Source organism: Ylistrum balloti, unplaced genomic scaffold (assembly GCF_031769215.1).
Source record: "Ylistrum balloti isolate Yb309-2 unplaced genomic scaffold, AGI_CSIRO_Ybal_v1 Utg370170, whole genome shotgun sequence".
Taxonomy (NCBI): domain Eukaryota; kingdom Metazoa; phylum Mollusca; class Bivalvia; order Pectinida; family Pectinidae; genus Ylistrum; species Ylistrum balloti.
In genome coordinates, this window is record NW_026782161.1 from 554,915 (window position 1) to 610,015 (window position 55,101).

The 55,101-nt window shown below is 35.5% G+C and overlaps 2 protein-coding genes across 4 annotated transcripts; both read left to right on the top strand.

Moving 5' to 3' along the window:
* The first annotated feature begins 3,032 nt into the window (after positions 1–3,032).
* LOC132551062 (PWWP domain-containing DNA repair factor 3B-like) lies at positions 3,033–25,699 on the top strand. 3 transcript variants are annotated; one of them, XM_060215164.1, is made up of 16 exons: positions 3,033–3,116; positions 4,156–4,304; positions 5,297–5,372; positions 5,716–5,813; positions 6,542–6,612; positions 7,044–7,590; positions 8,134–8,225; positions 9,678–9,745; positions 10,751–10,836; positions 11,850–11,910; positions 12,395–12,530; positions 13,961–14,090; positions 15,471–15,534; positions 16,535–16,663; positions 19,675–19,782; positions 22,529–25,699. In XM_060215164.1, exons 3-16 carry the CDS (start codon positions 5,298–5,300, stop codon positions 22,769–22,771), a joined length of 1,908 nt encoding a protein of 635 aa, XP_060071147.1. In that variant the 5' UTR covers positions 3,033–3,116; positions 4,156–4,304; position 5,297; the 3' UTR covers positions 22,772–25,699. The 3 variants fall into 3 exon arrangements, with proteins under 3 accessions (XP_060071147.1, XP_060071148.1, XP_060071149.1); XM_060215165.1 differs by lacking the exon at positions 3,033–3,116 and adding an exon at positions 3,483–3,534; XM_060215166.1 differs by lacking the exons at positions 3,033–3,116; positions 4,156–4,304; positions 5,297–5,372 and having other exon boundaries at positions 5,744–5,813; positions 6,547–6,612.
* Positions 25,700–26,068: 369 nt separating this feature from the next.
* Positions 26,069–51,541, top strand: LOC132551065 (double-stranded RNA-specific adenosine deaminase-like). The gene is made up of 14 exons (XM_060215170.1): positions 26,069–26,165; positions 31,607–31,803; positions 36,440–36,566; positions 38,249–38,574; positions 40,197–40,347; positions 40,778–40,929; positions 43,746–43,893; positions 46,492–46,666; positions 47,632–47,725; positions 48,799–48,954; positions 49,180–49,283; positions 50,085–50,276; positions 50,452–50,713; positions 51,103–51,541. The coding sequence occupies exons 2-14, from the start codon at positions 31,679–31,681 to the stop codon at positions 51,362–51,364; spliced, it is 2,274 nt and encodes a 757-aa protein (XP_060071153.1). The 5' UTR covers positions 26,069–26,165; positions 31,607–31,678; the 3' UTR covers positions 51,365–51,541.
* The last annotated feature ends 3,560 nt before the right edge of the window (positions 51,542–55,101 follow it).

The window sequence follows — 55,101 nt, forward strand, 5'->3', positions numbered from 1 at the left end:
GTTGAAGACATTGGCTGACAAATAGACAGAACAACAAACAAAACGTGTTCCTTATGATTTTGGTTGGTTTTCGCATTTACGGGAGTGTTCATAGCTACGGGCGATTGTATAATACCTATATTTATAAGTTTGGTTAGTCACATGGTAACGGGGATCTTTCATATCGAGCCCCAAACATACTTTCGACATATGCACTCTGTTGCCGCATCGAAAACTATTTCAAGTTTTGTCGGAATTTCTTTACCTGTGATTGTAATGGTCGAGGGTTTTCCAGCGTCCTGTAATACCCAAAGTAGTACAAGATACTGGAGATGTGCGCACACATTCCCATCGTTCTCTCTCCAACTGGGCACTGGCAGTAGTAGTCCTTTATTGGGGCCTCAACATCGGGTGAAACGGGGAACAGTATCCAAACGTTATATTTCGTTTGGCTTTTGTGTCGAGAATGTATTTGACATCGGAGAAGGTCTGGGGAGTGCTGGTAAAGCCACACCTCATAGTCGCCGTCATCAATTAAATGTTCGGCGATGTAACCAGGAGTCAGAGATATCTGATATGTTCCACACGTAATGGTTCTCAAGTAATCAAGATCGAAACGGGGAAACAGTACTTTTTTTTTTTTTTTTTTTACACATCATAAAACTGTCATGAAACATCCGCTCTGATATTCAATATAAAAGTTTGTATATAATAAGCTATATAATAGGGTTTCAGACAAGGTTGTTACTCATTTCCCCTTTTCTTTCAATTTACAACCACATTCAGGCGGCGATATGAGAACGTTCCACCACATGGAATTAGCTGATTTTTGGTACACATATGAAACAAGTAAAGCTCTATCCGATTTTCTGATGGAAATTTGCATCCAAAACTATACAACAGGAGAAAATTGCAAATTTATGGCAATTTTTCTTCATAATTGTGTCTCTGCAAGTGCATTTTCATCCGAGAATATTTTTTTTTTATGTTTTATGAATAAACACGATGTTTTGGAAATATTTATCAAAAGAAATTTATACTATGTTGCTAATTACAATTTCGAGATAACCTTATTTTATTTACGAACTTATGTCTTTGATGCTGAATTTGACAACTTTATAAAAATACATTTTCACTGAAATTATTAAATCTGGGTGTCGGAAAGGTGTAAAATTATTTTTCGAAAAAGAAAAAAACAGTGGTTGAGCTAGATAAGAAATTATACGGGGGCAGGCTCCTATGGAGAATTAACATTACTGGAAACAGGCCCTTTTGAACAATATATTTTACGGAATTCTCGACATGACGTAAGCGTACAGAACACTGTACGTGCGAGTTGATAAGAAGCTAGTCTGGGGGCTTGGTTTGAATTATCAACTAACAGCACTTATAAACAAACAAAACTTACAAACAGAACATCAGTTTTGTTTTAATCCTTGTCGTTGTGGCAAGATCGTCTTAATATATAACATCACTTTACCTCAGTAGACGTCACCGAATTGGACTGTTCGTCCCACGCGCACACCCGTCGATATGACACTTTTTTTCAGGTTTTTCACACCTACCGCCATGACACTTTTTCAAGTTTTTGAAGATAAAAAGTTTGCGCTTCGTAGGCAAGGTACATTTGGTGCTCATGATTTATGAATAATATATTTTTAATACTGTACTGATCATGATGTTGACTCTGTCATAACTTATATTTTTTGTCTTTAAGTTTATTTGATGAAGGTTGATTGTGCTGATTTCTCAAGGTTTGTTAATGTGTATCAAAGTTCCTTGAATTGAAAATATTTCTTCAAACAAAGCGCGTATAAAAAAAACCCCAAAATATTCATGTTTATAATTATCAATTAACTAGAACGAAATATTTCCATAACATATTTATTCATTTAGCGTGTCATGGTGACATTATCTAATGCATTCGAGATCAGAAATAGTAGTAGCTATAGTGAAAATATTGTAAATGTTGTATATATACGGAAGTCTGGTTTAATCTCAAAGAACTATTTCTTTATAAACATAATTACTGCAAGAAAAGTCTAACCATGATACTTCAAGGAAGATAGGCATGTAAATACATTTAATGTAATTACTTACACTTTAATCTATCTGAAATGCTGTGTACACCTTATCTACTTTCCTCAACTACAAATATAATTACAATAAGTAAGGACTATTACTTTGCAATACATTCAAAATAAAGAAGTAGGTATAAAGTCCTTTCGATTTGTCTAAATCCTCATATTGATAGGATAGTCATTGCAACATCTTGGGTATTTTAAAGGTTTTATTTAGTCAACTTCATCATAGAGCTATTGATCATTTGGCTTGTGTGCGATAAATATATGGTTGGGTGTATTTTGTTATTTTTTTTTATCTATTTTGATTTGTTCACATTATTGTCGTCAAATTTGAAATGAGAATTAAAGAAGATATAAAATCGCTTAAAATTAAGAAAAATAGCCTCTGGTTCTCTTATTTTAGTAATTTTTGCATTCCAAAGTGTAGGAGTATGGGGAAAGTAATATAGCTTTGCGGTTATTTGTGAACATTTTTCAATACGTTTAGCCTTTCAGTACTTTGATTCTAACTTTTACACTACCAAGTGACCACTTCCGTGGGCTTTTATGTTCCGCAATCACGTTGTAGGCGCCGGCACGTACATGTATGACGTCAAACAGTCCAGCCCGGATGGATACAAGTTAATTTTCCAAGTTAGGATTTCGAAAGGTGCAATTATCGATACTTCACGAATAATCGATTGCAGATACAGATTCCTTAGGCCTAATTGTATCGATGCAGTAGGTAACCTCAAACAGACATGTGAAGAGGTCTCTGCCTGTAGCTATTTATAGATAAAACAATTACATTATGTATTTCTAATTTGCGAGTTTTGACACTTCACCCCACTCAGAGAAGATACATATATAACACATTTATACGTCTCTGCTCAGAGTAAGTCCCTGCGTGCGGGAGTCAATTGCCACTGACCAGTGCGCAAACTCCACGAATCGTTTCCGTTCTGGATAGACTTACCATAGCGTCTAGCTTGCTTATCCAGTCAACACTGAATGTGGATGTAAATTTAGATATATTTTTGAGTGGCATGAGATTTCATTTCAAGAAACACAAGTGTGAGTTTATGAATTTTTGTAGTTACATGTGTGGATATTCAAATGCGTATGGTGATCAGGATTATATTGCTTTGGATAGGGGGAAACAGGAAAAATGCAAGCTTTCGTTTCCCTAATGATTTACACTGTCTAGCTTTCTTTCGTCTCATACGTATCTAAATATGTAGTTTAGGTATCATGATGTGTTTGAGGTTATCATGATAGGTAAATTAGACTTATTGCGGGACAATGGCTGCTCATATGCAGCTGTATAAATGAATTATACCGGTAGTTGACGCCAGTGAGCGTTATTTTATAGAATTTTCACTGATGTTAATGGTGGTTTTAAAAACGTAATTTTGCGAAATGATGACAACAGTTCTATGGACTTTCAATTCCACTGCTTTTCCAATTGAAATACTATAGTTTTGACACAAAGGTAAGTCGGACAAACAAACAAAACTTTATTATTTCATAGATTTTGCATACCGTAAACATAAAAATTCAAAACCTGCATGTTAACATCTTGCATTGAATTGACAGGGTCTATCAAAGAAGTGTCAATAAGTGAAAACAAGCATTGTAAGGCTTTTTCAGAAAAGATCTCAGGATATGTTGTAAATATGACCATAATACACTTTTCTGCTAAGTATCATGTTGGTGATTGTGAAATTGATTGAGTTGGATAGGGAGAGTTAAATTTTCCTTGACCGTCGAGGCACAAATGTGTATTGCATAACACATGAGTAATATATGTATTTCCATTTGGTATTCCTCCTTGGCTTTCATTTAAATTGGACGTTTGACAGTGTCCAAGGAATGAACTTATAATCAGCATCGTCAAATGATATATGTTATAATACCGAAGTTAGCTACATCGAAAGTAATTTATTTCATTAGGATTCATTAGGATAAATTATAGATGCAGGGTTTCTAAACAAAACATCTGTATCCATATCAAAATATAAACATATGAAAATAAAAGTAATAACAGTTCGGTGTAATGGCTTAAGCAAAGTTTGTGATTTATGAAATATAATAGAAACGTTTATCTTTCCAGTGTTCATCAAGCAGCTTCTCAAATTCTACCAAAGTGTACCAAGTTTCAGTTACATGACAATTTTACTACAATGAAATTGACAGCTTGGCACAACATGTGTATGATTTATTCAAATCGCTGGATCTAGAGCTGATTTTAATTGTTATCAGGTATGTAGCTCAACAGCTGATCAATTTATGTGCTCTTCAGTTTTGATGTGTTTAGATCTAGAAGTCTCACAGTCTCTTCTCTCTTGCATTGAGTTATCTTCATAGAATAGAAGTTCTTATAATGTTCCAAAATATCTGAGTTACCTTGTTATCAATTAAGATAATTAGAATGTGCTTATTGCTTAACTAACAGGTATAGTGGTCTTTAAATATTGCTGATTGTGACCTCCTGAAAGTGTCCCATTTTGTTCTACATGATTTAACATGATTTAAATTGCAATGATAGTATAGTGTAAAACAGGATAGAAACAGGTATCTGATATCAGGTTCTCAGCTGGATCATTTATTTTACAGTATATATTATGTTTCTTTGATATGTTATTGATATTAAAGGATGTAAATTATTTATGAAATTTTGATCTGTGAAAGTTTATCAATCAGTTATATATTAGAAATTTATCTTATTTTTCAAGTGATACAATATAACATTGATAGTATCATCCATTCAGATGAGCATTTTATTCACTGCAATGAAATCTGCAGATTTTCCTGTTTGGATACAATGAAACGAAGGCTGAATAAGCTTTATTGTATTATTTCTGTGTACATTTCTAGTCTTCTCTTATCTTATGTTTAAAATAGTTTTGTAAGCAATTCTTGCCAGAAAACTGCTTGAATGGTAGAAAACAATGTTTAGCAATCCATTCAAGATGGCATCTTGTTTTTAAGCATAATGTCAAACTATTTGTCATCATAGAACACTATAATTTTCAAAGATTTTTTAAACATATAGTAATTTTTTTCTTTTGTTATGATCAGTATTTAATGAAATGAAAATGTAAGTTTCCTGTTAAATGTCATCTGTTATGATAAGATATTTATTTTTCACTCTTGCTGAATGCATTTGTGAAAAAAATTAGTTATTACACTTAAAACCATTAAATATTCTCTATTTAGTATACATGTATTTATATGTATCTATATGTCTACAGGATGGGGGAGTGTGTGTATAAGTCTGGTGACTTTGTTTGGGTGAAGGTCCGCACATACCCATGGTGGCCTGCACAGGTAATTATAGGCTTGCAACGAGACTGTACAATATTAGATAGTGAAATAATGCAAATAACAATCCACAATAGTGACTGGCAAGAAATATATCATTATATATCTATAAGAAGTGTTAATTATCACAATATTTTGTTTGTTTTATTGATTACTAGTGTCTAGGTCTGTTGTAACTGTATGTCGATTGTTTTTATCAGTGTAAAGAAAAGTAGGAGATAATATTCCCAGTATCCTGTTGATTAATTGATGTTGTTGATAGGCCAGGTGATTTAGTGTGATCAGTGTACTGAAGTTTGCTCTTGTGCATGTGTATACTAGTCATCAACTTTGATATTTTTGTTGTAAGGTGATCACAGAAGAAGAATGCCCAATATTTCACAATACCAGCAGTGCAAAGAAAAGGCAAATCTTGGCACATATAAAGTTTTTAAATGAAAATGCCTAGTAAGTATCAAAGAGATGGCAGTGGATTAAGATAGTTTGAATTTCTAATTTAAACATTTTGGTGGAAAAAACAGAATATTGCTAGCCTTTTCCAGAATATTCGGTGTGAGGGCAAAGAGACACTATTCAGCAACCACTACACATAGTTTTATGCATAGTGTTTCCTCGGATATGAGACACTTTATAAGTTCAAGTAGAAGGTGACTATGATGTGGATAAATCTAAGATATCAAAGTTTACATAATCAATGGCAGATCCATATAATGTACAGAAGAACTTAGTGTCAGTCATTTATCACATAAAAAATCTGGTAATGAAACATCGGGGCAATAAATCCCATGTTTGTGAAAACATGTTAAAACCAACAGAAAAATTTCAGAATCTTAAGTACAGTCTAACCTCATTATAATGCACAATCACCCCTGAAGTTTGGTAAATAAGACATTTGTGTATAAGAGATATTTAGTGTTTTGCCACAATTTTTGTTTATTAGCAGTTTTAGTATAAATTATAACGTCTTTCCCTTTAATACGGATGAATCAATCCGACAAGCTGGAGGCGTGTTCTTTAAAATTTTTATTCGGCAGTTGGTCTACCGGTTTCGCCCTTATAATAGGGCTTCATCAGGACTTTACTTACTTACGTACATGTACTTGCTGGGAAATAAGATTATCTAGTGATGAACTAAGTTATAGCAATGTTTTTTATCATTTTTTCGTATTTTGCAGTGAAGACATCACAGATATGAGGCTGATACGGAGACTGGATTGTTTGGAGGGAGAGTTGTTTACCCAGAAGGGTAAGTTTTAATCTCAGAACAAACCATTTTTTATGTGTAGAGGAATCATGTCATATTCATCCCAATGTAGTACATTGATGATACTGGTTTCTAATTTACCATTTTTGCAAATGTTAGGTACATAAACAAGTTTGTGTCATTTTGTCAAGCTTATTGGTAATTTTTTTTTTAAATAATAATAAAAATGCATGCAGAAAGCCATGATTAATATAGAAATAATTTAAAATTTTTACATGAATTTTTCTAAAGCAAAATAAAAAAAATTACAAAGATGTTTTTGTAATGTTTCCTCTCTGTTCATGGATAATTCTAAATGATTTTGGAACCTCCTTAATTCACAGGAAGTCTATTTGGCTGTATAAACTTACACTGTAGATATCATGAATTGATTGTTTCATTCCAAAATATCTAGCAGCTTTGTATATTTCCAGGATTGTCTATGAGGTCCTACTCTGAAGCCTTCAAGGCTGCAGTACTCCTGGCAGAGAAAGAATGTGGACTTTCTTTACTCTGCAAACAGCAAAAAGTAGAGTGCTCTAAAAAGAGGAAGCTTGATAATCAAGATCAAAAGAGAGTACAACATAGCAAAAAGTTTGTCGAGGAAACTCCAAGTAGAAAAACACATGTATTACCAAATTTTGAATCTGATAGTTCTCCAGATTTATTAACTGAAGTAAACACTGAACCATCTAAAAACAGCTTGAAAGCTGGACAGTCGAAAATAACATTTAAAAAAGTAAACTGCAGTAGAACTATGAAATCATGTCAAAATAGTTCAAAAGACTTGAAATTAACTTGTATGGGAAGTCATGATGGGCTCTCATCACCTCTGAGAGAGTCTGTATCTGTGTACACCAGTGACTATGGGTCTTCTCCAGGTATGCCACTATCACCAATGTCAAATCTCAATGGCAGTAGCTGTTCCTTTGACTTACCAACACCTACACCAGTAGACCGGAGTTTGCCTCACAGTAGCAGGTATATACTTTAGAATTGACAAAGCACAGCTTTTTCTGGGGTGTGTGATTCAGGAAGCAATATTCTGTTTCATTGTGATTTCAATCAAAATCATTTCTTACGTAACTCTCTCTAAATATAATACATTTATTCCTTAACAATTCGGTCGATGAAAAAGGTAAATCATAATTTGATGATAAACTGGGTGTATAAAACCAGGACAAACTACATACATTTCCCAGAACTTGTAGCATCATGTAGTTGTATCTCTTCCCATATGTTGCATGAAAATACTGTGATATAGGTGATGGAGTGTAAGGTTTTGGGTGGGTGTGTGTAATGTTATTTATATGGATGAAACAAGTAATTTTTGCTTAAGTGTGAATTCAAGAAATCTGTAGGATATTAAAGATCTTGAAATTTGTAGTCAGGGTTGGATGCTTTTACCGTATAAAGTTTCATAGACGGATATATTGATATAAAGAGGACTGTTAACTTTAAAATCAATTTGTTTTAAATTAAAGAGCCCATCAAATAAAATTCTTGTATTTGGATTATTTTCAGGCTGTCTTTTGATCCTAATTTGGAGAAAGACTTGTGTGATTCCTCAGATAGTGACTTTGAACTTCCTGATGGACTGTCACCTATTGTGGGAGGTACACCTTCACATTAATACATGTAGTGATACATTCAGGTGTCCTGATTAAATAAGTTGAAAAGCCATGTTTTAAATGAAAGTTAATTTTTGTGAGGAGCAATTGCTAGAATAATATTAATTAAGCAATTCTGATTTAGAATAGCAATTTAGATTTACACATTAAATTGAATGATCTCCACACTTAATAAAATAAAATTTTCAAGGATATTGTTGATGACTGTATCCGTTTGTCAGCCATTGTTGATGTGACCTTACTCTAGCTGGCTAATTACATTTGGTGATTGGCTGTTTAAATTGTCTGTGGTCTGCCATCATTTCTTAAACAATTCTAGATATTGCTATGTCTTGAGAAGTACTGGATTAATCTTTCTTGTATCTTATATCAAGGTTCACTATGGTACCTAGTAGTGCCCAGTCATTTCAAGTCTGACAAAAAGAACAAGATGGATGACAAGTGGTCATCTTGAATTTTGACAAAAAGTATTATTGTTTTAGGAGTAATCATGAATTGTTTGATTTGCTATCAAAACTTATTTTGAATTCACTCCAGATGGAGATTTTATTTTTTTTTTTTTTGTTAGGTGTACTGTAGGTTTAGATAAAGTTAAGATCTCAACAATCTCATACTGGTACCAATCAGATTCTCCTGTATGTAATCATATGATATGAATCTTCAAACAATAATGATCGGTAACAAAGGCAGCAATTAATTGTTGACCTTTTCCGTAAATTTATACATTTCTCCTTTCGATGCTACAAATCTTTCATAAATAGAAATGATGCTATTTTTCTGATTTAGATTGATGGAATTCACTGATCTTATAAAGTTGTCCCTGTCACATTGTTTGAAGCAAATAGATTGAACAGAATTAAAATTTGTTTCTTTATTTTTAGGGTTCATTTTGTTATGTTTCACAGTAAAGGTATTAACAAATGTAGCAGTAAAGGTATTAACAAATGTAGCAGTAAGGTTTGGTAGTGTGCTAAAGGTATTAACAAATGTAGCAGTAAGGTTTGTACTGGTATCTTGTACTTATGGTATCTTATGTTTCACAGTAAAGGTATTAACAAATGTAGCAGTAAGGTTTGGTAGTGTGCTGGTATCTTGTACTTATGGTATCTTATGTTTCACAGTAAAGGTATTAACAAATGTAGCAGTAAGGTTTGGTAGTGTGCTGGTATCTTGTACTTATGGTATCTTATGTTTCACAGTAAAGGTATTAACAAATGTAGCAGTAAGGTTTGGTAGTGTGCTGGTATCTTGTTCTAGTAACCAAACCTGCCCATAGTTTTAATCAAAATGTCTGTACAAAATGAATTGAAATGTATTATTAAGAGCAAATAGGAGAAGAGAATGAAAAAAATCCAACAAATAGGAAGCCAACTATAATACAATCATGGACACCATTTAATTCCTTTGGATTCTAATATTTTATGTTTATTTTGCTAGGTCCAGCTTTTTCAGAAAAGGATATTATATTGATCAGATGGAGAAAACACCCATTCTGGCCTGCCTATGTAAGTGTAGATTTATTATGCTCCCGGAAGGGAGAGCATACAGTTGCTGTTTTGTCTGCCCATCGGTCATAATTTTGTCCGGAGCATAACACAAAAGCTATAAGAGGTATCAACACAAAACTTCATAGGTAGATTGATCTCAACAAGGACATAGGTAGATTGATCTCAACAAGGACATAGGTAGATTGATCTCAACAAGGACATAGGTAGATTGATCTCAACAAGGACATAGGTAGATAGATCTCAACAAGGAGAAGTGTAGTGAACAAAACCATCAATCCTTTTTGTATAATTTATGAGTTATTGCTCTTTGTTATTTTTTCATAGTTAAATTTTGTCTGGAGCATTACTGTAAAGCTAGAAGAGGAACTATCTTATTGTCCTTTCTTATTTTTCATACTTAAATTTTGTCCCAGTTGGGAAGTATAACCCATCTCTGATGGCCCTTGTATATTAGTGTGTAGTGGTGGATACTATATTGATGAGAGAGATTAAACATTCATTCTGGCCTGCCTTTTTGTAAGTGTAGATTTATATATGAAGGCTGTGATAATTAATATTTTATTTTTGTTTTGCTAAATAAACTGCCAACTTTATGACGTTGCAGTGTGACGTGCTTAAAAATTTCTACAAACTGATCGGTTAATCACATTTATTGCATTAAAAATTCACAATAGTAAGTCATGTAAGGATATACAAATTGATGCTGTAATAAAAAAAATAATGTTTTAAGCTTGAGTATTTTTTTCCAGTTGTGTTAAATTATTAGATTAGCTTGATCAGCTTTGATTGGCCTGTTTTATGAATTTTATCTGTAAAGAGTAACCCAGAAACATAAAAAGATTATTCCATGGGTTGTCTTCTCATAAACACTCTTTTCTGTTGTTTTCCTGAAATATTTATATCTAATTTCAGTTCTGGTAGATGTTTATCTTAAGGAAGACACTGAATATCAAATGCTTGTAGGACCATTGAAGACACTTAAATTTAAATTTATTTCAACAGGTCAAGAAAATATATCAGAAAAGGCAGCAGTTCTCAAAAATTTCAGTGATATTTATCAAGCCAATGAAAAATACTCCATTGGAAAAGTAAGTATTGCAGTATGTAGAGGTGTTATATTCTGGTATATAGAAGTAGGTTGACTAAACATTATAATTGCTTGACATTTAGACGATAATATGATTATATTCTTCAAGCTTTTCGTACTATATATTAAGAAGTATATATACATTTTATACCTTAATTTACTGCAAACGATAACCTTATCTCCCCTTCTCTTATATAGTATATATGAATGAATATTTAATCGAAACACAAGGCATCTTTAAGTTATATCTACACAATTGAATATAGGTTTGATTACACATTTTATAAGTAATACATCTACAGTACAGTTGTGTCCTGTCCTGATCTTTATTCAGTCTTCTTAATCAAGCTTTTTACCAACTGAAGGACATTATAGGTGAAATACTCAATTTATTCACCCAACTCTTGTGCCATTCTCCAATGACTGTGACAAAACTTTACCCAAAGGTCAACAGTGAAATTACCTTAGTTTGTCTCAGGGTTCCAAGGTCAAAGTCATCATACTTATTGTTAAAGAAAGACATCAACCAATTTAGTAACATCATGACAATGACTTCTTTTTTTGAGGAATTTTGATAAATTAGAACATGACATGGATTCATGGTCATTGTTTCTATTTCATATTTGAGCAAGACCATTCGTGTGTTTAGGGACTGTTCATGTGTTTACTGACCATTCATGTGTTTAGGGACTGTTCATGTGTTTACTGACCATTCATGTGTTTAGGGACTGTTCATGTGTTTACTGACCATTCATGTGTTTAGGGACTGTTCATGTGTTTACTGACCATTCATGTGTTAAGGGACTGTTCATGTGTTTACTGACCATTCATGTGTTTAGGGACTGTTCATGTGTTTACCATTCATGTGTTTACTGACCATTCATGTGTTTAGGGACTGTTCATGTGTTTACTGACCATTCATGTGTTTAGGGACTGTTCATGTGTTTACTGACCATCCTTGTGTTTAGGGACTATTCATGTGTTAACTTTTAATGATGGTGATTTATTTTCAAGGATAACAATGAGATACAGAAGAAAAAGTGTCCTTCCCTTCAATGAAAAAGAAAAGAAAAAGGTAAAATTGTTTAGAAAGAAAAAAAAGGATTAAAAATCTAGAAAAGGTAAAAACATTGTAACTTTTTGTGGAAATGATTTTAAATGCTTATATCAGCCTAACATCTATATGTTCATCTGTCAGTTTTTATGTTCTGAAGATCAATTCAGAATTCAAAATATAAATTTCTGAAATACGGGTAGTATGTTTTACCTGTTGAGATGAATGTTTTACATATTTCAAAACTTTAATTTGCGTACACATTATTACAAACCTGTAAGTTTGTCGTTCCCGAAGAATTCAGGAAAACCTTGAAATGTGTATTTTCCCCCTGAGGGCTGTGGTACTCTATGTACAAAACCTGTTTGCATGAGTATGGTTCCACCTCCAACACTTTATTGGTTTTCAGTTTTTAAAGTATTTTATCTTTCATGTGTTATCAGAGATGAAACAATGTTATGATATTGTAATAACAATCATTTCATTTCTGTTCTCTTTCAATCAGATTCTAGACAACTTGCAGGAGGAAAACAGCTCTCAATTCTCCATGGCATGTGAACTAGCAGAAGATTACTTGGACAAGAAAGTATTAGGACGCTGGAAGAAGGGTATTCCTGGTCACCCAGATATGTGTGAATCAGGTAAGGGTATTCCTGGTCACCCAGGTATGTGTGAATCAGGTAAGGGTATTTCTGGTCACCCAGATATGTGTGAATCAGGTAAGGGTATTTCCTAGTCACCAAGATATGTGTGAATCAGGTAAGGGTATTTCTGGTCACCCAGATATGTGTGAATCAGGTAAGGGTATTTCTGGTCACCCAGATATGTGTGAATCAGGTAAGGGTATTTCTGGTCACCCAGATATGTGTGAATCAGGTAAGGGTCATGTGTTGCTCTGTGTAAACAAAACACTTTGAATTACTAGTGAATGTAAGTATTGAGTCTGATCTGTCTAACCTGAATATAAATGGCATAATCATGATATACGCTTAGTTTGATTCTTATATATTTAGAAAATAAATAAAACCTATCTCACACTTATCTATAATTCATATATAATGTGTGCACAAATGTGCAGTAGCTTATTTCATCCAGTTTTGCTATCGTGCACGCACATGCTGACATCAGGCAATTATCAAGTAATGCTATGCGATCCCACAACTGTCATTGTATCCATGTAGCCTGTTTGTATCACCATAACTAAACAAGATTAATATTACAGAATAGTTTTGTGCTCGTCAATCAGTCACACCATCAGTTTGTGCAGCACCTTGTCTTGTGCACATCTAATATATCACATTTACAGCAACAAAATTACAGTTGTGTGATTGCACAACATTACATGATGTGTGGTATGCACATATGTGTGCATGATAGAAGAAAGGGACAAAATTTGCTCTTACATATCCGTGCACACAATGTACGGTTCTAATATACAGATGTGTTATTCTGTCTAAAAGTGAGTATTATACTTCAGTGTAAACAGAGTTACTGCCCTTTTATTTTTTTACATCCTTATTTCTATGACTGCTGCCATGTACAATATAGATGTTTATGATGAATGGTAAATTGTGTTAAAAGTACATTTGATTCCTTTGTTTAGTTATTTTCCCCTTTTAACAAACTTATGCAGTATATGGTTATACTGGTGCACATTGACTTTTAATTATAATGGAGGAATAAAACAGATAATAACAAGTCAAATAAGATGAAAAAGAATCAAACCACAATGAAAAGGAGCAGAATTTTTAGTTTTTTAGGATTACACTATTATTTCTGACATCATTTATAGGACCTGTTAGGTGATGTAAACAATGTAACAGTGTGTATACAGTGGTAATGATGCAGTTATTTTCAGTGATCTATATGGGCAACAACTGTTACATCTATAATGAATTATAAAGTGTAATATGTGGTTGGTTGGTTAGAGTTTTGAGTATATGTGACTCTTCCTGTCACATAAAAAGGGTGGTGATGTAGATATCGGATGTCGTGGAAGGGACCGATAACAGTTTTATCAAACTTATTTCTTTTTTGTACGTATGCTCCAAATAGAGTTTATGGTTTACAGATTCTGAGGATGAAAAGGTTCCAGACATTGACTATGGTCCTCCAATATCTGACAGCGCTAGTGAGAATTTATCTGTAAGTGGAGACATGCAGCCTTTAGATGACCTCACTAACCCAAAAGACCAGGAACGGTAAGCTGCATCATAGGAATTTCTTTTCTATTTGATATTTTAAAGCATTTGAAGCAAATATTATTTATGGTACTTCTATTTGTCTCCTCTATATAATCCGCTCTAATTTGTGGACATACTTCTATTTGTCTCCTCTATATAGTCAGCTCTAATTTGTGGACATACTTCTATTTGTCTCCTCTATATAGTCCGCTCTAATTTGTGGACATACTTCTATTTGTCTCCTCTATATAGTCCGCTCTAATTTGTGGACATACTTCTATTTGTCTCCTCTATATAATCCGCTCTAATTTGTAGACATACTTCTATTTGTCTCCTCTATATAATTCGCTCTAATTTGTGGACATACTTCTATTTGTCTCCTCTATATAATCCACTCTAATTTGTGGACATACTTCTATTTGTCTCCTCTATATAGTGTGTTCTAATTTGTGGACATACTTCTATTTGTCTCCTCTATATAGTCAGTTCTAATTTGTGGACATACCTCTATTTGTCTCCTCTATATAGTCTGCTCTAATTTGTGGACATACTTCTATTTGTCTCCTCTATATAGTCCACTCTAATTTGTGGACATACTTCTGTTTGTCTCCTCTATATAGTGTGTTCTAATTTGTGGACATACATCTATTTGTCTCCTCTATATAGTCCACTCTAATTTGTGGACATACTTCTGTTTGTCTCCTCTATATAGTGTGTTCTAATTTGTGGACATACATCTATTTGTCTCCTCTATATAGTCAGTTCTAATTTGTGGACATACCTCTATTTGTCTCCTCTATATAGTCTGCTCTAATTTGTGGACATACTTCTGTTTGTCCCCTCTATATAGTGTGTTCTTATTTGTGGACATACTTCTGTTTGTCTCCTCTATATAGTCTGCTCTAATTTGTGGACATACTCCTATTTGTCTCCTCTATATAGTCCACTCTAATTTGTGGACATACTTCTATTTGTCTCCTCTATATAATCTGCTCTAATTTGTGGACATACTTCTATTTGTCTCCTCTATATAATCTGCTCTAATTTGTGGACATACTTCTATTTGTCTCCTCTATATAGTCCGCTCTAATTTGTGGACATACTCAAGTTTGTCGTACTCCAAACATTGACATATTCCTATTTGTTTCCTCTATATGAATTTAAAACAAAATAACACCATAACATTTTTGTGACAAGTGTTTATGTCAAAAGTCCTTAAATAATAATTCCTTAAATAATGTCATACTGAAATATGTCTTTGCTACGATCTTTTTCTAAAGTATGCAGCAATAATATCAGTGAGATTCGCATTTGGTTGAAAAGTTTATATATATGAAGTATATATTTTTTTGTATTTCTGATCAATCTGATATCCTATCAATCTTGTATACTTATCAGGTATGAGAAGATGAAAACAATGAATGAAAATCTAATAGCGTACATAAAATCAGAAGAAATGAAGGTTTGTATTTAATAGGAGCAAATCATAATGAGAACTATGTCTGATATTCATAACACAGTATGTCTGATATTCATAATGCAGTATGTCTGATATTCATAACGCAGTATGTCTGATATTCATAACACAGTATGTCTGATATTCATAACACAGTATATCTGATATTCATAACACAGTATGTCTGATATTCATAACACAGTATGTCTGATATTCATAACACAGTATGTCTGATATTCATAACGCAGTATGTCTGATATTCATAACACAGTATGTCTGATATTCATAAAACAGTATGTCTGATATTCATAATGCAGTATGTCTGATATTCATAACACAGTATGTCTGATATTCATAACACAGTATGTCTGATATTCATAACGCAGTATGTCTGATATTCATAACGCAGTATGTCTGATATTCATAGCGCAGTATGTCTGATATTCATAACACAGTATGTCTGATATTCATAACACAGTATGTCTGATATTCATAACACAGTATGTCTGATATTCATAATGCAGTATGTCTGATATTCATAACGCAGTATGTCTGATATTCATAATGCAGTATGTCTGATATTCATAACACAGTATGTCTGATATTCATAACGCAGTATGTCTGATATTCATAACGCAGTATGTCTGATATTCATAACGCAGTATGTCTGATATTCATAACGCAGTATGTCTGATATTCATAACACAGTATGTCTAATATTCATAACGCAGTATGTCTGATATTCATAACGCAGTATGTCTGATATTCATAACACAGTATGTCTAATATTCATAACGCAGTCAAAGATATGATTGGCATTCCTCCCTTACAGATATTTGATTAAAGATTAAGAAATCATTATCAGTTTTTTACAATAGAACTGATGATATGATAAAAGATAAAATAACAAGGAATATGAGGATATGTAATCATATACAATTTATAGGGAGTTCTTCTTTATTGTTGTACAACTTTTCATTGGCTGGCTGAATTATGTGTTTTATAGAAATACCTGGTACAGATTTATCTTGGAAAGAAAAAGAGTGAAAGACATACCATGTACTTCAGTGACAGAACCAAAGAGAAATCTGCTATACGGCATGCTGGTTTTGGACCGATTGCTGATGAAGAGCAGGTCTGTTTTGTTACATTGAAAGGAATTGGTGTTACCATATAAACTCGGGTATATTGTGCTTATTGTGTGCACTAGTGTTTATTTTGTGGTGTTTTTTTTTTGGTGTTGGAGGAGGGTGGGGGATGGAATCTCTGAAAAAAAGGGTTTTTTTTTTTTGGGTTGGTGGGGGGGGGGGGGGGTTGACTTTCTGGAAAGTAAATTTTGCCACCTTATATGGACACTTATCTGGGTCATACCACATGTCAGAAAAAAAATGCTGTTTTTACAGATCATGCTAAGAAAAAATATTTACAAGGTAGACATTTTATTAACTTTTCACACCATGACTACGATCTACCATGACTGTTAAAGCTGACAATGAAGGAATCCTTAGGGATCATCAGATTAAGGCTATCTCAAATAGTTTTAGTGCTAGAACAGAGGAATGGCTATGTATTTAACGACTAAAGCAGTGCTACAATTTTCCAGTGGATGTCTCTAGTGTTCGTGGTACTCGCAATGAATAATTTACAGTGTTCTGTAAATGTAATGAAACTCAAAACACTTTATACATGGAAAGGTGTTTAAATTCTTTGTGTTTTTAGGTCACCCTGATATGGTAGAAACAATTGCCCTTTGTGGTTGGAAGAGTTTTAAGGTGTTTTGCAAAAATTGTGAATTTTATGACCCCAGGATCTCAAAGTTCCCTTTAGGGAGAGGAGGATCTTTGCTTTAGTTTTCATAGGAAAATTGCATTTTTGAGCATGATGTTTATTTTCCATTGGAAATATAGTCAAAACTCATTCAAGGGACGGTGGAAATCATTTCGACTTTTCTGAATTTCAGCTCAAACAAAGAGTGTGTATGGTTGACAATATCAGTGTCCTGACATTTTTACTGTTGAACGAAGTAGGGCTTCTACTTAATTTTTAATTAATGTTTAATTTCTACTTTCTCCTTTTATTGTTTATTCATCCAAACAACAAAACATATAATAACAACTCCTATCAAATGAATTTGTACACACGTCATTTCGTCCCACACTTTTGTACACTACTCCTACTGACCAATCACATGTATTTTATGGAATAACGAAAATAAAATTTGCTTTTGATTTGCTTCAAGAAATGATGTATGACGCTATAGATGATATTGATATCACTTTATTATGAATAAACATATGAAGAATACGGAACTAGAAAGTTTTTATTGTGTTGCCTGCAGAGCTGGCGGACACTAAGGGATCACTTTGTCCGTCGTCACACGTCGGCTTCATCCGTAAGAAAGTTTTCCTGACTTTTTTCAGTTATGCTTTGAGTTATCAAAATGAAATTTAGTATATGGCTTCTTGTTGGAAGGGTACAGATTAAGTTCGATTTCCGGCTGTCTGTGACCCTTCTTGGTTGAGAAATGCCCCTTTGAACTTAGAAAATTCTCTGGGAATATTGTTTTCCGCACTTTTTTGGATTATCCTTTGAGATATTGAAATGAAATTTGGTATTACAACTTTATGGTTGAACGTTGCATGTTATATGGTTTTTTGTACTTTTCTTGATTATGCTTAGAGTTTTTTAAATGAAATATGAGAAATGGCTTCATGGTCGACCATTACAGATAAGGTTCGATTCACGGCTTTCTTGGCTGCGATATGTCCCTTTGAACTTGGAAAATTTCTCAGGAATATTGCTTTGCACAGTTTTCCCTTTATGCTTCATGTTATAGAAATGAAATTTGGTATTACAACTTTATGGTTGAACGTTGCACATCCAGTTCAATTTCTGGGTGACCGTGACACTTTATGCAGGCGACACATACAGTTCCGAGGAACTCTTGTTTGTTATAGAAAACATCATGCAAGCACTAGACTTAACAAATCATGCACAGATATAGACCATCAATGAAAAATACTTTCAGCACTTCTTTTCCAACCACTAAACAAGCCCAAAAATGAGTTTCTCTCGGAATTGTGGGGATCAGATTTTGTCAAAAAGTTTGTAATGGTTTGATGGGTTTGTTTTCCTGAAGATGCACACAACCAAACTGAACGCTTTTATGTATTGTGTTAATACGATACTTAGTTTAACGTACAGGTAAGTCACTGCTACAGGATGGTGACACTAATTAAGAAGCCAACTTTTATTTGGATAATTAAACTGGTAATTAATCGTCAGAGACCAAGTGTTGTGTGTACAATGGTTTACAGTTGAAGGAACTTAAAATCACATCGACTCAAACGTAATTTCAACTCAATGAAATTCTAGTCATCAGAACTAAAATGACAAAGATATAGAAGGAAAAAAATCAGGACTTGGAAATTATTTTGACTAAAGCGATTTTGAGACGAGTGTCAACAGTAACTTATCAAGAACTTTAAGTATATGGTAAGACAGTTTTAATGACATGCATATATTGACACTGGCTGACCCCCAAGGGTATAAAACATTACTTAAGTTTTACTGTCATCAATGTCACAATTTCTTTTTTGTGACACATGAAATCTATTTACCCTATAACCTTTATATTCAATACAGCTTTCCTCAGATGGTTGTTGAGGCTGCTAGGTCTCATGTTGAAAAAACAATCTTTAGAAAGTGTACATTATATACACATATCTACAGTACTTTGATATCTAGGACGTTTTGAAAAGTAAAAAATTTGAAAGAATTCCAATAGGGAATGCTCAATACTACAGAGAAAAATGTTCTTTATACAAGCAAGTTTTTAACTTTTGATGTGAATTCTTAAATTATTTCCTGATAAAAATTGCTGGAATTTTAAAGCAATAGATACAGTAGGTATTAATTACATGTAAATCTGTTTCCAAGGCTACTGATTTGTATATAGAATACTGTTTAACAATAGTTATACAATATGTGACTCTCAATATTTTATGAAACTCACAAGGCTTTATGGAAAACAGGAAATCTCTAGATGGTATCCACACAGTAAAGTATGTTTTCTGCTGAGGTGTTGTGAGCTCATGTATTTATACAACTTTATAAACAATTAAGATAAGTGAATGTTTTTTTCAGCAAGATGACATTATCAACACATTGATGAAGTGGCATCAGGAAGTGAACGGCCAGTCGCCTGATCAGCTACCGAGCTACGACTATGTCGTTGATGTTTGGATACCTGAGGTATCACTTTCAGTAATTACAATTTCAATAGATCAGCTTGAGATTCATTACTTAAGTGTTTATAGATACTGTGGCACTAATCAAATCAGCCAAGCAGTTAGTTATTAAATATATGTCAACCTGTTTTGCCTAATGTGTTCAACGTCTTTATGACAACATCTAACTTTACCCTTAACATACAGAACTGATGGCACATTTACATTGTCTCATTTTGACTTTACATTATAGACTTCAGTTAAAGAATTATTAGTCCTCCATTAGGGACATTGATTTTAGAAGTGGTTAATATTGTCCAATGCATTTAATAATATGTACATGTCTTTTTGTTTTGTACACAAACTGTACTTTAAAAAAAAAGCTCAAAGATTCCAAAAGTACATGAGGCAATTCCTGCTCATGCACCAAGCTATTAAGGCAGCCAGATACATGGTTGAGTCTTACCAGATGATTTCCTTGTAAAGCTACATAAGTCTAATCCATGATCTTCTTGTATCAATGTTTAAGTCTTTTCAATGACCTCCATGCATCAATGTTTAAGTCTTTTCAATGACCTCCATGCATCAATGTTTAAGTCTTTTCAATGACCTCCATGCATCAATGTTTAAGTCTTTTCAATGACCTCCATGCATCAATGTTTAAGTCTTTTCAATGACCTCCATGCATCAATGTTTAAGTCTTTTCATTGACCTCCATGCATCAATGTTTAAGTCTTTTCAATGACCTCCATGCATCAATGTTTAAGTCTTTTCAATGACCTCCATGCATCAATGTTTAAGTCTTTTCAATGACCTCCATGTATCAATGTTTAAGTCTCATCATTCACCTCCATGCATCAATGTTTAAGTCTTTTCAATGACCTCCATGCATCAATGTTTAAGTCTTTTCAATGACCTCCATGTATCAATGTTTAAGTCTCATCATTCACCTCCATGTATCAATGTTTAAGTCTCATCATTCACCTCCATGTATCAATGTTTAAGTCTTTTCATTCACCTCCATGCATCAATGTTTAAGTCTTTTCAATGACCTCCATGCATCAATGTTTAAGTCTTTTCAATGACCTCCATGCATCAATGTTTAAGTCTTTTCAATGACCTCCATTTCAACGACCTCCATGTATCAATGTTTAAGTCTTTTCATTCACCTCCATGTATCAATGTTTAAGTCTTTTCAACGACCTCCATGTATCAATGTTTACATCTCATCATTCACCTCCATGTATCAATGTTTAAGTCTCATCATTCACCTCCATGTATCAATATTTAAGTCTTTTCAACGACCTCCATGTATCAATGTTTAAGTCTTTTCAACGACCTCCATGTATCAATGTTTAAGTCTCATCATTCACCTCCATGTATCAATGTTTAAGTCTTATCAATGACCTCCATGTATCAATGTTTAAGTCTTATCAACGACCTCCATGTATCAATGTTTAAGTCTCATCATTCACCTCCATGTATCAATGTTTAAGTCTTATCATTCACCTCCATGTATCAATGTTTAAGTCTTTTCAACGACCTCCATGTATCAATGTTTAAGTCTCATCATTCACCTCCATGTATCAATGTTTAAGTCTTTTCAACGACCTCCATGTATCAATGTTTAAGTCTTTTCAACGACCTCCATGTATCAATGTTTAAGTCTTATCATTCACCTCCATGTATCAATGTTTAAGTCTTATCAATGACCTCCATGTATCAATGTTTAAGTCTTATCATTCACCTCCATGTATCAATGTTTAAATCTCATCAATGACCTCCATGTATCAATATTTAAGTCTTTTCAACGACCTCCATGTATCAATGTTTAAGTCTTTTCAACGACCTCCATGTATCAATGTTTAAGTCTCATCATTCACCTCCATGTATCAATGTTTAAGTCTTATCATTCACCTCCATGTATCAATGTTTAAGTCTTATCAATGACCTCCATGTATCAATGTTTAAGTCTTATCATTCACCTCCATGTATCAATGTTTAAATCTCATCAATGACCTCCATGTATCAATGTTTAAGTCTTTTCATTCACCTCCATGTATCAATGTTTAAGTCTTTTCAACGACCTCCATGTATCAATGTTTACATCTCATCATTCACCTCCATGTATCAATGTTTAAGTCTCATCATTCACCTCCATGTATCAATGTTTAAGTCTTTTCAATGACCTCCATGCATCAATGTTTAAGTCTTTTCAACGACCTCCATGTATCAATGTTTAAGTCTTTTCATTCACCTCCATGTATCAATGTTTAAGTCTTTTCAACGACCTCCATGTATCAATGTTTAAGTCTTATCATTCACCTCCATGTATCAATGTTTAAGTCTCATCATTCACCTCCATGTATCAATGTTTAAGTCTTTTCAATGACTTCCATGTATCAATGTTTACATCTCATCAATGACCTCCATGTATCAGTGTTTAAGTCTTTTTAATGACCTCCATGTTTTGATGTTGATGTCTCATTGATGATCTCCTGGAATAGATATACATGTTTGGCTGTAAAAACACTCAGATTCTACTATCCTTTTCTCTGTTGTCCCTAGTTATCAAAATAAATGAGGAGACTCTCACCCTTTGTCAGTTTTTCATAATATCTTTATTAACACTTTCATTATAAAAACTTTCTTTCATTAGCTAGCATACGACTCAAAAAATATATCAGATGTATAATGTCATTGTGTAAAATTTATTTAAATGGAATTTTTGAAAAATTGGATAAACTTCATTGTTTTCTATTTTTTATCAGGCTATTATTCAAGGACTTGTCAAAAGTAAGGGATATAGACGTGGTAAAGCAATGGAGAAATTTGCAAAAGGAGTTAAACTTTCCAAAGTAGAAAGGGACAGACTTCATCGCTCACTAATTGATAATGCCAAAAATATCTCTAAAGAAGACTGGACAAATCACGAAGAGAAAAGAAACATTCAACTGAAGAAACTTGGAATCAATATTCCATATAGGAGACCAGCCAAACTTGTGAAGCTTTAGCAAATAAACAAGGTGATGATGTCACTGTGTTCTTTACTGCAAAATATTCTGTTGAAAAATGGTATGAGAGTGAGAGGATTTGTGTGGAAATGATACATATTTAAGATTCACAATAGGAAGTAATGCTACACTACAGTTACTGTGAAATTGAAAACAATATACAGAAAAGCAATGACAACAATTTTATATTTATTTCATTTTCAAATTTTAAGAACTGTTATTAAAATCTAATTACTTAGTAATGTATATGTTGTTAGATGACATGACTGAAATTGGTTTAAATATCCTTAATCTTCATGTGATATCACTGCATACATGTATGTAGACTTCAGCGACAACACAAATACTTTCATTTAATCTTTTCACTGCCTTATATAGATTAGACACCTTATATCCCGATCTTTCAAAATACCAAAGAATGAAGTCAGCTTTACCGATATTAAATTGTTACATTGATGAATAACTGTACTAACGTTTTGAAGACATTTTAATGAGAAATGAAGAAATCAGTACTAATATCTGACACAGTTTATGGTGGTGATTTGACTTACCAGGTATTCATCATATTCTCACTTTAAAATCTAAAAAATCAATAAATAAATAAATGTCTTCTGCTAATTGGCAATTATTTTGAACTTACCAATAAAATAAATTTATTCCACCAGAACAAATACAGTTCAACTTTCATTGATGTGAATAGGCAGATAGATATGTCTGTCTGCCTTAGATTTGCAGGCAGCTTTCTGATAATTCACACTTCTGCTATCAATTTCTAGTAAAAGGGCATAGCTACAGAATCTTTATAGGACAAAAGGAATATTACTAAACTTGTGGTAGCTTTCAGACTAACATTTACAACTGAATTTTATGAAACTTGAAAGAAATTTGTAATATCTGACCAGATCATTGTTTGTGTTACATTGTCATGATCACAGTCACAGAAACCAAATAATTTACAGAACATTAATTTTCTTTCTTTCTTAACCATATAGAAAATTTGAAACTGAATGTTATCCTAATTCCACTGTATTGTGAAAGGTAAAAATGCTAAGGTGTCATGGTTACAGTCAGTTCTATAAAATCTTACAACGGATTAAAAATAACAGAATTAGCTTTTATACCATTTTACTTAAATTTTGTGAAATTTAATGCATTATCTTATAATCATACACTTGAGATAAATTGAAGGTCAATATCTTTATTGCACAGATTCAACAACAACTTAGATATTGACTGCTACCATGTGTACAAGAGATCTCGTAGATATCAACGCCTCACTGTAAATCAGTTTGGTACATACATGTTATTTTTCGTCTACTGTTGGTGGTACAGGATTCTTTTGTTTTAGGATATAGATCTTAAAATGTGTCCAAACGTTACAGCTGTAAAAATTATCAGTGGACAGTGTTTAATTTTATTCATGTATTTATGTATTGTGATTTATGAAGTCACAATATACACTTACCTGTCACAAGAGTAGATTTTTAATTACACCAAAAATACCTGTATAGTCATATAGACTTTATAGACATAAATAAAAGATTGTAAATATGCCATGATTATTCATCACGACATATTTCGATGTACAATCACATTACTTATGTTAATGAAGTTAGATTCAAATTTCTAACACACTTTTTGTCTCTGTATATATTCACTGACGGAGCATTTAATACACGAATTCTGTAGATAAGGGTGGAGGGATTTTTATTTATTTTTCATCCCAAGACAAAGGGAATGCAGATTTGTATCTATAAATGAAAGTCTCTTCCTTATACTAACATGTGAGGTAGGGTTAATATTAGACAAAATAGTCTTATAATCAAATGTAAACATTTAAACTAATGTAACAACTTCTTATCAGTGAATGATCACCACATAACTTTTTGCTGTTTGGGTGGTAGGGTAACCCTATTACTTCACCTAGACGACTTGGGTTCCACCTCAGGATTGACATGAAAGTTATGGGTAACATATGTGTTTGTTGTAATTCTTTGGATTATTAAGAAATCTGAAATTGCAAAAAAGGTCCAAAATTGATATTTCATTTAATTTACATGCAAGGAAACGAAGACTCTTTCCATAAGATAAGCTGACAGGTTTGCATGCTTGACAAACCATGATATACTTTTTGTGTGGAATGTAAGCAATGCTGTTGAAAGGATTATTGATGGTAATGCATTCAAGTTTAGTTTAGGTTTGGTTTACATAGTGAGCCATTGTGATAAAAATGGATTTTTATAAGGAGATACCTTCAGAGATTGATGTATTTTTAAATGTACACAGTACAGTGTCATAAGATGTTTAATATTTTACAATGATAATATTTTGTAACTATCATCCAATCATTTAATAGGTATGATGAATAAGGATATTTTTAATAGGATATCTTCATAGAATTTCTGGAGAGAAAATATGTATGGTTATTTTTATGAATCATACATTTCACTCTAATTCTTATTTATAACGATTGATAAGTATTCTCAAAGAAATCCAAAGTTTAGCTATTTGTTTTCACTGCTGAGTAATTTTGGACATTTTGCTGTACATACAATAATTCAAGTTGGTTGTGTTTTTTATCATATTTATTAATTTGATATATATATCCAGCTTTGTCAGAGAAGAAAAATACTCTTATATTCGCTTCTCTTGCAATATAATTCAATGACTGTTAACGGAAATATGTTATTTGCATTTATTTTGTTCATAAGAACATGTACAGACAATTTTGTATATAGAATTAAGAATTTTGTGGCATCAATGTCATCACGCTGAAGAGAAATGATGAATACAGATAATGATAGCATTGATGTGAATAAATAGCCATTGCAGTTGATGTGTTTTTCTTATTTCTCTATTCATATGAGTTGTCAGTGAGATATTGATTACCTTTGTGACACAGGCATCTTCTGTACCAAGATTTACTGAAAAATCTATTAAATGATCTGTGTTTACTTTTGGATTGTCTTTTATTATATCGAAGCGTTTATGTGTAAATTTACCGCGTGATCTACTGGATTTATTACCTCATAAACAAAGAAAAATAAAAGATAATCCTTTTATTTACAATTTTTACTTTCAAAAAAATCCAGTAAAACACTTTCAGTTTCGCCATTTCCAAGTAATTAAATACGAAAGTGATAGTGACGTTCCATTCCGTTGAATTCCGGGAATAGCTTCCAAGACAGCTAGACTCCGCCCACTTTCTTCTTCTTGGAAATGAAAGAAATAGTTCGTCGATTTCAACTATTTTATTAATGTTTTCTGAAGGAAACAACACAACACAACATTCATCGAGACGCGGAAGTCAGTCGTGATGCAACTTGGCCGACGAGGCAGGAAGTGAAACCGAACACGTTACATGTTAAACGTGCAATTTTCAAACCTGGAGTTTGTGAGTATTCCCGACGTTGATTTCACATTTGAAGAGAGAAATGATGGTACATTATTAGGGAGGGATACAGTGGAGTTTTTTGTGGCAACAGACATTGTGTTTGTTTCATTTTCCGAAATTGAAGTATCGTAGCATCGTAGCCAGAACTCATGGATGTGAGTGTAGCGCTAATATTGTTACGTCATCGTCTAGCCCACGTTGTGGACTAAATTTATTGGAGTGTAAACACAGTAGATATTCTTATGTTTTATTAGGGGAAAACACAATAATTGTAAATAAAGTGCATTAGTCCACAGACATTCAGTTCCGGTCGCAGAATACGTTAGAAGCGAAGTTTATTTACTGTAGGCTAATATATTGTTATCATTCACAATGACTATGATATATAGAGCAAGTATGTGCTGTGAACAGCAGGTGTAGTGTATGATTAGACTATAACCAAGTGGAGACAAATCTGTATCTACAGGTTTACTAATGTACACTACAGTGATTGGAGTAAAGTACTGTCTCTCATCACATTCCGATCAGTTGATAATGAGCCAATTTACCAAGGCATGTCAACTTGTCACCTTCAGCATATTAATGTGTAGAAATACTTCTAAACACCAAACCCTATCAGCCTAGAAGTGTTGGCAATAAATAGCTTCACAAGTAGTGTTTTATTGTGAAGTTTTGCCATACTGCTGCACTCATTTGTCGACTACTGCCGGTTAATGTTGTAAGCTGTCTTTCCCATCTGACTTGATTTTGTTTTCATTTCGAGGCCGAATTTATTAAACAGAGATCTGGCAGATTCGTTTCAGATCTCACTTTCAGATATATTGATGACGTCTTGTCTTTAAATAACAAGAGATCTATTGATCACCGCTTTGTATATTATCCCCAGAATTGGAAATCAAGGACACAGCAGACTGTTCTACACCAGATGATTATCTCGATCTTTTCTAACAATGAAAGCAACATAGACAGCTTTCCACAAAGCTGTATGATAAGTGTGATGATTTCAATTTCCCTATTTTATTTTTTTCCTATTTCTGAACAGTAACATCCTGCATCCTCAACCTATGGTGTTTACATGTTACAGTTGATTCAAAAGTCATCAGACTTATTCCATTATCACGATTTTATGCAGGAAGTCGTCAAATGATGGAGATTCAGGTTGATAAAAAAAACTTCGGGTCGCCATAGTGATCAAATTTAGAAATATTCAATTTCTTTGTGCGATATGAAACTGGACGTGTTTGTTGCTAGTTAGTTTGCTAGTTACTTTTGTTGTTTTATGCCTTATTCTCATTTGCGAACCTGACATCACTTATTTGGATTGACCAAAGTTAACATGGCGGGTGTTGTTGATGAAGCAGAAGATGCTTACTCTTATATAGTCTTCTTCTCAGTGTACTTTTTTTTTTTTTTGGGGGGGGGGGGGGGGGGGGGCTCCTATAACAAAACCTCCTCGAGCAGTGACCCCATTTTTGTGGACTCTTCCTGGTGGCGATAAGGGGACCTAAGGAGCTTGAGTGTAACATCTTTGGAACCTTTATAGTATCTGCAACCAATATCGCAACACTTTCATATTTTAGTAAATTTACGTGTAATATACATGTCAAAATTTCCCTCTTTTAATTCGGAAGTAAGAACCCGATTTTGACAATTTTAGAATAGACTGCCAATCCGGCAGGATTGGTCAAAGGTCAACTAAAGCAACTTTTAAAAATGTGTTCGGATAGATGCCACACCATGAAGGAAATAGAACAACGTTAAACAGCTTGTTCGGATAGATGCCACACCGTGAAGGAACCAGAACAACGTTTAACAATGTGTTCGGATAGATGCCACACCGTGACGGAACCAGAACAACGTTTAACAAATTGTTCGGATAGATGCCACACCGTGAAGGAACTAGAACAACGTTTAACAATGTGTTCGGATAGATTCCACACAACGAGGGAACCAGAACAACGTTAAATAATGTGTTCGGATAGATGCCACACGGTGAAGAAACTAGAACAACATTTAACAACGTGTTCAGATAGATGCCACACCGTGAAGGAACCAGAGCAACGTTTGACAGTGTGTTCGGATAGATGCCACACTGTGAAGGAACAAGAATAACGTTTAACAATTGTTTTTCGGATAGATGCCACACCATGAGAGAATCAGAACAACGTTTAACAATGTGTTCGGATAGATGCCACACCGTGAAGGAACTAGAACAACGTTTAACAATTGTTTTTCGGATAGATGCCACACCATGAGAGAATCAGAACAACGTTTAACAATGTGTTCGGATAGATGCCACACCGTCAAGGAACTAGAGCAACGTTTAATAATGTGTTCGGATAGATGCCACACCGTGAAGGAATCAGAACAACGTTTAACAATGTGTTCGGATAGATACCACACCATTACGGAACCAGAACAATGTGTTCGGATAGATGCCACACCGTGAAGGAACTAGAACAACGTTTATCAGCGTGTTCGAATAGATGCCACACCGTGAAGGAACTAGAGCAACGTGTTCGGATAGATGCCACACCGTGAAGGAACCAGAGAAACGTTTAAAAGTGTGTTCGAATAGATGCCACACCGTGACGGAAACAGAGCAACGTTTAACAATTGTTTTTCGGATAGATGCCACACCATGAGGGAATCAGAACAACGTTTAACAGTGTGTTCGGATAGATGCCACGCCGTGACGGAACCAGTGCAACGTTTGATAATTGTTTTTTCGGATAGATGTCACACCGTGAAGGAACCAAAACAACGTTTAACAATGTGTTCGGATAGATGCCACACCGTTAAGTAACTAGAGCAACGTTTAATAATGTGTTCGGATAGATGCCACACCGTGCCGGAACCAGAACAACGTTTAACAATTGTTTTTCGGATAGATGCCACACATTGAGGGAATCAGAACAACGTTTAACAATGTGTTCGGATAGATGCCACACCGTGCCGGAACCAGAACAACGTTTAACAATTGTTTTTCGGATAGATGCCACACATTGAGGGAATCAGAACAACGTTTAACAATGTGTTCGGATAGATGCCACACCGTGAAGGAACCAGAACAACGTTTAACAATTGTTTTTCGGATAGATGCCACACCATGAGGGAATCAGAGCAACGTTTAATAATGTGTTCGGATAGATGCCACACCGTGAAGGAATCAGAACAACGTTTAACAATGTGTTCGGATAGATACCACACCGTGAAGGAACTCGAACAACGTTTAACAGTGTGTTCGGATAGATCCCACACAACGAGGGAACCAGAACAACGTTAAATAATGTGTTCGGATAGATGCCTCACCATGACGGAACCAGAACAACGTGTTCGGATAGATGCCACACCATGAGGGAATCAGAACAACGTGTTCGGATAGATGCCACACCTTGAAGGAACAAGAACAACGTTTAACAGTGTGTTCGGATAGATGCCACACCGTGACGGAACTAGAACAACGTTTATCAGCGTGTTCGAATAGATGCCACACCGTGAAGGAACTAGAGCAACGTGTTCGGATAGATGCCACACCTTGAAGGAACTAGAGCAACGTGTTCGGATAGATGCCACACCGTGACGGAACCAGAGCAACGTTTAACAATGTGTTCGGATAGATGCCACACCGGAAAGGAACTAGAACAACGTTTAACAATGTGTTCGGATAGATGCCACACCGTGCCGGAACCAGAACAATGTTTAACAATTGTTTTTCGGATAGATGCCACACATTGAGGGAATCAGAACAACGTTTAACAATGTGTTCGGATAGATGTCACACATTGAGGGAATCAGAACAACATTTAAAAGTGTGTTCGAATAGATGCCACACCGTGAAGGAACTAGAACAACGTTTATCATCGTGTTCGGATAGATGCCACACCGTGAAGGAACTGGAACAACGTTTAACAGTGTGTTCGAATAGATGCCACACCGTGAAGGAACTAGAACAACGTTTATCATCGTGTTCGGATAGATGCCACACCGTGAAGGAACTGGAACAACGTTTAACAGTGTGTTCGAATAGATGCCACACCGTGAAGGAACTAGAACAACGTTTAACAATGTGTTCGGATAGATGCCACACCGTGAAGGAACTAGAACAACGTTTAACAGTGTGTTCGAATAGATGCCACACCGTGAAGGAACTAGAACAACGTTTATCATCGTGTTCGGATAGATGCCACACCGTGAAGGAACTAGAACAACGTTTAACAGTGTGTTCGAATAGATGCCACACCGTGAAGGAACTAGAACAACGTTTAACAATGTGTTCGGATAGATGCCACACCGTGAAGGAACTAGAACAACGTTTATCATCGTGTTCGGATAGATGCCACACCGTGAAGGAACTAGAACAACGTTTATCATCGTGTTCGGATAGATGCCACACCGTGAAGGAACTAGAACAACGTTTATCATCGTGTTCGGATAGATGCCACACGTGAAGGAACTAGAACAACGTTTATCATCGTGTTCGGATAGATGCCACACCGTGACGGAACCAGAGCAACGTTTAACAATGTGTTCGGATAGATGCCACACCGGAAAGGAACTAGAACAACGTTTAACAGTGTGTTCGAATAGATGCCACACCAATGTGTTCGGATAGATGCCACACCGTGAAGGAACTAGAACAACGTTTAACAGTGTGTTCGAATAGATGCCACACCGTGAAGGAACTAGAACAACGTTTAACAGTGTGTTCGAATAGATGCCACACCGTGAAGGAACTAGAACAACGTTTAACAATGTGTTCGGATAGATGCCACACCGTGAAGGAACTAGAACAATATTAAATAGCGTGTTCGGACAGATGACTGCACGTTCCACCGGGGAATTATTTACTGGTGATGTTAATTAAAGGCTGAAGTTTTATCGAATATACGACCAGGGAAGATGACCAGTGCATACGTATGATAAATATACCATAAGGCAAAGTGTTATCTGGAAGGAAAAATGATATCAATGAGATATTTGTTAATCACTGAATCAATGATAGTATATCAATGTTTACCTGGCAGGCTATAGACATGGTTTATTGGTGGGTGGGAAGATTATTAACGGATCCTTTATATTCACAATGGAGAAAACACACAGGAAATAGCATGTACGGTCTGATATAAGAGATTTCATTCTTAAAATTAAGGTGACAAAAGTACAGATTAAATTGTTACATGAGATGACCGCATGCTATTGATCAACCATTCATTTAAGGATTGAATCTTGCTTATGTCGATTTCATGGGATGATGAATTGAGTTGGTCTTGAGACAAATTTAATGAACTACGAATTTTGTCGAGTAGAAGTTGGGGAGTTTTCTTACATATGTATTGAGTGAGAAGTTAGACAGTCTTTTACTCTGAGCTATGTAATGGTGACCAAAGGAAGGGTTTTATTGGGAAGTATATTTATTACTATTATCATACCGTTTCCAGCACGTATTCTTTTTACGGTGACGGAACACTTCTGTGATTCACGTGGACTAAATCGAACAGGCTTAGGTGATCATGACAGAGGAATGGCGAGAAAGTTTGGACAATATGAACAAAAATTGTATCAGCAGACTTCAAGAGTATGCAGTGAAGAGAAAGTATGAGGTCCGATATGAAGAAACGATTACAGGCGATGGAGGGTAAGTGTAGCAACGGAGGGTAAGTGTAACAACGGAGGGTAAGTGTAACAACGGAGAGTAAGTGTAACAACGGAGGGTAAGTGTAACAACGGAGGGTAAGCGTTACAACGGAGGATAAGTGTAACAACGGAGTGTTAGTGTAACAACGGAGGTTAGGTGTAGCAACGGAGAGTAAGTGTAACAACGGAGGGTAAGTGTAACAACGGAGAGTGAGTGTAACAAGGGAGGTTAGGTGTAGCAACGGAGGGTGAGTGTAACAACGGAGGGTAAGTGTAACAACGGAGGGAAAGTGTAACAACGGAGGGTAAGTGTAACAACGGAGAGTAAGTGTAACAACGGAGGGTGAGTGTAACAACAGAGGGAAAGTGTAACAACGGAGGGTAAGTGTAACAACGAAGGGTAATTGTAACAACGGAGGGTAAGTGTAACAACGGAGGGAAAGTGTAACAACGGAGGGTAAGTGTAACAACGGAGGGTAAGTGTAACAACGGAGGGAAAGTGTAACAACAGAGGGTAAGTGTAACAACGGAGGGTAAGTGTAACAACGGAGAGAAAGTGTAAGGGAGGTTAGGTGTAACAACGGAGGGTGAGTGTAACAACAGAGGGAAAGTGTAACAACGGAGGGTGAGTGTAACAACGGAGGGTAAGTGTAACAACGGAGGGAAAATGTAACAACGGAGGGAAAGTGTAACAACAGAGGGTAAGTGTAACAACGGAGGGTAAGTGTAACAACGGAGAGTGAGTGTAACAAGGGAGGTTAGGTGTAGCAACGGAGTAACAACGGAGGGTGAGTGTAACAAGGGAGGGAAAGTGTAACAACGGAGGGTGAGTGTAACAACGGAGGGTAATTGTAACAACGGAGGGAAAGTGTAACAACGGAGGGTAAGTCTAACAACGGAGGGTAAGTGTAACAACGGAGGGAAAGTGTAACAACGGAGGGTAAGTGTAACAACGGAGAGTGAGTGTAACAAGGGAGGTTAGGTGTAGCAACGGAGGGTGAGTGTAACAACGGAGGGTGAGTGTAACAACGGAGGGTAAGTGTAACAACGGAGGGAAAGTGTAACAACGGAGGGTAAGTGTAACAACGGAGAGTAAGTGTAACAACGGAGGGTAAGTGTAACAACGGAGGGAAAGTGTAACAACGGAGGGTAAGTGTAACAACGGAGGGTAAGTGTAACAACGGAGGGAAAGTGTAACAACGGAGGGTAAGTGTAACAACGGAGGGAAAGTGTAACAACGGAGGGTAAGTGTAACAACGGAGGGAAAGTGTAACAACAGAGGGTAAGTGTAACAACGGAGGGTAAGTGTAACAACGGAGAGTGAGTGTAACAAGGGAGGTTAGGTGTAGCAACGGAGGGTGAGTGTAACAACAGAGGGTAAGTGTAACAACGGAGGGTGAGTGTAACAACGGAGGGTAATTGTAACAACGGAGGGTAAGTGTAACAACGGAGGGAAAGTGTAACAACGGAGGGTAAGTCTAACAACGGAGGGTAAGTGTAACTACGGAGGGAAAGTGTAACAACGGAGGGTAAGTGTAACAACGGAGAGTGAGTGTAACAAGGGAGGTTAGGTGTAGCAACGGAGGGTGAGTGTAACAACGGAGGGTAAGTGTAACAACGGAGGGAAAGTGTAACAACGGAGGGTAAGTGTAACAACGGAGAGTAAGTGTAACAACGGAGGGAAAGTGTAACAACGGAGGGTAAGTCTAACAACGGAGGGTAAGTGTAACAACGGAGGGAAAGTGTAACAACGGAGGGAAAGTGTAACAACAGAGGGTAAGTGTAACAACGGAGGGAAAGTGTAACAACAGAGGGAAAGTGTAACAACGGAGGGTAAGTGTAACAACGGAGAGTGAGTGTAACAAGGGAGGTTAGGTGTAGCAACGGAGGGTAAGTGTAACAACAGAGGGAAAGTGTAACAACGGAGGGTGAGTGTAACAACGGAGGGTAATTGTAACAACGGAGGGAAAGTGTAACAACGGAGGGTAAGTGTAACAACGGAGGGTAAGTGTAACAACGGAGGGTAAGTGTAACAACGGAGGGTAAGTGTAACAACGGAGTGTAAGTGTAACAACGGAGGGTAATTGTATTTTTAATCAAACCCAGTTCCACAAGCTTCGTCTTAGACAATCGGATTAGATCTTTCATTGTGCGATTTATCATTGTTATTCTGTTAAAACATATATGACGGCTTTCTCTCAGTGAGGTCAACCAAATCAACGCAATTCATTACAAGTAACACAGCTAAACATCATTAGTGTTGTGATAGTTAGTTATGTTATCAAGGAAGAAGAACATTGACAAGGTGAAGCGCACTGAGTGTACCTCTTTACTGTGAAATCCGACGGGGAATCAGGACATTTCCTCTCCAGTCTATATTTTTCAGCTTATAAACTTGACTGATACAAATAATGTTTTATGTGATGTTTTATCATAAGTTAGCATGTGAAAAAAATGTGAAAAAATGGATGTATCTCTACATTTAAATGTAACCAGAACTGGAAATGTCATGTTCATGTATACATGTACGATTTTCAAGGTTGAATTGTATCTGCTTTTTAATATAAGCACTGTCTACTACAATATTTGTTTTACATTGTTCTTTCTGTATCCAGCTTAGAAAAATAGAAAAAAAATCAAACAATATCATGTTACTTTTAGTTGTCTTGTCGTTATCACACTACCAGTACAACCCTGTCCTGATCACACTACCAGTACATCCCTATCGTGATCACATTACCAGTACATCCCTGTCGTGATCACATTACCAGTACAACCTGTCCTGACCACACTACCAGTACAACCCTGTGGTGACCACACTACCAGTACAACCCTGTCCTGATCACACTACCAGTACATCCCTGTCGTGATCACATTACCAGTACATCCCTGTCGTGATCACATTACCAGTACAACCCTGTCCTGTCCACACTACCAGTACAACCCTGTGGTGACCACACTACCAGTACAACCCTGTCCTGTCCACACTACCAGTACAACCCTGTCCTGTCCATACTACCAGTACAACCCTGTCCTGTCCACACTACCAGTACAACCCTGTGTACAACCCTGTCCTGACCACACTACCAGTACAACCCTGTCCTGTCCACACTACCAGTACAACCCTGTCCTGTCCATACTACCAGTACAACCCTGTCGTTATAACACTACCAGTACAACACTGTCGTGATCACACTACCAGTACAACCCTGTCCTGTCCACACTACCAGTACAACCCTGTCCTCTCCACACTACCAGTACAACCCTGTCCTGACCACACTACCGTTACAACCCTGTCCTGACCACACTACCAGTACAACCCTGTCCTGTCCACACTACCAGTACAACCCTGTCGTTATCACACTACCAGTACAACCCTGTCCTGTCCACACTACCAGTACAACCCTGTCCTGTCCATACTACCAGTACAACCCTGTCCTGACCACACTACCAGTACAACACTGTCGTTATAACACTACCAGTACAACACTGTCGTGATCACATTACCAGTACAACACTGTCCTGACCACACTACCGGTACAACCCTGTCTTGACCACACTACCAGTACAACCCTGTCCTGTTCACACTACCAGTACAACCCTGTCATGTCCATACTACCAGTACAACCGTGTCCTGACCACACTACCGGTAAAACCCTGTCCTGACCACACTACCAGTACAACCCTGTCCTGATCACATTACCAGTACAACACTGTCCTGACCACACTACCGGTACAACCCTGTCGTCATCACACTACCAGTACAACACTGTCGTGATCACACTACCAGTACAACCCTGTCCTCTCCACACTACCAGTACAACCCTGTCCTGTCCATACTACCAGTACAACCCTGTCCTGTCCATACTACCAGTACAACACTGTCCTGTCCATACTACCAGTACAACCCTGTCGTTATAACACTACCAGTACAACACTGTCGTGATCACACTACCAGTACAACCCTGTCCTGACCACACTAACAGTACAACCCTGTCGTGATCACACAGCCAGTACAACCCTGTCGTCACCACACTACCAGTACAACCCTGTCCTGACCACACTACAAGTACAACCCTGTCGTGATCACACAACCAGTACAACCCTGTTGCTTCTCTCTTTGTGTAAATACCACATGGCACATGTTACTTCAACGTAAGACATATTTTCGTCACACACGTTAATTTCTTCCTTTCACAAGTTCCTGTGTAATAGGTGTGTGCCGATAACAATAGGCTAAGGGAGGCAACTGAAATTAAGATTTAAAACGAGGACAAAAGAAATGTGCACTTGATCTCACGCTCAATTGTCCCATGGAAGGACATGACGGTATTGATCATACGCACGGTTTGCTAAAGTCACGTCTATTTCCGAAGAAGTCTTCTCTTTTCAATAAACATGTTCAGAGCTAACATCATTGCTAATACTGAGGTTACCTATATTCCATTAGTTATGTAATTAAGTAATTTTCTGAAATCATGGAATATAGTACTCAACTGTTTTCGGAAATACGACATTCTCTTCAACGAATACCAACTGTACCAACTCAGCTAGTAACTCTAACGCAGTTTATATCAATCAAAAGTCAACACAAAGGAAAATTGTGTCCTGTTACAATGATTTCCGTGTTGTTTCAGCTTTCAGTATGACGTGTACTTTGAGAAATTCGTTGCATCTGGAACTGGAAGTAGGAAAAGGGAAGCAAAGGAGGCGGCAGCAGACCGTGCTCTCCGGTCTCTATATAGCAACAGCGGAAACAATCAGGTTGAAACGTAATATCTAACTACAATCTATACGTTTAAATGTTCTGTTGTTTTAAAATCTTCCGTGTCTTCTACCAAAGACATATTAAAAAGACTTAAATAGATATGAAAAAATCAGACCTTGGCCTTTTCTTTCTGCTCTTTTTGTGCTTTGTCATGGAGTATGCATTGAATCTGTATGCCCCGTTTATCAAATTATGAGCACGGCTTATAATGCTTATAGTATGTAATCGATGTTCCTTCAAAATGATCCAATATTGAAAAGTTTACTGCATTTTTCGATGAATGTTTCCCTGATTTTCATTCACATTTCCGCGCTTTGAATCCCGTGCAAAACGAACTAGCCACAGAAGGCCTAAATAAGCTGTATCGTTTAGTTCAATTAATTGTCTGTAATATATTTGATAATGAATTTTTACTGCAATGTGGTATTACCTTGTGTATTATTTGTTAGTGAAAGGTTATCTGTGGGTTTAGCTTGACCCTACTTACTTGATTTGACCACGATTTACAATATGGGTCATCGTCGATGAAGCAGAAAACGCTTACCCAAACGGAACACCTGGTCTTATTATCTTTGTTCGTTTTCAAGAGCCTGCCTGTAAACATTTCTTCTGTTCATATTTTGCCCTAGTTTCAATGAATTTGAGTATAGATTATGATGCTGTTGTTATGTTGGCTTTGTCTCTTGTTACTTTTCAAGAAGAACTAAATGCGGGATAAACATTTCATCCTCCGAAGTGATATTCAGGTTGAATTCAGTTTGACTGTTGAAAAACAAATATACTAGAAATACCGGACTCAATGGGTCGCAATGGGATCACATTAGATGAAGTGATTTGGAATACCTATATATAATACAACCTTATTGGGTTCCGGATTAGGTGGTTTATTGTGTGCACCAATATCGATCTATCATTTAGTATTGATTCAGCAGTTGTAAGAACATTTAGTTTTGTGTGTTATTAATGTTGGTGACAGCCCCTTTGTACCAATAAAACAAAGTGTTTTAGTTCACTTTATTCTTATTTTACTTCAGTCCAAAACAGATTTTTGGACAATTTATTTTACACTATTTGAAGATGTATTAGCACATAATCACAAATGGACTCCATTAGGAAGTTGTATTTTTGACATTCAGAAAATTTCGCTTAATGTGAAAAGAGCATGTTCTTTCTCAAAATCCATCACATAATTATTTCCTCTCCCAAATGTCAAACTTTGAAATAATGCCTTGCATATATGATATCTATTTGCATGTTAATGTTAAGTTTTCTTTAAAAATGAAGAAATGATATTGTAGCATTTCCCACAAAAAACATTGTTTTTTTTCATTTTTTGACACAAAAAGGGCACTATATTCTTGCATATGTACATGTTTGGACTTCAATATATGTAAACATTCGACTACAGAGCACAAATAAGCTGTTGTATTTGCTTCTTACGCCAATTTGAAACCCTATCGTTTACATGTAGTATTCCCTCGGTCCTTGTTCTTCTTGTTGTGCCCTATTAGTTGTGGAACTGTTGGAAATAAAGGAAAAAATGGTGGGCGTGAAGATCCCTTTAGAGTCTCGTGTTCAGGAGTTTCCGTGTAAATTTTTCTATTGTGAATATTTTGCCTAATTTGAATTACGATTCTGTTAACAAGTTGGTATCTCCTCTGTTGGTTTTTTTTAACAGAGTGAAGCAAATCATCAATCGGATGAGACCAGCACTTATATGTATATCAGGGATGGCATGATTTGTTCTGATAAGGAAGAAAATGGAAGTGAAAGTGAAAGTTCGACTTATGCCGTCTCAAGAGAATTAAGCAAATATACTCCTTCTCGTTCAAATGTAAATTTGCCGAGCTGGGGCCAAATAGAGCAGACGAGTCCTACCAACTGCATTTCTTCAGTATCAACTGGAAAAAATCCCATTAGTGCATTCATGGAATATGCACAAGCAAAAGGAGAAATTGGCAGTTTTGAAGAAGAAGCTAAATGGGGCCCTTCTCATTGTCCAACGTATGTATGTTCTTGCGAAGAATTACTAAGCTCCTTTAATATCAGCGATATTTTTATTTGTAAATGACTTTGATATGATATGCTGGGAACAAAAGGTAGGGTCACATTAAGTTTAATGGTCAATTTAATAATAATCAAAGTGTGAAGTCAAACAATACGAAACACTTTTGACCGACCTATTTTGAATCAATTTCATTCAAGCATTCAGTGGGTTCAGCATCACTGGTTGTGTTATTAGATGAAGGTCACCATGTAGTCATTGAAACGTCATACTCTAATCTTCTACTGACATTACCAACTCCAAAAACAAAATCAGGGCAGTTTTGCTTAATCTCGAATGTCATTGATTTTAGGTCCCTCTGTAGAATAATGATTTTTGAAAAATATTAAAGTTGCCGTGTCTTCTCCATGATAATCTCCCCGCTACAGTAATAATATAGTTTTATATTTGAAATCATGACTCTATAGTAAGCGAACTTATGATTTATTCAAGGAGCATCGTCAACCCGTAGTAGATAAGATCATTTGCAATAATATTTATGGTGATCCTGCAATTTCTCATGTGAAAACAAGCTAGCAGGGATTCGATGCAAGTTTCAGACAGCTTCTTTGGATTGTAAGTGTTAACTAGGTTTTTTATTGTGATGATGAAGGTACCACATATTGTGGCATCAGATGTAAAAGCTGAGCTTCACAAGGACGCGGGGACTGGGGATAGTACTCGGACTGATGAAACCAAGTCAATGTTATTAGTGTTTGCCAACATGTTAGAAATCTTCCTGACGTTCATGCAGTGTCCTATAATTGTTGAGTGATTTGTGTTTTTACGGCCCGTGATATAAACATGCAATTTACATGATAGTCGGTCGTTTTTTTCGAACCTAATTTATTGATAAATCGTTCACAACCAGTATTTTCGTCATCATATTTTCAAGCATATATTTTTCCATGGGGGCAAATAAATATTTATTTTTATCTTTTATTATTAGAATTTTATGGGCATTTGTAGCTACTACCAAACAGTATGGGTCGTTTAAGTTACAGATGAAGATCTGTGGATGTTTTGCTCCATAGAAAGAGTACAGGAAAACAGCGTATTTCTCACGAAGCTGAGAAGATGGCTCATCCAATTTTCAATCTTGGCTGAATATTATGACTTTGTTGACATGACGATAGCAGATAACTGCTGACAGATCAATATAAACAGTATGCTGTAATGCTGTCTGCCCTAACGAAGATTACTCCGCGCACGTGAAAACCTATGATTTAATTTTGTACATAGCTATGGCCAAACTCAATCCAACAGGATATGAGAGAAACCAAATATCTTACATGATTTGTTGAAACTGAGAATCGACACTGAATTTGTAATAAATGTTGAGACAGTTTGCCATACGACTCCTGATTGATACGATAAATAATCATCTACAACGATTTATGCATTGCTGAACACTTACGTCGCTGTTGATCCCTATAATTTTTCTGGAAAACTGATGGAAAATTCAGATACCACAAAAAGTAATTAGACTTCAGAGAACACCTGCCTGCTTTGTGTTTTCAATTTATGTTTCCTTTGATAGTTGGATTTAACTTAATCATTATTTTTTTATACTTAACAATAGATTCAAAATACGGGCTCTTCTTGGTAAAAGAAAATTAGCTGAAGGAACTGCAGGTAATAAGAAGGATGCGAAGAAACGGGCGGCGGAAGCATCCATTAATATGTTGTCCACAAGCTCACCAAGCAATGCTTTGGTTTATCGGGATTCCGTGGTAAGAAAGCTATCCTTTTTAAATCGGGACAATAGGCAGTGGTTGATATATTTGTATGTGCTGGGGACGATCTGAAACTTCAGTATGTGTACTACTATTAACGTATCTAGGTTATCATACAATGTTGACCTCTTTACTGATTTGCTCTGGTTGTGATTAAGAAAACTCCTCGACCATTTCCAACATTAGTATTTTTTTCGGCTATTTATGAAAATTTAAAAAAATAATGTATCGTTTCTTCGCACATAAATTTTAATCTTACAGAATTTCCAGTATGAAGACGATATTTCGTATCTACTAGTAAATGGTTTGTACTCTATTTTAGATGTTCTAGTAATAAGCATTCACATGTACTAATACCCAAGCTGTTCACATTAATTCAGGATGCTGTATAGTTTGCTACTGAGAAAGCATGTTTCGTCTGTTTAAGCCCACTCTTTCACGATTACTGGACGATCAGAATACCAGTATATATCCTGCTGGAGCTGACCCAATCAGTGTCCTTAATGAATATGCCCAGAAAAGGGATCTAGAACTGACTTTTCCGGATCAGGATGTTTCCGGGGCAGATCATGAAAGAACGTACGTTAACCATCTAAATGTTACATTTTGATAGACAAGTTAACGGATAATTATGGCATTACCCTATTCCTACTTGGGAACGTGACACTACTTTCTTACATTGACCAAAAATTACTTGGTGGGGTGTGTCATTGATGTTGCAGTAGCCGATTACCTTTCTGGAACACCTGGCCTTTTTTTGTTTTTTGTTTTTGTTTTATTTAGTATTCTCCGCGTAAATCTTTCTTTTGTTCATATATAGTTTGATTTAAGATTCATGTCGGTATTTTGTTGTAGTTTTTTAATTTAAAGAGAATTAACTTATAGGGTATTGTAAGTTGTAAATTTATATCTCTGATGACTCCTCAAGGTATTCAACCTAACCTCTAATCCAACCTTCTAAATGCACATACCAAAATTGGCATTGAAGAAATACGGATTTGAAGAACTCCATCATGCTTCATTCAGCCTAAAGCATCATCTAATCTTATGAAACATGCCTTTTCAATGATATCATTTGCTTTTCTGTCCCTAATTGTGTGGGTTTTTTGTCTTTTGTTTTGTTTTTGGTTTTTGTTTTTGTTGTTTTTTGTTTCATAAGAAGCTGAATGCACCAGAATCTGTCCTGGCCGATTACAAAGGCTCAAGTTCTTCATTTTGATTTTTAGAACAAATATATGATGGGTTGTCTTTAAATAACATGATTATCAACCATATGTGTTGTATTTACCATTACAAGGACACGACAGGGTTGTACTCACTCTCCACTTATATCAGTCTGTCAACGTCGTCACCACAGTGACTGACCTCCACTTCACAGTTTAATGGATATAACGATCTTGTTCCCAATTTAGACCAGATAACCTGTCTTCGTTGCGACTTTTATTTACTAGAGTGAAAAACCAGAAAGAATTAGTGAGCAATCGACATGATAAATGTATTGGAAGTCATATTAAAACATTTTATTTCAAGTTTTAAAAGTTACTTATTTTAATAACTGGCTCCTAATTTTGGGGTAGATAACATATTGAAGGCATTCTAGCAAAATTCCCAATATCACGATTTCAGGGGGTAATTTGGACAGAGGACATTAATAACAAGCAAATTCAATAAAACTGTGGTAAATATAAAAAAAACATTTACAAGGAGACTCCTGAAAAATTACAAGGAGAATAAGACCAGACGTTCCACATGAGTAAGCGTCTTCTGCTTCATCGACGACATCCGCCATGTAAACCTTGATCAATCTCAGTAAAATGTCATTTTTTCTTATGAGAACAGGGTAAACAGTAACGGAACCAACAGGCAAACTAACGGGAGAGAGAGAATATTTCTTTATAGGATCCCCATGACGTGCATAAATCTTTCCCCATAATTTTCGTCAGAATGTATTTTTTGAAATCATGCCATCGTGATATCAGGAGCATGCCCCTGAATATCAAATCAACTGCGACAGGTAAGCAACATAGGTTTGAGATACAGGGATGTTGAAGCCGGATGTACCCGATACTTGTTATTATACCTAGAGGTTTTATGAGAAAGTGACATAACATTCCTAAAAAAAAGGAGAACGCGATGTTTACACTGGTTTTATCCTCATTTTTTCCTAGAATGTAAGCTTTATAATAGAGTAAGAATAACGCTTTTCAAAGTATAAACATGTTGAATATAGATCAAGTGAATTTACGTCTATTTTTATTTGGAAATGAAAATCTGCCCCTGACTACCAATACAGAAGTATTCAGATATGTACAAATTTTTTATCAAATCCAGCAACATATTTAAAGCCCCAATATACGTAAAAATCACTATGAAAAAAAAAACTTCATCTTATTTTCCCCGTAATATATGTAACAAAACAAATACTTTCCTTTAATTATAGAAAATAAAACTGACTGTTTTCAATTTAAATAAAAATTGAAAAAATCGGAAAATAAACCATGTGGGACCCACAATAATTCATACATTACCGCTCGTAGCGATGACATTGCGCATGCGCATATTCCGCGTATGTAAACATGGCAGACACAGTATAGACGTTCACCAGTCGCTTCCTTTTTTTTCCAATCAAACATCAGGCCCGTTCTGAATTCTTACGTTATAATTGTGCGTCGTATCGTTTCTAAACTAATTATTCCTTCTAATAATTTCCCAAAACTGAATGTTTATCACAGGAATACCTGAAGTCTACGACAAGACTTCGCAAACAATGTGTGTAAACAAAAACTTACCGTAGACATATCTGCATGTGCTTCCTCTGTAAGTAGAAACCTCAACTCTCGCGAGATCAGGTCACGAACGTGGTTCGGCAACAATCGTAATTTCGATGGCGGCGTGTTTAAAATGGAGGTGTGTTTACAAATAGCGAGTTTCAACTGCTCATATACATTGTATCAATACTTTATGCATAAAGTAATGGTACCTATTGTTTGAATGACTTAATTTTAACTACATCTTAGAGAATATCTCAATAATTATGTGTGATTCTACACTAAATTTTTGGTGAATGTTACGTATATTGGGGCTTTAAGTAAAATGTACTAACTGTTAAATACATCATGTATGCCTTGTTTATGTTATCATGTAAATTTTATCATGTATTGTATTAGAGGAAAAGGCGGTTATAAGTTGAAATAACTTGTACCTAGTCCTCTGCTCATTTTTGGGGCAATAGATATGTTTCAATCTAGAAAATTTTATCCTCCTCTGTACGTTGACACAGGTCTTTCGTTCTTGTTTTGGCCTCGATTTATCGATTTTGAATTTGCTTACGATTTTCAGATTCGTCTTTCTTTGTTGTGTTTATGACAATAACTCGTTTAAACCAATCGTTCTAGGTTTACGCTTAGGGCGATGATAGGAAATATGGACTTTCCCTGGGCATCAGGCAGTACAATCAAAGAGGCAAAACGAGAAGCGTCCCGAAAAGCATTAAAGCAGTTAAAACAGAACGGACTCTATTACTACCAATCCGGGATGTCTACGGTAAACCCTGATTTCTTATTCATTAGTAGTTTTATTGTTTTTGTTTAATTCCACGTTTACGTAATGCTAAAGTAATTATACGTACACACATCAACCTTTGGCGAAAGAAAAAAGGTTTTAAAGCCGTCAGTTATGAATATAATAGAGTTTTCTTATTTGTTTGATTACTCAAAATGTTTACCTTAATTCATTTATTTAGATATTATGAAAAAATGATGTCATTTGTTTACTATTAAATGGCTCCTACGAGGGCTGATTGATAAGTTTCGAGCCTCATATTGAAAGCGGCTATTACCTTAGACTTCAACATCGAGAAATAGAGAATTCGGCTTATGAATAATATAATATAACCATAATAAAGAGATACACGCGCCTATAACATCAAATTTGTTGTTTTTGTACATATTTTCGGCGTCGGAACATTGTTTATCCTGACTATTGTTTATAAACATGTTCACGCTCGGTTGATTACGAAGAAAGCCGAGTGGGTCACCTGACTTGTCACGTGACGAAGTAATTTACTTCCGCCCCAAAGAAAACATGGATTACGAGTTAACAAACGCACGTCTTATGTATGACACTTGCTTTTGCGCCTTTCTGTGAATTCTTGTTTGCAGTATATGATTATATAGTGTTATAATATATAATTATTAACAATCAATCTTAGTAATTTGTTTTGTTTTGGCTTTGTCGTGCGAGAATTATCTTTGTCATTCGCGGGCGTTAAACTAGTGAGGTCCCAAAGGGGGTAATTGCAATCGGAAAAAAACAAAAAAAACGTATTGTTCAGAAATGTGCAGGAATTGATACTTTATCTGTACACATTAATAGATATTGCACTGTTTATTATGATGTCTATGTTTATCATCACGGTTGTTATTCTTACAGTAACACCAGTACCGTCATAGTTTTACACTTAGAACGAATACCCTCAATTTTGCAATCAACAGCAAACACACGTTGTCGATAGTGAATTCAAGCTAATAACACAACTATTTTCATTCAACATTTATCAGATAACACTTTTATGGTTTTGTTAATAACATAATTATAGGGCTGACGTTAAGTTAACCAATCAAGCAGCAGTTTCGCAAATTCCGAATCCGTATTCAGTCCAAGATCCTCGTTCATCTTTCGCCATCTATCGAACTCCTGATATAAATTCTTGCCTGTCCTCTTTTCTGGTCTGGCTCCTTCCTCTTACGCTTTCTTGCACTTTCTGTAAGGTAACTTTTAGGTCCTCGTCGCCTTTTCGTATTTGCGTCAGCCATATTGCTTCTTTCTAGGCTTATTCGCATGCGCAGCATCAGGGTTACGAGCCTAAATGTATGAATTAGATCAAGACCGCTATGTTTACATTTTTTATTTTTTAGATATCAATAAAAATGGTTGCAGTGACTTTTAATTTTAGTAATTAACAGAAAGTCTTAGTTTTGTAACATACTATTAGAAAATAGAACGTTTCATATCGTAGTGTTTTTTAACATTATAGTCGCTTTAAGGGTTTGGCTTTCGGTGAGATCAGGGGAATAAGGTGAATACTCAATCATTTCAAAGCCACAATAGTTAATGGTAACCATGACATGACGTACTTGTGAACAGGACATTGTCCTGGTGGTACAACACACTTGTACTATATTTTCCGCGGCGCTTGAGCTTGATGTTTTTGAAAACTATTTCCTTTGAACTGCCAAGAGGTGATGTATACTATAAGTCATTGCTTGCGTGTCCCTTGTACAGATAATCTACTACCAGAATACTATCATGATCCCAGCAAACCACAGTCACAACCTTTCCAGTTAATGGAACAGTCTTGCCTTCTTTGGCTTGGGTGAACCAGTGACTTCCATTGTCTAGATTGTTTGGCCTCTAGAGTGAAATGATGGTCTCATGTTTTAAACATAGTCACAAATCTCTACAGAAAGCTAGTAGGCCTCTTTAAGATTCAAACATGGCGACAATGTCCACCAGGTGTTCTGATCAACTGGCAGAGATCTTGGTACCCAACTTTCTTAGGGCTTTCTCACTACAAGACCTTCTGTAAGAGAGGAATGTACTCATTCCTGTGAAATCCCAACTTTACTGGCTATATATGTCTCTGTACCTCGTCTGTCAGTGATAACAATATCATGGACTTCATTGACTATTTCTTGGATTGCAATAGTGATGGGCCTTCCAGGGCGGGCATCATCCCACTGGCTCTGTCTGCCACGCTTAAAGTCCGCCATCCACCTATTCAATGTAGCATATGAAGGGACATCATTCCCTTATGTTACCAGTTTTCAGGAATGATATCCTTTGGTGTTATGATCTTTCATGAGCAAATATTGAACCTCTGCTATTTCAGCGATTTTCTCCATTTTGCAAAGTCACTTGGCGTCTTTACTTTAGAGTGCTACCTCCTCTCCATCAACTCATCAACTGACCAAATGACACTTGTTTTTGGGTACTCAGTCTTAAATAGTCAGGAATTAGTAGAGCTGAAAAAGGATATCCCTGCTTAACTTCTTCAATAACACAAGGATCACAATTGATCAATCAGCCCTTGTAAATATCATGCGATGATGTACAATGCACATTAGTTTATTGTGATTGCAGTTCACGATAAGCCAGCCACTGACATTCCAGGACAGAATGGCTAAGCTCTGCCATGAGAAATTTGATAGAGTCGTAGCAGACATATCTGAGAACCTCGCCGGTCGTAAGGTGATAGCAGGCATCGTCATGGAATCTACAACTAGCAAGACCTTTGACGTCATCAGCATAGCTTCCGGTATATATCCAAGATGATTGTATTGGTTGCTCGTTTCACTAATCAATTTTGTTGAATTTAAAAGAAAGCTGCTCAATCAGTACTTTTAATTTTTTTGTAAATGGATGTATAAACCATGTGATAAAAGCATTTAATGTATGTACATTGCTCTTTTGGCGTCATGTCATTATTTAGAATAGATAGCGCAATCTTAAAACGTCTCACACTCTAATATACATCGAAAAATGTTGCGCTGTTGAACTGATTTAGATTTTCAAGTTAAAACGGCTGATTTTCAAAAATCCATATGATGTCCATTTAGGTCATTGTTCTCGTGTTCAACGTGATGGTAAAATGTTCAATTAGTTGACAGAACATCCATCTTGGCGAAACATCAATATAAGCGAGTCTAGTCTTTGTTTGTAATTACTTGACAGCTGTCTTGGCGAGTCTTCTTTTCATGACTTGTTATTACTTGACACCTGTCTTGGCGAGTCTTCTTTTCATGACTTGTTATTACATGACACCTGTCTTGGCGAGTCTTCTTTTCATGACTTGTTATTACTTGACACCTGTCTTGGCGAGTCTTCTTTTCATGACTTGTTATTACTTGACACCTGTCTTGGCGAGTCTTCTTTTCATGACTTGTTATTACATGACACCTGTCTTGGCGAGTCTTCTTTTCATGACTTGTTATTACATGGCACCTGTCTTGGCGAGTCTTCTTTTCATGACTTGTTATTACATAAAAGTTATCTTGGCGAGCCCATTATTACACATCATCCATTCAGTTGAGTCTAGTTCTATTGATTACAAAATATCTACCCATTTAACCAATATCTATATTGTCATTATTACAGAATGTATAAATATAGGTGTAAATTACTCAGGTTGAGACTTTGTTGTACTAGATGTAGTTGATGTATGAGAATGATCTAATACTAAAAGGAAAGTGTGTGTAACCTAGCTTTTCTTTCATTTTTAAGGGAACCGTTTCATCAAAGGAGATGCACTGACGACAGAGGGACAAGTGCTGGTGGATTCGCACGCTGAGATCTTAGCGTCACGAGGAATGAGAAGGTGGTATTCAGAACAACTGTAAACACAGTTTATAAGTAAGGATTTAATGCTGGTAGAGCTCTGTGTGGTTCACCATCCATGAAAAGATACTTTTTGAAAGTGTTACTTTAATATTCTTACAATTACATTTGTGATCCAAATTAAACTTAAAATAAACAATGTTAGAAGAGTTTTGAAAATCTGGAAACGTTCTTTGACGTTAGATAGTTAGGCATGACAACATGACGAAACTATCTTAATTGACTCCTGAACATGGTTGTCTATAGTTTTCTGTTGAAGAATCGCTTACAGAACTGTTTTAACTTCCAAATAAGAAGAAACGTCAAATGTACACGTGAAGTATTTGATTGAAAACTAACTTAAATAACAATCGCTTCTTTTGCAAAAGTGCGGAATTTTAATGAATAACTAGACAGCACCTCTCTAATATTGCAGGTAGATGAAAGTTTCCGAAACACCCGGTCTTATTATCTTTGTATTTTCCATGAGTGTCCGTGCAAATCTACCTTTTTTGTCAATTTTTTTCCTAGTTTTATATAAGTTCGGTCTGGTTTATGAATATGTTGACATGTTAGTATTTTCTTATTGTTTTATTTTGTCCTTTATAATTGTCCCTTTGATCTTTCCTGTAATTTGAAATATTACACTGATAAGACTGATAGGTATTTCCTTCCTGTTCTTGTCATTTTCCTTTCTGTCTTAATTGCCGTTCCCTTTCCAGTTAATGGAAAATTATTCATTTCAGAGTGAATTATCGGAAATTTCGAGGGCTATTTCGATAATATCTCACGATTCTTTAAATACATTAGGATAAGTATTGTCAGGTCCCACTTTTTAAAGAATACGTTTTCAGTATAACTTATCACGTTTCCTTTGGTATTCAATGTTTTCCTCATTTGAGTATATGTAATACTCTTTGAAAAAGATATATTTGCTGTTGGACTCTTGTGTAAAGTTCACTAATGCAGTTGCCATTCCATGATCAAACTATCGGAGTCTACATGTTTCGTGATACCGATTTCAACACTTCTCTGTAATTGATTACATTGAATCAACGCAATCTACACTTGCAGGTTTCTTTACAATCACTTGGCAAAACTCAGTAGAGGGGAAAAGTCTTATGTCCTGCGACGACATGGGGCAGGGAAGGCTGAAGTAGTTCCAGATATCAAGTTTCACTTGTACATATCAACCGCACCATGTGGTGATGGGGCAATTTTCACGCACAGGTAACCACACCTGTTTAGGTTCATATGTTATATGATACAAAATTGTTATATAAACTTTCAAGCGCCGATATGATGTATTATCATGATGTTCATTTTTATATTCCATGTGGGAAAAAAATAAGATATCAGCTTAGTTTGACCTGATCACTGTTCAACGTCTGCTTTATCAGCTATTTAAATAGAATTGGTATCATGATGCATTTTTGTTCACACACGTACATTCAGTACTGGCCAATCAAATGATGAACCAGGCAGTCTGAATGTAAAAGATCACAATCCAACCTTTGCCGATAACAAACAAGGACAACTGAGGACAAAGATTGAGCAAGGTAACATCTCATTGAGCTTTCTTTTCCTGTTAATAATATCAGTGTTTCCTAGTGTCCGCTGTGAATATGTCAAAATCTATTTCAAGGAGCATTATTTAGTGTTGGCTGACAAACATATCGCCTTATTTCCTGGGTTGTTGTCTCTGAATATAATACACCAATGTACGACCAAATTTAATGAGGCTTATCCTTTTTCATCGGTTTTATCAATGCTTCTGGATTAGAAATCGCGACAACACAGGCTGATCAAATGAGAAAAATTTATTTCATCATTTTAGCGTTCTATCTATGATTTGACTTGTTAGAAGATGGAAGTGTGTTTAAATATAAGTGCCTTTTGTTTATATTTTGCCATAGTTTTATTGAATTTGAGTTAGGAATATGCTCATGATGACATGCTAGTGTTTTCTTGTTGCTTTGTTGTTCTTACATCATGTGACAGAGTTTAACATTCACTCACCATTAACATTTCCAGCAGCAGTTTTACTGCATGTGCTTGGCTTTTAGAAACATCTATTAATTGATGGAATAGAGATATTCATAGAATTCATTTTTATTTCAAATTACATCAAACCTTATACCCAGAAGACACATTTCTGATGTAAATTTCCGAATCATACATTTCATGAATCCCATTTCAAAAATATATTGTGTTGGTTCTGTAAGGACAATTGTTAAAAGGTGTACATTGTTTATATTTTACATTGCAGTCACTTACTCATACATCCTGATTCGGATCCCCGTTATAGATGATTTCTTCAAAAATATTTGTTTCTGATAAAGAATTGCCTTGTCTTGAAGGTGAAGGACAGATTCCGACGAATAAGATGCACGTGAGTCACCAGTACCAGGCCATGGATGCAGTGAGAGGCGGAGAGCGACTGCTCGTCATGTCCTGCAGTGACAAGATTTGCAAGTGGAACATGTTGGGAATGCAGGGGGCACTACTGGCCAGTCTAATGAAGCCTGTATACTTCAGCTCCATTACATTAGGTAGAGAAGTAACACTGACAATATGTTAATCAATAATTATTTATATATGTTACCAAATGATGTTAATTGTTTACTCATTTCTAAACTAGTGTACATGTATATATTCCTGCTCTTTCTATATGTAAGTTAGAAATGAATGTTAATTGTTCTTTACCCACATTGTTATACCTTGAAGGAACTCTATACAATCACGGACACATGGCGCGAGCGATGTGCTGCAGATTAGATAATAACGTCCTGATGATGCATGACATATTGTCAGATGGTTATAAAGTTAATCATCCATTGCTTGGTGCTGTATCTCGCAAGGAAGACCCTAGACGTAGCGTTGACAAATCGACTTCGTATAGTATCAACTGGAACACTGCGGACGATAGCACCGAAATGACGGACGGTCCTACCGGTCTACAACACAGCGGTGGATACAGTAGATCTACGTAAGATATGCTTAACACTTTCTTGAATCTGATTTTCTAATTTGATAACTATAATTTTCAGCGTTTATATTGATAAGAATAATTATATTAATTATTGCGACTTTATCAAAAACACATAAAGTGAATTCTATAACATTATGGCATCACTAAAACCTGAGTAGGATGCGGTCAGATGGCTAATCGTAGTTGTAGCAGAATTAATTCTTTCTGTGATCGCTTGCCCTTCTGGAACACCAGAATTTTCCCGTGTATTTCTTTAGGGTTTCCGTTTCATTCTTTTGTTGTTCCTATTCTCACGTAGTCTCCTCGATTCTGCGTTTGAATTGAAATTGAGTTTAAATGTCAGTATTGTTTAAAAGCGATGTATTACTGTTGATTCTGAAATCCAGGTCAAGATCAAGATTGTGTAAACAACAGTTTCTTCAGTTATACAAACAAATCTGTACGGATGTAGGCTTTCCGCACTTGGTCAAAGACGATTATCTGGCGACCAAAAGAGCATCTACAATATATCAGAGTGGCAAGAAGGCTATGTATGCGATCCTTCACAGTAAGGGGTATGGCACCTGGGTAGGGCTGCCGAGAGAATGCCAGGAATTCTCCACGACTTCCACACCCACTGTCCATCGTATTGTCGGCCTACTTCATTGAGGGATCTATCGCTTCCAAATCCATCATCTGGTGATCGAGTTTATTCCAGTCTTTCCATTATGTCTGAGGAATGAAGGACAATTTTCATTTATTCCCTTTCTTGAAAGACTTACATTGATTTGTATGGAGAACAAATGTTGATAATTTCAGCATACATAATCTTTGATGATATATTTTAATAACTGTAAAATTCTGCGTTTAATCGTGAAATTAGTGCAAATCACCTTCGCTATTTGCTTTTATTTCTATATACAATAATTCACTAACATGTCTATTTCTTATCGTGTTTTATTATAAATTCAGCACCAGAACATCGACATAACCTACGTTGAATGGTAATTTGACACTGTTCATATATGTAGAATCTTATTAGTTGCGCTATGACATAGAAACCAAAATACTATGTTTACTAAATGTGTTTTTAAATACATATCGATATTAAGGAGAATATGTATTCACAACGATAATCTGATACCCATATAATTTTATACGAGTTGTCACTTTTTCTTTTTTATAATAATTTCAATGTATTATAGTTTTACAAGTATTTCATTAAGTTGATTATATGTTAAATAAAACCACCAATTAAATGAATGTTATCCTAAAATTTCACTACTTTGAATGCTGCATTAAATATGTGTTCGCATCATACCGCTGTTTCATCCAGATAAGACTCGTAACGGATGCTAATGGCTCAAAGTTTGAAGCCAAGGAGCCGATTGACAAAAATCTCGTGGAATCGAAAAACAAGTAATAATATAGTCGAGGAGGTGTTGCGGCCCAATCACTTAATGAATTTTGTAATTTTAATATATCAGATAGTTTTAGAACAACTTCAAGTAAACGAGTATGTTCTGAACCATAAATTGATAACGTAATTAGATGGTGGTGTTTTTTGTTTACTTTTAATGTTGTATCATTACAGTGTGCAGCCAGAATGGACATTAAACATCTAAGTACTCTCATTTTGATAATAAATAATACATCGCTATTTCACACGTTACATATCGCAGAATTGATAAAAATTACTTCATCAACAACTAATGTGGCCGTTGATACTCTGAAAGGAGATCCTAAACGTGTTAGAGTGTTAACCTACCCACAAGAAGTTCTCAGAGCTGAATCTTCCGTTGCCCCTTTGCTTTTGATCATACATCCGGTTCCGGCTGTTATTAACGATGTATAAATCATCTATAAGATTTGAGGTCACACAAAGATACACATGTCTAATGGGCGTTTTTCATTTGATAATAAATTGAAAAAAAATAGATACATTAAAAACATCTATAATTTATTGAACTAAAATGAGAATTAGAGAGAATCGTTTAACCGCAGGGATATGAAGTGCATTGTAGTCATGGACAACATTATTAATAAACCATTAATATACAGCCTTCGATCAAGTTAAAGTGCTATACAAGAGCCAACGGACCTCGCGTCACGTACAAAGAGCTCAAGCAAAAATAGCTTCTTATAGCAACAATTGAGCTATTGTTCCCAGTATCGAGAAAATAGTGATTTTTTTTTTATTCCTGAATCGTTGCTATGTCCTTACATCGGTAATCAAGTAATGAAAGCGAACGATTAATTGATTAGGATATGTATACCCTGTCCGATAGTATAATAACTATCAGATATGAATCAAAACAGACAATAACCATTGTTATGGCCAGAAATAATCACCGTCAGAATTAGTTTTTGAGTATTCGACCCCTATCAGATTGATAGGGATCTTCTGTTTATTGTCAAATAAATGTGTAAATGAAAGAATGGAGTTAGTTTTCAATTCTACGTAGCTATGTGTAGCGGGTGTATTTTGTATCATATAAGACAAAACCGCTGGGTTCTTTTCCAAAATTTAATCATTGATCGATGTAAAATAGACACTCTGAAATATACAATATAACGTAATCAAACACTCTCACATTCACAAATCTCTCGTTACATACTCATTACTCAACAATTCATACTTCTTTCATAGACTTGTTACATTTCACATAGTCAAACTATGTCATTACGTTTACACTTGAATAAAATATAAGATTTAATAAAATACTTCTAATAATTAAAACATGACCATTCTAATTAGAGTAAAATAACACTTACAACACGTATAGTGCGCTAATGTATAATGTCACAGTCGCACCACTCCATAATATCACCACATCGTCGTTACAAGTTACGGCGCAACTACAACCAATGAATGACCTGATATTACAATTTATGTAATATCTTAAGAAACACGTAACGCTTAGAAGTCCATCAATTACATGATTTATGGATAATACAATACATACGTGTTCACACCAAATACTATTCTGAACGTTCAGTTATATATAAAAATATTACTGCTGCAATTACATTCTTCATAAATACAAACACTCGACGGGAAGAATATAAAAGAAATACTAAATAGAAACAACTAGAAAGAAATAAAACTAGAGGAGACTTACCGGAAAGATGAAATCTGAAGAGCTAAGACATTTGAACGACCGTCACAGAAAACAGCGGAGATTCAAATGTACCCGATAAAAGAAAGAGACAAAAGACATATACCCAGGAGAAACTTTGGACCAATGAAACAACACCGTCCAAGTCCGTCACATGTCACGTGTCCAGTTGGACAGTGAACAGTACTCACGTACACAAGTACATACATACATACTACACAAACGCGCGCAGGTAAAACTTGACACTAACGATGTGTCTGCGAAAACATAATAATACACATGTATATAACCAGTACATTATATATATATATAGAAAAAACTTGATTTGGCGAGATGCGAGTAAATTATAAATAAAAATGATTTTTGACAAAAGAAGAAAGACGTTACATTTTGCACTAGCGCTTTCACTGTATTAGATCTTCAGGTGCATAGTAACTGTACATAATGGTGTGGCGTCACAATATGTTATCTGTTGATGACGTCATAATATAAAAGGGGCATAATTATATTTTGCAAACTTTACAATGCGGTTAAACATTAATATTCAAGTCTGGTTTTAAAATGTTTATAATTTCTGACTCCTTGGCTTCTCTTTGTATTCGTTTCAGATGAAAAAGTATACAAAGTAGCCGTCGTTGCATCCTGCATGTGTCGGCTGATTGGTAGATGTCTATAGATGCAAACATTGCCAATATGAAATATCACATAAAAGACATAACATGAATGTTACAAGTCGTTGCATCCTGCTACAACTATGTGTCATTTTTGTGTTTTCAGCTGTCTGACTGATTGGTTTCAGTATTAAAAGTACATTCTTCACATAAATATGACAAGGTATTGCAAATTGGGTTCATTCATTAAAAAATTGAGCTTCTGCGTATGAAAATATGACAGGATTAGGGTATAATAAAAAGTATACAGGGATTGAGCTCTAAATACAATACAATAATATTTGATTAAGGTCAATTCACATCACATATAAAAGATTTGGAAAAAGCCGTCGTTGCATCCTGCTATGTGTCGGCTGATTGGTAGATGTCTATATCTTTCGTCGTTGCATCCTGCTTTTTCTTGATTCTTTATACATTCTTTGGCAGATATTGTAGAACATGTAAGTAGATTATATAAGTTATTGTCCCTAAGGAGTTTAATAACTTTGTTCTCCCAGCTGCGATTGACAGAAACAGACCAAATATGTATTTTCTTGGGTAATCTAACCTCATCCAAGAATTTTATATTTATCCACAGTCTACAGACTTCAACTTTTCGGTTCACTTCACAAGAGTT

Bases quoted from the DNA above. Each gene is read 5' to 3' on its own strand.
- LOC132551065 (XM_060215170.1), top strand. From the start codon at position 31,679: ATGACAGAGGAATGGCGAGAAAGTTTGGACAATATGAACAAAAATTGT. The intron at 40,348-40,777 runs GTAAGAAAGCTA...CGTCTGTTTAAG, and splicing joins TGGTTTATCGGGATTCCGTG to CCCACTCTTTCACGATTACT. The intron at 49,284-50,084 runs GTAACATCTCAT...CTTGTCTTGAAG, and splicing joins GAGGACAAAGATTGAGCAAG to GTGAAGGACAGATTCCGACG.
- LOC132551062 (XM_060215164.1), top strand. From the start codon at position 5,298: ATGGGGGAGTGTGTGTATAAGTCTGGTGACTTTGTTTGGGTGAAGGTC. The intron at 8,226-9,677 runs GTACACCTTCAC...TTATTTTGCTAG, and splicing joins ACTGTCACCTATTGTGGGAG to GTCCAGCTTTTTCAGAAAAG. The intron at 16,664-19,674 runs GTCTGTTTTGTT...TGTTTTTTTCAG, and splicing joins CGATTGCTGATGAAGAGCAG to CAAGATGACATTATCAACAC.